The sequence below is a fragment of the Carex rostrata genome, chromosome 17 (assembly GCF_964058835.1).
Source record: "Carex rostrata chromosome 17, lpCarRost1.2, whole genome shotgun sequence".
NCBI lineage: Eukaryota > Viridiplantae > Streptophyta > Magnoliopsida > Poales > Cyperaceae > Carex > Carex rostrata.
The window spans coordinates 9,129,469-9,201,557 of NC_135934.1; the positions used below are offsets into that span (position 1 = coordinate 9,129,469).

A 72,089-nucleotide genomic window follows, 5' to 3' on the forward strand; every position below is an offset into this window, starting at 1 on the left:
CTCGATTAGAACACGACGGTGAGTAGGTCTGGCTGTTGTCGGAGAAGCAAATCCGATCGTCGTGCGAGATGGCGATTAAAGAACTAGATTAACATCTCGATTGAAGCACGACGGTAAGTAGATCCGATTGCCGTCAGAGCACGGCGGCAATCGAAGAAGCAGATTCGGTTGTGGAGCGAGATGCAGATTCTAATGCTATATTAGACTTATGAGAATAAAAATGTAAATTTAGAGATTACGGTCATTTGATCCATTGTAAAAATATTTTTTTTATCAATGAAATTGTTAGTTGATACTAAAGCTATTAACCATAAATTTGGGGAGTTAAATAAATTTGGTCTAGTTTGAATGTTTATGTTTTATTATCATATCATTTTGATTTTTGGATGCATCATCTGCTGTATTCTTCACCTCGATCATTAAGATGTCCTTTATTTTTATTTTATTTTGAAAAAATAAGGATCAAAGTCTTTATTTTTATATATTGATAAGGGATTAACATGTCCTGTATTGCAATTATTATTACCAGGATAACACAATTATTACTGCAAATCCTAAAATAAACATACAATCAAGTTTCTGAATCAATTACTACACATGACCGACCCAGACCCTTGTCCAAAGCACCCTCATTAAAGAACTAGAAAAACGAGTAATCAAACATAATGCTCAATTATCATCAGAAATGGCAATTAAAACACAAACAAAATCAAACGCAACAACAATAGTAATCAAGAAATTAACAAAACACCACCAAGAAAATCCGGTCCTCTCAAATAAGATTGTACAAAATTGCTCAAACTCGTAACTCGCTCATAACTTACTTTAATTTGCTAATTTACAATTCGAGTCAGTTTTAACTTGAGTTGGCGAACTCATTTAATAAATGAGCTGAATTTGAACATACCCAACTCGCTCATTTATAACTCAAGTTATATAACATTTTTCACAATAAATTCCAAAAACTCAGACATAAACCCAAATCCCTCATGGACTCAAACCAAAATCCTGCCCATATGTCAAATCCTAAACATTTATTCTCTCCCTCATTCTCACGCTAACAATTGAAAAAATATTGGAGAGTAAGTTGTTGTTTGCTTTGAGTGGACCTATCACCTATGTATTAGATTGTTTATTTTGTAAGTTGTCTTTGTTAATTATGTTTGAGTGTTTATATTTAGATAAACTATTACTAAATCATTTCAATTGTTTGTGTTTACATAAATTCTTACTAGTATATAACAATGACTACAAAAATGATTGGTTAAACGAGAGTTGATAACGAGCTGAACTCGAATTGGCTGAACAACTCGCTATTTTCATCCCAACTCAAATTAACTCGCTTATTTATTAAATGAGCTGAGCACAAGTTGGGAGTAACTCGCTCAAACTTGGCTCATTTACGGCTCTACTCTCAAGAGATGCACGCAGGGAGTACCAATCACACGTGTCCACAATATTTCAGAAAAGATAAGGCTAAGGTGCTATGGGTTGCATAGAGACCTACGGTACTACGGCTCAATATTCGAGTTTTCAAAATCCAAACGGTCGATCCGAACCGTTCATCTTGTTTTCCATATTAATATGTGTTTAGAGACCAAATTTTACATTTTTTGAAAATTGTTTACTATTTTTTTAGATAGGTAGAAAATCAATTGATCTAAAAAATTCGCACCATTCAGATATTTGATTTTCTACCTATCTAAAAAAATAGTAAAAAAATGAAAAAAATGAAAAATTTGATCTCCAAACACATTAATATGAAGAACAAGATAAACGGTTCGAATCGACCGTTTGAATTTTAAAAACTCGAATATTGAGCCGTAGCATCGTATAGTAAAAGACTAAAGACCGTGTGTTTATGACTATGAGAATCAGATCTCACAACCAACTCCCAAGAAATGAATCCAACGGCCTATTGTAAATAATAATGTATAGTACAACCAAGTGACCTGAAGTTTTAATCGATCCTTGATGTCAAATGGTATTTAAATTATATAAAATTTGATTATTAGACTGTTTATATGTCCAATAACATACAAATTTACTTAATATTTTCTGGTTCACAACAGTACTGGAATATAGAACACCCATTGTTTAGAGGAAGCATTACTAAATCTTTGGCATCAGTGGAAAAAAAAATTGAATGAACCCTAACTGCCTGGCCTCTGTTCATTTACTTACAAAATTGGATCTGTTTGTTGAGTCTCTCCAGCCAGTCATATTGTCTTTATTAGTTTATTGACTGATCATAAAAAACAGAAATTAGAAGAAAGCTTGCGCATGCATACACACAACCATGCGAGCCAAGAAGAACAACACACACCTGTCCTGATACAGTCATACAGCTACCAGATTTTGCATACTAATGTAAGAGTCGGCCAGTTGCTTAGCTTATTTGGAAATAGAAAACAAATTATAGAGCAACATACTAAGACATTTATAAGGAAGAAAGGGTAATTTTGCAAAGTAGAGAAGTAAACATGTAGTCAGGTAAAGTTTGAATTATCTTAACACTGGCAACAAGATAGCCACTTTAAGAATAAAATTCATTCAATTTATTACAGATAACTCAACTCACTGCTCATATAAGGGAAGAGGTGAGACAAACTGTAAGAAAGAACAGAAGATAAGACATGAATTGATTAATCTGAAATAGAACTACTTTTGAACAAAGGCCTTGAGGTTGCGTAGCCAGAGCAGGTACTCGCGGCTGTCCTTGTTGATCATGTACTCGTGCAAGAAGTTGGTGTTGAGCGGTGTGATCCCTCTTAGCTCCAGGTACTTGTGGAAAGCCTTCTGCAGATTCTCGTCCAGGTCGCTACATTACATTACATTGACATCAATTCAATTACATCTCTCTTTTATTTTTATTTTTATTTTATTCAATTAATTCACCCATCACTTGAAATGGAACAAAATACAAAGAAAACAAAAAGAATGGCTTACTTGAAATCAGGCCCTTCGTAGTTAAGTAGGTTGTCTTCTTCTTCCCCTCCTCGGCTCTCTATCACAGACATGCTGTCAATCATGACCTCATCCGGATACGCCGTGCACGCAAACTCCAAGGCGGGCGCCCCGTCGTCCTTGGACACCCTAACTGTGATGGGGATGTGCGACTGAGCCTGCGAGTTGGCCCCCTCCCCCTCCCCATCCTCATCCTCATCCTCTCCCTCTGGTTCCTCGCCAGTGACGAGGCTGGGCATGGAGACCGTCACCTCAATCTTCTCCTTGCCCTGGTAGATCCGCTTGAGGCGTATGATGTTCATTCCCTTTTCGTCCTCAATTTCGAAGGGGAACCCCTCAGGCACCTCATCCACGTGCTCGTGGTCGTCGCACTCCTCCGCGCACTTGATCTCTGACTCTATTACGCGCAGGAGGGAGGCGTCGTTAGGGGCCTTCGCCATAGCGGAGGAAGAAGAGGAGGAAAAGGAGGAGGAGAAGGCCCACCTATGGCGGAGGATTATGGACTGGGCAGAGACGAGAGAGAGTGGGCGCGAGGCGCATGCGGAGGCGGAGAAGGATCGTAGGAGGAGAGGGGCGGTGGAGGAGGCGGCGCGGCGAAGGAATCTGGAGAAGGCCATGATCGGGGCCTGATGAGGAGAGCTGAGAGCTGAGCGCAGGTAGGGTTTTCGTGTGGGGGTTTATGAGAGAATGGGAAGGTTGGGGGCTGAGTATTTAGATTCATGATCAGTGCACAAAATACCTATGACCTAACCAAGCACATCAACCGTCCGATCCACAAGGAAATAAGCAGCGCCTCTGATCATTTTTTAAAATATACGAAATATGCCAACTGCCAAGAAAGTAGTAGTATTTGGGCCGTCAATTAGGAATTATGTTGGGCCAGCTAGTTTAGTGTTACTAATGAATTCCAGCATTTAACTAACTGGGCCATTACATGACCCCTGGAATTATAGTTATCATTTGTGGTTGGTTTAGTACCTGTACAAGGACCCTACTTAGATAAATGGCCTTAATTCGGGTGCTGATATTAGCAAAATAAAAAAGTAGTTTCGTTGTTACCTTTTGTTTATCATTTTTAATAAAAAAAAAGTTGAAATTTATGCACAAATAAATCCATGCAACATGCATGGCCCGATTCAGGTAGGGGCTGCTTATTCATTATTCCAAGGTGATCCATCCATCTGATGCAATCCGATCAATCAAATCATACATACATAGAGGTGCTATCGGGTCGGGTCGGATCCGGGTACTATTATATTTGGACCCGGACCCTAAAAGTGTTCGGGTCCAAATTTCGATCCATATACTTATTTGTTTCAAATCGGGTCGGGTCCGGATCCGGATACCTATCTACCCGTAGATATTTCAGGTCCAGTCTTTCGATTCCGGGTAGATAGATACCCGTAACTTGTTTGTGGATTATCGGGTCCGGTTCGGATACGGGGCGGTTTCGGATCCAGAGCGGGTATAGGTCACAACTCCAAAGTATTCGAGAAATTATTTACATTTAAATATAATTATAATTTCTTAAACATCTCATATAATAAATCATTACAATATAAATTAAAAACTACTGCAAAATAAAAATTGTACTATTAATCATGTTTATAAATAATAAAATATATCATGCTACATAGCAAAATAAAAATAATAACTCTAAATTATTAGTTGGTTGTTGGTTGTTTGGAGTACTCATGGTGTAACAAAAAATATTGAATTCAGTTTTTTGTTAATAGCTTTTGAATTCAGGAGGATGGAGGAGATATAATTTTTAGAAAGTAAAATATTAGAGATGATGATTTCATTTTCTATAATTCAAAAAAATTATATGAATTGAATGTAATAGAAGAAAAAAGGTATAAAATAAGCTGGTTATGGAATAATAAATTTGACAATCATGTGTCATGTGTCACATGTGTATAATATAGAACAAAAATTAAAGGGAGTAATTAAAGGGCTAGTTAAGGATGTAATTAAAGGGTAGTGTAAAACAGTAGCATAAATTTGGTTAAGTTTTATCAAATTATAGCTCAGCTGAAATATATTATCTAACACAAAAACTTGATGTAGAGTTATTAATATATATTTTATCAGGTATTTATACGGGTATCGGGTCGGGTCCGGTTATGGGTCGGATAATTAAATGATACCCATATCCTACCCATTACAATATCGGTTCCGGTTCGGATCCGGGTTGGATATTAAATTATTAATTTTGTACCCATACCCATAATTTAATCGGTTATATTTTTTAAACCATACCCTATCTAAATTAATCGGTTCCGGATCGGATCCGGTTCGGTTCTGGATCGGATCCAGGTAATCGGGTAAAAGTAGCACCTCTATACATACATTATACACACATAAATAACACAGCAAATTTCTATCTACAAATTAAAGCCCCACAATACAGACAACGTTGCGTTGATCACACAAGGCAAAACAGAAAACAGAAAACACGAGAAACCCCTGAACTTAATTCACACAGGACATTTACCTCTATCTACCAACCCCTTACTAAACAGAGCACGCGCTCGCTCGCTCACACATGACATACTAACAAAACCAAAGAACCAAATGAACATGATTACACTTGCTAAGAGAATACAAATAAAAGGAATGTTTGAAAGGACCCAACATCATCACATCGCACCGCATCACACCACATCACATGACTATTTCGGGCTTGAGAATGCTAGACTTGATCTCCTTGTGTGGCAGCACCACCCCGCCATTGCTATAGATCTCGTCGCACACGTGCACGTCTTCCCCCAAAATCGTCATGTTCTCGACCCGAGCCCACTGCCCCACCGTTGAGTGCCATCCAATGATGCTACTCGAGATGCATGCATGCTTCTTGATACGCACCCCGCGCATGACCGTGCACTGGGAGAGCCTCACTCCTGCCTCGACTACACATCCTGGCCCAATTGAAACATTGGGCCCGATCAGACAACCTTCACCAATAACCGCGCTCTCATCAATCAAGACATTTCCCAAGATGTGGGCCCCGGAGGCCAGCTTCAACGCAGACTTTTTCCTCAGAGATTCAAGATAGAGCCTGAGGCCGGTGATGTAGTCCCTTGGTTGCCCTATGTCCATCCAAAATCCTGGCAATACCATTGCGAAAAGTTTCCCCTCGTTGGCAATTTTGGGGAACACCTCTTTCTCAATGGAGGTCGGTTTGAGCTGGATGCGGTCAAGGACGGAGGGGTTCAGTAGGTAAATTCCGGCATTGATCTTGTTTCCTACAAAAATCTTGGGCTTCTCCACGAACCTCTCGACCTTTCCTGTACCCTGTTCTGTCACTACAACGCCATACTTGGATGGTTCATCCACCTATATATATATGATTAATGAAATGATCAAGACATAATCAGCCACTGATTCGAGTTAACTATTCAACTTGTGGTTAATTAATCGAATATACCAAACTTCATCTGCTTTATTATCTTGAAAAATTGTGGCAATTATTATTATTATTATTATTATTATTATTATTATTTTATTATTATTATTATCAATTGTTTTGCCTGTATATTTATGTTTATAGCAATAGGGGGCTTACCTTAGTAACCAAAATGGTGGCCTCTCCACCATGGGACTTGTGGAAGTTGATGAGTTCACCGAAGGGGTATTCACTGATGACATCACTGTTAAGGACAAAGAATGGTTCACCAGACCCGTCGTCGAGCATGTCTCTTGCCAAGGCCAATGGACCCGCCGTGCCCATTGGCTCCGTTTCTTGCGAGCATGTAATTTTGATGTCCAGCTTGTTTTCAAAATCCTTGAGAAAGTTGAGCATCACCTGGACAACAAATAAAAAAAAAAACCAAAAATGAAAACTAAAAATAAAAATAAGTTACCAGGCCACCGACATATCCGCAGCAATGCAATTAAAATGCTAAGGAAAATAAAAGAAGAATTGGTACTGCATTTCTTGAACTTGAATACCTCTGGCTGATAATTGATGGCAAGGACCACTTCTGTGACCCCAACTTCTTTCAAAGCTTCGATCTAATAATTAAGAAAGAAAAAAAAAATTAGGCCCCATTCAGTTCTGGTAATTAGATAACTATCCCTTTCAAGAAATGAATTTTAATACTTGAGACTTAGTTGGGAACATGGAAGCAACTATAGGCGCACAACGATACGTGCACATGCACCTACCCCACAATATTGAGTGGGTACAAACGAATCAAAATTCATATGACTGTCTAGTATAATCATCTACTACCATTTTGCATGTGCCAATTCTGAAGAACAGAGCATATGGAAATCATGTCAACCAAGAGCTTTTACACCCCAAATATTGTTATGTAATGGGCTTGGATATTTGTCACTACCTTGATCAAAGTTATGGAAAAATCAATTATTAAATATAATAGCAATATTGATAATTTTTAATTATTGCTGTAATATTTTAGTTGCAACTCTTTATAAGCAAACCTTTTCTTAAAAAAAAAAAGTACAACACATATAGCTACATAACTATTTAATTTGCACTTTGTGAGAAAAATGTGACAGTATCAATCTATTAGTAAATGGTCCAAATATGGTATTATACATCGATGTTGTAAATGAGATTGATGCCTTCTGCAGAAAACAATCAAATAATTTAATACACACACCTGATGGAGGATCATGGGTTTATTGCCAAAGTCAACAAGAGGTTTGGGAACACTCAGGGTAAGCGGCCGGAGACGCGTACCAAATCCTCCAACAAGAATTAGAGCCTTCATGGTCGAATTTCTCTCTTTCTATATATTTCCCCCTCTTCTCCTCCTCTTCACTTATGCTGTTTAAAATAACAAAACTGAGAACAAAATAATGATAATAACAACAGAGAAATTTAAAAGCAGCTGTGCTCAATCCAGATGTTTACTTGGTTCAGATATATTTCATGTTTAAGTAGGTAGCAATGTAGGATCCAATAAGGGGCATCAAAAGAGCAGATAAGGATGTTTGGATTTTGATCTGTTTTATTTTTGTCATAAAAGAAAAGGAAAGCATAGAAAAATGAAATATAAGAGAAGGCAAATAAAGAGGGATGACAACAGGCAGAGTTGCATCTGTGAACAAGACAACAACTGGGTGCGAACCTATTGTCGTTTTGTTTTTAAATGGTTTCTGCTGTCTCTCTTTTAAAATAAAATAAAATAATAATACAGCTTCTTCTCTCCAGCTATAAACAGGCTGGATTCATCTATCTACTGGGTAATCCAAATCTAATCCTTAATATCGGATTCAATATATTTTACTAAGGAAGTGGATTAAATAAAATATCCGTTTCACTGTTAATCCATGGCGTTGAAGAAATTATATATAGAATAACTTGTAAGTGTGGTACGAAAATACCAAATGCGCGTAAAAGTTGAAAAGAAAAACAATCATGATCCATTAGCAATAAGAAAACAAAATGGGTAGAAAGAAAAAAGACAAAACATTAAAATGGTCAGCAATTGAAGAGGAGAAAAAGATATGTAGGAATTTGAATATAAGCACCAACTAACCAACTAATCAACCAACCAGAAGTTCAATAAAACTAATTAATATAAGAGGAGAAGGGAGCTATATAGCTAGCAATTGAAGGAATGGGTTGAGGTACGTCGCAAGTACAACAAGACACAAACAAAACAAACAAGAATTGCGTCACCATTGCATTGAATTGGTGGTTAACGAAGCGAAGCATGCAATAGATGAGAAGACCGGAAGACCGGAAGTGCGATTGGTTGGAAATAGAGAAGAACTAAAGGAAAATTTAGTAATGAATGTAGCTTGAATGATAATAAAAATAGAGTAGATTTGAGAAACAGATCTCTGACGACTGACCTCCTTCGCTTCCTCTTCGTTAGCGGGAGGAAGGTCGGGAAGTTGCTGATCCCTGATTCCTTCCTTGATCGAGATGCTTTCTCTCTTTTCTCCTCTCTCTCTCTCTTTCTCTTTCTCTGTGATGTGTGAATTTGTCTTCCTCTTCCTTCCTGTGTCCCGTCGTGTTCCCGAATGAATGAATTAAATAAATATGATGGTATTTGTGTGAATAACGGGGAATCTGATCTGAATTTTAATCTGACTTGTGACTTGTGACCTCCTTTCACGCCCCCAGTTTTTATAATAAACACAGAAACAGACAGAAAGAGAAAGGGAAGAGAAGAGAACAGCGCCCCTCGGAATCTCGGATCGGATCGCAATTCGCAACTTCTATTCTATTTCCTGGTTTTAAACCTTTCTTTTCTCTTTATTTTATTTAATTTAATGACGATGACATGGAAGTATGGAACTCATTGCCATTGGCTAATACTTACTGCTCCGTCTTACCTTCCTCTCCTAGTCTCCTTTTTCTTTTCGTCTATTTTCACTGCTGGTGTGTGTTGTGTCATTTTTTTGGTCAAAAAAAAAAAAATTCTATTAAAATAATAATGAGATGTTTGCACGCGTATCTTTTATAATTTGCACTGCGCCTAATGTAATTAGAATGGAGAAAAGTTGGACGAGGTAAACCGTAAACCAACCAACGCAGCCGGTACACGCTTTGACTCTGTCATTTACATTATTGTCATGGTTGTCAGCGTCAGCGTCAGTCTGTATTAATTTGTTAATTTACCAACCTTCTATCTGCTGTCAAGCATCTAATTAATATATTAATTAATTAATTAATGTCATACTCTCTTCCATTGTACTTGTATATCTCCATGTTAAAACGCCTTTTCTATTTCAAACTTCTTCTTAATTTTAATAAACAAGCTAGGTTGGGGAAATTTTACAAATTATCCTATTTTCTAAAATTTTCAAACAAAATATACCTCCTTTAAAATAATTAACAAAATGCTCTTGTGGGACCCTCACTTTCCCCTCTCTCCCCCTCTTTATCCATGCCTCTTATTTACTCTCATCATGTTTGACACCTTCTTATCTGACTTTAATGAGTGTATAAAAGATTTTAAAAAATATGTAATTCAAACAATATCTTTTTTTAGACATACAACAAAATTTTCAATTATATAACATATATATTTAATGATTTTTTTAAAGTATTTATACTAATTTGCATCACGATGAAATTATTTACACGATTATTTAATACATTATTAGAAAGATAAACTCTTAGATTGGTATTTTACTTATTTGACATTGTTTCATTTAATTAAATGTTACGTTACGAAACTTTTACAATTAATTTCTAATGATTTAAAGGCAAGAATCGAAAATCGTGCTAACAAAATGGAAGTTTAAACCTTAATTAAGGTTTCTCTAAATAAGTAAATTAAGTATGAATCGAAATCGCGTCGAAATTTCAAAGTTCTGGACCATTATAGGTCCAGTGCGTCCGCACTGGTGGTGAGTGCGGGTGACTGACCCGCACTGGATTTTGTTTTCCTTGAGTTGTTTTCTGAATTTCTTCTCAGTGCGTCCGCACTGGTGGTGAGTGCGGGTGACTGACCCGCACTGGATTTTGTTTTCCTTGAGTTGTTTTCTGAATTTCTTCTCAGTGCGTCCGCACTGAGAAATTCTGTATTGACTGAATGTTCCAGAATGTGACTAAGTCCTGAGTGCGTCCGCACTGGAGTATTCTTCTGTGTTGACTGAATTTCTTTCCAAAATCCGTCTAAGTACTGAGTGCGGGTGACTGACCCGCACTGAAATTGAGTGCGTCCGCATTACGCTCAGACATTTCCTTTGTTCAGTGCCGTTTTCATGAAAAATTGACTAAGTACTGAGTGCGTCCGCACTGGACTGAGTGCGTCCGCACTGGACTGAGTGCGTCCGCACTGGAGTATTATTTTATGTGCTTTTCAAGCTGTCGAAATTCTGCCAAGTTTTGAGTGCGGGTGATCGACCTGCACTGAATTGAGTGCGTCCGCACTCGTGTATATTTCTGTGTATTGTCAACTGCTGAAAATATGTTCCAAGTGCTGAGTGCGGGTGGCCGACCCGCACTGAATTGAGTGCGTCCGCACTCAGGGTATTTTTAACCCTAAAACCCAAATCAAACCTTCTCTCTCTCCCCATAGCCCACTTTCCCCATTTCTTTGTGATTTTCGCCCAAAGAGAAGAAAAGAGCGTGAGAACTTTCCGTTCCTTTCAAACCCCCGATTGTTGCGAGAAATCAAAATCAGAACTGAGTAAGCTGCCGAGGATCTCTCCTAGCTCACCTATTTGGTATTTCTTTCTCTTTCTGTTTCTCTCGAAAAAACTCATATTTCTCGATTTCTCAGATTTTCGTTTTAAACTCGAGATTTGTGTTCGAATTGCTCGAGGATTAGTTCCTCTACACTCCTTGCTTGTTATTTGTCAATCTTTTTCCTGATTTCCTTTCGATTTGAGGATTTTGAATTCTAGGGTTTCGAGCCAAAACCCAAATTGAGTATAATCGTGAATTGATCTGTTTAATCCAACCGATTAGACTTATAATCGGTAATGTTACCCTTTGATCTTGAATTTCTAGAACAATTAACGGCTGATTGGAGGTTTTGACCAAATTAGGGTTAACCAAACGGTAAATTGAATTGAACCGAGAACCAAAGTAGTGAAACTGTGACTGAATGGTTACCTAATTATAATTGTGTAGGGTTTGAAGGACCTTGAGGTAAATGGTGTGATTTGGAAGGTTGTAAGTAAGAAATCAGGAATTGAACGGATTGGTACCAAATGATAGGAAATTGATTAAGGTGTAAGCCTGATGTAACTCGAGTAAATGTTTCCAATAGTGAACCAATGTTAAACTAAGTATACATATAATATAGGTGTAGGCTCGGTCGAGCAAGAATTAGCGAAGCAATTCGAGACGCCTGATCCGTAACTAAGCGGTACGCTCGTCGTAACCAGGTGCGGGATTCTTGGACTTGTTTGATACTTTATTTTCAGGAATTAAACTGTTTATTCGTTTGTCATGTTGAATGATTAATTGTTGCATATTTTGGAATTCATGCTGCATATTGATTCTTGCATAAATGAGAATGATTGAATTGTTCGGTTAAGGTTAATTGGCATGTTGCTATGGTTTAGGTTTGATTAGTTCTATTAATTATTCTTGATGTGAATGAATATGCCAGACCGACCTGTTTAGGTGGCTGGATAAGGTAACGGTGACCTATCTGTTGACCTGTGTTTATGAATTTGCCAGGCCGACTTGTTTAGGTGGCTGGATAAGGTGACGCTGCTGATTTATGCGTTGACCTGTTATGAATTTGCCAGACCGACCTGTTTAGGTGGCTGGATAAGGTGACGGTGACCTATCCGTTGACCTGTTTAATGAATTGTGCAAGGCTGATAGTTGTTTGTGATTCTATTTGAATGAAATTGCAAGGTTGAGCGGTATGGCTGACTTTGATTCCGTGTGTTTGCAATTGTGTCAAGTTGACCTGTATAGGTGACTTGTAACCAGACCTTAGGATATGGTTAAGCCAAACAACTGCAGATGGGTGTCAGATAAAGGGTCCAGCTTGGTTGGCCATCTGTAGGCGTCAGTAACCCTACAGATGTGGGTTTGATAAATGGTCCAGCTCGAAAGAACATCTGTAGTTGCTACAAGCCCTAATGAATCAAGTTAAGCCAAATATATGTGTTCATTTTGAAACTCATCTTGGAAATTCCGTGAACTGTGTTTCAGGTTGATTGATTGCTGTCGAGCATTGGCATTTTGTTATTTACGATTATATATATCTGTTTGCATTGTTATTGTTTGGGTTTCATTTTTGAATATAGAGTTTGATTGCAAGTCCAATAATCTAAACTGTGACAAAATTCGCACTGAGAATTTATTCTCACCTCCACCCTCCCGGTTATTTTTACAGGTACGGGTGCGACTGATTCTGGAGAGGCACGCGAGTAGTAGGCCATAGTAGCTTACCATCTCATGACCTTAGTACATTTTGTTGTATAGTCTTAGGGCAGGCCTCGCGGTTGGTATCCGGATGAGATACTTTTTGTTGTATTATATTCTGACCAGACTGTGTACTCTGATTTGTGTATATATAAACTTGGTTTATATTATTTAGTTTTGAATTGTTAAGTATAAATTGAATAGCCTTGTAAGCATACACGGCGTTCTATGCTTACGGCGGGAGACTGTCTCATCCCGTGACAGCGGGGTGTGACATTAAACTTTCTTATATTCATTACAAAAAAAATAGTGAAAACTTTACTTTAAAAATATAGATATTTTTTAGATGTATGTAAGAAGTACAAAAATATGAGATACAATATAAGACATTACTTAAATGAAAATGGCAATTATCTTCGGTACTGATGATGTTCAATTAGTAGATCAAAACGAGAATATATATTAGTGTTTAATTCTTGCACTCATGACAAAATCATTTTTGTAAACTTGAATCACAATACATCAAATTAATGCATATATGCTCATCAGTAATCAAATAATGTAAATTCCTCAAAATATGATTATTATAATGAGACTTTTTAAAAAAATAACAAATATGTGATTCTATTCCTCAAACAATTAAAATATAAATTTAAGAGTTTATCTTTCTAATAACGTACTGTGTAATTGTGTAAGTAATTTTATCATGATACAGATGAATATAAATACTATAAGAAAAAAAAATGTATCAATGTATATATTATCTAACTAAAAAAATTGTTGCATATCTAAAAAAAAATATTGTTTGAATTATATTTTTTTTTTTAAATCTTTAATGCACTCATTAAAGTCTAATAAAAGATAAGTATGTGTCAAACTTAGTGAGAGTAAATAGGAAGTAGGGATAGAGAGGGGGAGAGAAGGGGAAATGAGGGCTCCACAAGGCATTTTATTAATTATTTTAGAAAAAGATATTTTATTTGATAATTTTGAAAGGTAGGGCAATTTGTAAAATTTCTTGGTTGCCATTTTAGCATATCTCTACTTCTTCTTCTGGTAATTAATTAACCACTTAATAGTCATTTTAGCAGATCAAGAACTATTTGCACAAGTGGAAGTGGTGCTTAACATGTAATACGGTCTAATAAATAAATAAATAAATTCATAAAATGCTCCACTCAATATCATAATCGATAACTATTTTCTTTAAAATTTAAGCTATATGATTTATTAAGAAGAATTAAATTGAATATTTCTTCAAAATTAAATTGAATAGAACGGTCCGTTCCGTCCTATCATTTTTATTTCCCAATCTCCCAGCCCAGGACAAAATTTAAAAAGGCTCTAATAAACAATAAATATATATATATATATATATATATATATATATATATATATATATATATATATATATATATATAGAGAGATGGGCTATGGTGCATTGCAATGCATGGAGGGCTTTGTGCATTGGACCATAAATCTAACATTCAAAATTCAAATGACCAATCCAAACCGTTCATCTTGTTCTCCATATTAATATGTGCTTGGAGACCAAAGTTTACATTTTTCTGAATTTTTTTACTATTTATTAAGTATTTTACAAAATTGTTGATCCAACGGTGGCTGCTGATTTTACTGTTTTGTTAAGCCACCGTTGGATCAACAATTTTGTAAAATACTTAATAAATAGTAAAATAATTCATAAAAATGTAAAATTTGGTCTCCAAGTACATATTAATATGGAGAACAAGATGAACGGTTTGGATCGGTCATTTGGATTTTGAATTTTAGATTTATGGTCCAATGCACAAACCCCTCCATGCATTGCAATGCACCATAGCCCATCTCTATATATATATATCATTAGTAAGGTTATTATACATTGCAATGTATAGGTATATTTGTGCAATTGCAATAGGTATATTTGTGCATTGGACTATAAATCACCGGATTTAAAGTCCAAATAACCGATCCAAACCGCTCATCTTGTTCTCCATATTAATATGTGCTTGGAAGCCAAATTTTATATTTTTTTGAAATTTTTTTACTATTTATTAAGTTACTTTGAAAATCGCTGATTCAACGGTACATTTTAAATTTACTGTTACCATTAGATCAACAATTTTTAAAGTGGCTTAATAAATAGTAAAAAAATTTCAAAAAATATAAAATTTGGTCTCCAAGCACATATTAATATGGAGAACAAGATAAATGGTTTGAATCGGTCATTTGAACTTTGAATCCAATAATTTATAGTCTAATATACAAAAATGCATGTACATTGCAATGTATGATAGTCTTACTCTATATATACTACCCCCACCAAAAAAAATAAAAACGAGCAACAATTGCTAAATGGTATCATTATCTATCCCCCACCAAAAAAATAAAAACGAGCAACAATTGCTAAATGGTGATGTAGAGAGGTGAGCTCTAGTACAGCGAGGGATCTTTCCCGTGGGCCTCTTTTGTATCTCTTGTCCATAGAACATAATAGTTCCTTGCCAGCTGTACCTGCGTCTCCTGTCTCAAAAAATTAAGTTAAAATTAAACGAGGGGAATTATCGAGTCTAATAACAATACAGCTTTCATTCAGACTTTGCATTTGGATTTTGGACTTGCAAAAGGTAAAAGACAATTGTGGACTTAATTAATTTAATTAGTTCTCGATGCTTGGGAAGAACTCTAATCTAATTGATTCCCTTCTCTATCCAAAAATCAAATTAATTTTGGTCAACTCACATTTCGTTTATTTAGTCCCTAGATCTAACCTAACTACCAAGAAAAGAAAAAGTCCAAACTCCAAACCATATATTTTGTAATAAAATGCAATAGAAAGATGTGCCATCGAGGTAGACTTTTCTTTTTTCTTTTAGTTTGGAGCTTTACCAATACTTTGCCAGAATTTCTATAGTGGAACAAAGAGGACAAGTCAATGAACAATTAATTATTTAAATAATTGGTCACACAGACGTGAGGAAAATTATATTACACACCAACTAATTACAAGTTTAGAATACATCGGCTGCTTATGTATCTCCAAAATCTAGCTTTCAGGTACCAAATTAATTATACGTGTAATATAAGTGATGACTAAATTATTGTTACGAGCATTATTTTATTTTAAAAAAAAATATCCGGTTGTGTCCATTCCAACTTTTAAAATAACTAATTTGTCCATAAAAATCATATTATCTAATATTCCTATAGTCTTAATTTTCTTTCTTTTATATTCTTTTATTTAATTCTTTTAAAAATTATATTGACCGATCTATCCTTCACATATCCAGCTATTCGATCTATGTAGATGCGCCATTTTTTTCCTTCTATTCTTAAACCGCTTTTTCAAATTTGTTAGCTCGTTGGCTATGGGTTGGGCTCTGTTTTTTTTTTTTTTTTTTTCTTCTTTTGGTTCTTTTCTTTTATAAGATTTTGTTCATCATACTTGTCATCTTCAGAGTAGGTTTTCAATTACATTGCTTTTATTCTTACAATTTTTGCATTTTCCTTCTTTTCTAATTTGACTCTGTTCTCTGTATTTTGAGCGTCTCATCAATTCTCCAATAGTTTCAATCACAGAAGCATTGACTACTAATTGCGTCAAATTAGGGACGAGCATTCATCAATTGCATCTCTATTTTTTCACGCCGCTCGAGGTGCTAAGACACAAACTTTCGTTTCTTTTTTATGAAACCTTGACAGTGGCTGTCAAGTATAATTTTTATTAACTAAAACGTAAAATAAATTTATTGTTCTACATTCAAACTACATCAACATCTAAAACACATTCACATCTAAACAGTGGCGGAATTAGGAATGATCGATAGGGGAGTCTATACTAGTTTCTCAGGATAGGAGGGGTCCCTAACTGTTGCTTTGGCGCGGCGTGGAGGAAGACAATTTATATATTTTATGGGCCTAACTAATTATTAAAGGGGGCTCTGTATATTTTCTACATCATCTCCATGGACATCCACTTCGAACACACTAAATTATTAAAGGTAGCTCTGTATATTTTTTGGGCCAAGGGGGGCCCAGGCTGGGGCTGGCCCCTGCCTTGGTTCCACCCCTGCATCTAAACATCAACATCTAACAACACAAACAACTAAAACAACAAAAGAAACAGACCATATCCTTTAGTGGTAAACACCGATAATCTTCAATATTGGCTGGCTAACGACCAAAGGAAAGAAAACATTTTTTTTTCTTCTTTTTTTCTATTTGGGTTGCGGGCGGAAAAGTAAGGTGCCGCGGTGGTGGGAGTGCAAAGAGAGATGAGAGCCGACGACTAGAGCTATTGTCGCCAACTGTCCTCTTAGTTCTCCCAATAATGGTAAAGGAAGAGAAGGTGCCGATAGACAAGAGAGATGACGATTAGGGCTATTATCGTCAACTTTCTCTTCTCCTGACGGATAGGTGCTGGAGTAGGGGGCAGGAACGAGTAGCACTTGCTGGCGGCTATAATATTTTGAAGAGAAAGCGGGGTGGATGAGAGTGAAAGATGGCAGAGGAAATGGAGAATGCAGAGAAGAAGAGGAGGAAGAAGAGGGGTTGTCGGTGCGGACTTGCTAGCGGAGAGATGGGAGGAAGGAGATAGACGGGACTGAGGAGGCTTGCAATGACACAAACTTTCGTTTCAGAGAAACAATAGGAGGTGAAATCTTCGATGGGCTCGTGTTGATGGCTTATGTCTTAGCTCACACGAGAAAAGAGTTTAGATAGTTACAATTTTATTGAGCTCATGAAAAGAGAGACGTGAAAAAAAGAAGATGAAGCCACTGTTAAAAATCTAATAAACATCTTCATTTTAATAAAAAAAGTACATTGGTTAATGTATTTTCTAAAATAATTAAATAAAAGATAAAACAAATAAAAGAGAATAGAAAAAAGAGAATTAAATTTATACGAGAATATTGAATATTATGATATGTTTATGGTCAAATTGATTTATTTTAAAATTTTAATTGGTACACAGGAAATTTTCCCTTTTGTTTTTTTTATCTAAGTGATGAAAATCCATCGTTTCATTTGAAATTACATAACATTATACTGGACCACGTTATTGACCACCTACAAAGTATTACAGACTAAAACAAACGACCGATTTCTTTTTACTTATCATTTCAAAAAAATTAAAATAAAATATTAGCCTTATTTTGAAAAAAAAAGTTCAAAAATTAAAAAATAAACAAACTTAGTTCGTGCATTTAATGATACTCATATTAAGTCTAATGCTTTCATGTGATGTTAAGGACCTCCCAGATCAAATTCGGGAGGAGGAAGAGGAGTCAATCCAGGCTCTTGGAGCTGACAGCCCCTCAAGTCAAATGTCTGGAGACGAGTTGACGGATGAAAATTCACTGGATTACTTGTCTTCTAGAATATGACTGATTTTTGAGCTTTTGCTTTCTTAGTATTCATTTTGTTGAAAGCTTAGCTTTTGATGTGCTATTGTTTTTACTTGTATGTTTTTATGTCTATGGATGTTGAACTGTTGTACGATTTACCATATTTGATTTTGGTACCTATTTTGGGTACCAAATCACGTATGCTTGATTTTTATAAAATCGGTAATGATACCACTATTCAAAAATAATACTCATATTAAATTTGCATACTGCTTAAATAATACACAAACTACTTGCAAAACATTACATACTAAATTTAAGAAAGAAACTCTTTCTTTTTTAAGTAATAGTTACAGGTTAAATCATTCAACTATTTAATATTTACAAAAAAATATTTTTTATGAATTTAAATCTGCATTCTTCCACACAAAGATTATTGTTTTTGTCACTAAATTAAATATTAATTCTTCTAAAAATAAACTCTTAGAAAATAAAAACAAAAATGTATAGTTTCATGTAACAGCAACCTAAAACATTAAACATCCAAAAGCTTGACCGACATGTGCTCTTGAATTTAATTAATTAGTCATTATATTTGTGTTACTGCAGAGCTACTTGTATAATAAAAAAAAATGAAGATGATGCTGATAAGAGATAAAGTACAGCTCCAATGACTTGGTCATTTTAGGTTATTCTCTTATCACAACTCTTAAATCTTTAATTATCTGCAATTGCCATGCCCCATTTTAATAAACTTCGCTAAAAAGTAAAAAGTGTTTAGTTTTTTCGTAATAGAATTCCATCACTATTTCACAAACGAGATATGAAAGGCTAGCATCATTAGCATTCCATCAGGTCTAAAATTTTAGCATTTCACCCCGTTGTTAAACACTAATAATACTAACGTTTGAACTATGAATAGGAATATATTTAATTTAATGTTGTACATTTTTTTTTTAAAAACTAATATTATTACGCTATATTTCAATACTTTAGTCAAGTCCAGAGACCAAACAAATTTTAGGTAATATCAGTACTACTATAATACCACGTTGAAAATTTTGGATCCCAAGCATCTATTCACCCAGACAAGATCTGAGCCCTTCATTAAATAGATCTCACCCACTCATCAAAAACATATTTCAATCTCAACCTTTAATTAAAAATATCGATTTTAGACATCTGTTTCATGTTGTCAAACATGTAGAAGTCTAAATTTAGTTATCCATATACTCGCCTCATAAAAAGACACATGAAAATTGTATCATTTAATCTACTTTTTCCCTCTCCTTTTTTCTTTACCGATGCAGAAAACGTGTTTTCTTTTTTCTTTTTCTCCTATCCCGATGCCTATTACTTTTTCTCTCTCATTTTTCCTTTACTCCATGCCTATTGGATCATTACATACAAGAACAACAGGGTGAGGCAAGAAATGAAGACGGATGGAGAACATACAGGCAACAATAATAGTTTAAGATAGATTTTATTTTAATAGCTGTTAGGTAAAGTAAGTAGTCTTAATTTGTAGTTTTTTAGAATTTTACATTCCTGTTTTTTACTTTTCAGTTAATGTAATGACTCTTTAATTAATGAAAGTTGCCTACGGGTTTGAATAAAAAAAAATCATTTTGAGTCCGAACTGGAGAGTTATGGACACATATGATACTAAAATATTGTTGTAATATATTTAATAAACTGGGATAGGTTGGAAAAAAGTTTCATATAGCTGATCTCTTTGGTGGGTTTCGTTGCAAAACACGGACACTTGACTAGTCTCTCAAGAACAAGAGAGAACAAACAATAAGAGTACGTTTGGATGGAAGTTAGAATAGTGAAATTTAAGAATAGCAAATGAGAATATAAAATAAATAGTGATTTTTAGATTAGTATAGAAATGGTGTTATTCGGATTAGTAAAATTGTTGTTTGAATTGTAAATTTGGAATAGTGAATAGCTGTAACCAATAAATAATAGTGTTAACAAGGTGCTAATTAAGAGGAAATAAAGGCAAGTGAGGTCTCAAATGAATTGTCACAACGTGGAAATAACAGAAGTGGTGTTGATTTTATAATTTCATAACTGTGTTAGCGGAAATTAAAGAAGGAAGCATTTTTTTTTCTTTCTCTTTTCACACTTTCGAATAGTAGTTATTCCAACATTTACAAGGAATAGAGAATAGCAACTATTCTAACTATTCTGAATAGCAAAAATGTTGTTTGGATGCATATTACTATTTCGAATAGCCCTCTATTCTAGCTATTCTCATTTCATCTAGAATAGCCATCTACAGGGCCGGCCCTGGTGCTGGGCAGCCAGGGCGACCGCCCCGGGCCCCAAGATTCAAGGGGCCTCAAAATAAAAAAAATAAAAAAGTGCATATATTAAAAAAAAAATATGTACATATTAAATAACTAAAATATTAGAGCTCAAAATTTGAATATATAAATAGTCCAAACTTTTCTATAAATAATGATCTATTAGCATATCAATAAAAAAAATTGTATATATCAATATTGTAAATAACGGCATGCACTTGTCGAATGGACGAGATACTGTAAATCGATTAATCGGTATGTGGCCGATTAATCAGAATTATGCGGATAATTTTGTATTTTTATTAAAATTATGTGTATATATTCATAATTTATTAAATAAACTTAATTTAATTTAGTTCTATTATTATAACGTGACACTACACTTAACAACACACGCGCCCATTACATGTGTAAGTAACATTTATTTAATGAAAAAATAAATTCAAGAATTAAGAGCTTTCAAATACTAATAATATATTATTTGAAAGACATGAAACATTCCAACATAAAATCACTAAATTTAGGGTCTATTCAGCTGCCACTGTGCTCGTGGGAAAAAAAATTCACTCAGAGTGAATTTTTTTTTTCCACACACACAGTGTTTCAGTCATTCAAATTGAACCCGAACCCAAGCCAATTCCCGTTCCCGTCTGGCAGCCGAACATGCCCTTAGTTTGTAATAACAACTTAATTTAATATATGAACATGCTGTACTAATTGAAAAAATTACATCAGTAAGTAAGAAAATAATATGGTATATAAATAATAGAGGAATTAATCAATTAATTCAAAATAAGTAAGAAGAAAAAATATATATAAAAAATTGGATGTATAGTCAAGTACAAATAAATCAGCAATATATGATTTATAAAACTTATTATCACACAATTATAGAAAAATGTAAAAATAAATAATCACTGGAATAAACGAAAATAAATAAGAATAAATGGACGATCAAATGAGAATAAACAAAATAATTGGGAATAATCGAGAATAATTGGCCGATTAATCAGAAAAATTCACTAATAGACTTCCGATAAATGTATTCATAACAGTTTGACTACTGTTAACGATTAAACATGCATATAATCACTCATTAAAACCATTTTTACAACACTGGTATATATAAAGGGCAAAAAATTTCTTCTGCTCTGGGTCCCTAAATCTTCAGGACCGGCCCTAGCCATCTATTCTAGCTATTCTCAATTTTATAATTGTCTGATGCTTGTTTGAGTTGTTTCTAAATTACAGACCTTGTCACGGACCTAGGCTTGTCTATGCCTAGACCGGTAGACCCTCCCCTAAATAATAAATTTATATTTATTAGTTTAATAATTTAATTTTATAATTTTTCTACTTCGATAAATGTATAAAATATTGATTGAAATTTTTAGAAACCAAATATGCGAGCATAATTATTAGCGAGTTAGGCTAATATGACACTAGTGTTATATCAAACTAAATAACACCACATCTTAAACTCTTAGATCTGCTTTAAGATTAGTACAAAATGAAGTGCTTGAACAGTAAAAGCGAACAGTACGAATCTTAAAGCAGATCTAAGAGTTTAAGATGTAGTGTTATTTAGTTTGATATAACACTAGTGTCATATTAGCCTAACTCATTATTAGCTGGGTCATAATCGTGACGAGGGTTGATAAATTAAATACTGAATGCATATAGTACAATTTCTATCATGTCGCAACGTCACCACATCGTACTGATCGCCTTAAAAAATAACATGGAAAGTCTTTTATTTTATTATTTTCCTTTTTCTTTCCTTTGAGGCCCGTTGGCATGACATTGACATCCCGAAGATTATTCGTCATATTTTGTCTTTGTGTTTTTATATGGTAATTTCCCATCCAATTTAATATGTTAATTTTATATTGGACTACTGAAATTAATTGTAATTTTATATTACTAAATTCGATCGTAATGTACAGAGCATATAAACAGTCTTTTTTTTTTTTTTTTTTGGCAAATAGCCCGTAGGCAACTTCATTAATACCAGAGTGAGTGTTACATGTTAGCCTGAGATCGGCTTGTTGTGAGATACTCATAACATCAGATTACATCTCCTGTCATAAATATTACATTTTCAACCAAACCTCTGACAGCTACTTTACTAACATCAGTACAGAGTGACTGAGTTTGGTCCTGGGGTTATGCTCAGTTGTAGGGGAGAGGGGGGCGTCCGACGCCCATCGGACTACTTTTGTGTTCGATGGGTTCTCTTCACCGTCGGATCTACTTTAGAATTCGCACTCATAATTTCACGTCTGCTTTAAAATCCGTACACACGAATCCTGAAACAGATTTGACGATGAGAGAATCCATCGAACACAAAAGTGATCCGATGGCCATCGGACAGCTCCCTCTTCCCAGTTGTAGATGGGGAGCATCCAAGTTCCCAGTAATCAGTGGAAAAAAGAGCATATAAACAGTCGATATTGGTTTTAGGCATATGACTTTTTTCATGGATCATAAGCCCGCTGGGCCCAACCCAAACAATGATAGCTTCTATATACAGTTTGCGGCCATCCAATTCCAATGTCATGAGCCCATGACCCAGCGCAGATTTTAATTCATTGTACCGTAAATTAATAGAGGAGGGTTCAAATGCCTTCATTTTTGGTGTCCTCGTCAAATCTCTATTTTTAAAAACTTTAATAGTCAAAAATTTAAAATTTGAAATTTAAAAGTCAAAATAAAACCGTTGGATATGATCTATATCATTTTATCTATGGACATGTAAAATATTACGACATTTCAACTTTATTTTGGTTATCATCAAGAGATTGTAAAAAATGTACTAATGTGGATAATTTCTAGACGTTGATTTTTCAACTTATTAATTCATATGAAAATAAAATTGAAATGTGATAATATTTTATGAGTATATTGAGAAAATAATATAGATCACATCTAACGGTTTTATTTTGAAATTTATAATTTAAATTTTGAGTTATATAAGTTTTAAAAATAAAGACACGATGGAGACACAAAAAATGAAGGCATTTGAACCATTGTCAAATAAATATCGTGGAGTACAACGACAATATTTACAACTCTACACCATTCAAAAGTGGAATATTTAATTTCTCAATGCCATTTCTTTCCTTGTGTTAAATTATTGAAATGAGCTTTATGGATGGGGTTGTTTTTCCAATATATAGGAGGTCAGATTAAGATACAGATACACTCACACACACAATGGACAGCTAATTCAAAATAAAATCTTATATATATATTTTGCGCAGGAGCAAGTTGTAAAATTAGTTACTTAATTAATATACCAGGCCAGAGCCCAGAGGCCTAGATCATAGGTGGATGGCCGAGAGCCCCGAACCATTATGTCAAATATTTTTAACAAAAAAAAAAAATACATTATTGGTTTTGCTTTTTCTTAGATAGAAGAAACGAGCTAATTTAATCCCTTGCATTAAGTAGTTCGAACATTAATTTTAATTTACACTGATTGTTGTTGGATATACATCACAATCATTCAAAAAGATATCAAGATCGAACGTGTATGGAGAAAAGAAGCAAAAACTGTTGGTCCCTGTGAACTAATTAAGGCACCATTTTGAAATGAACGGAGGAATCCAATTCAAAATTTCAATTTTTATGCATGCAAATATATAGGAGAGAGAGTTTTCAAAAACCCGAAATAAATGAAAGAAAGCAAAAAATTATGAACCAGTTGTCACAGTTGAACTGTTACTAATTAATCCCCAACATTCAGTCACTGGGCAGTGTTGAGAGACCAATCAGGCCTTAAGCTAAGTTATCTGATGGGGAGTGAGTGAGTGACAATGGTAGTAAGTAGTAACATAAGCTGTAATTTAAATTTCAAGCTAATGAAACCGAGCATGCAATGTCTTTTCTTAAAAAAAAAAATAAAATAAAATAAAATAGTTCATCCTAATTTTAAAATGATGTGGGATGACATTTAAATAGGGCTGAAAACGAATCCGGATTATTCATTCCGAATTCACTCTATATCCAAATTATCCGTTTCGTATCTTACTAAGATCCAATCCAAATATTTTTTCAATACAACTAAAGCATCCGAATTCGGATACAGATAACTTTTCAAGTTCGGATATCCGCAACTATTCGAATACAAAAACTGCTCCGAATTCTACCCAAAATGCCTCCGCGCTCTTACTTCTATCACCCATTCAAATTTCATGGTTAGAGTACCTCCGCTTTCATTTAGGGGTGTTTATTGGGGCCGATTTATTCAGTTTTGAACCGAACTGAATTAATTCGAATCAAATGGTTCGGTTTTTTCAGTTTAATGGTTCGGTTCGGTTTGCTTTTTAAAACTGAATTATAATTTTGGTTCGGTTCAGTTTGAAAATTTTTAAAACCAAAATAACCGAACCGACCGAACTTTTATATATTATGGATTTGATCCGGACCATCTCGGTTTATTTCTTAATCAATTGCTTTAAATACTTCGGTTTATTTCTTATCTTAGTTTAAAACTTGTGTTCAAATTAGAGAGAGAATGAAATATAATTTTGGTAATTGATATTGTATTTTGCATTGCCTCTCGGGATGAATTACATTCCCCATATATAGGCAGAATTATTACATTGGAAAGATTGAGCTGTCAAATAAAATTGTAAATGGTAAAAACGTTGTTAAGGAAACAAAGGAAATACTGGGAATGAAATCTGATGATTTCGTGACAGTGGGTAGAATTAATATAACAAATATTGTTCTCAAGTGCAAGCTCAAATGGATGTCTCCATTCTTTATCTTATTATAGTTTATTTCTTAATACTCCAATTTATTTCTTAATACACTTCGGTTTATTATAAATCAATTGTTTTAAATAAAAAAATTAATATGTTTCAGTTTGAACCGATCAAACCTAAATAAAACTTTGGTTTGATTCGGTTGCAATGCTAATTCGGTTTGGTTCTATTCTTAAAACCAAATTATAACTTTGGTTTGCCTAGTTTGGTTCGATTTCAACTGAACCGAACCGATGAACACCCTACTTCCATTATAGAATATCAAATTAAAGTAAGGTCTATCTTGTGGGACTAAACAATAAGATCATCCGGACAAAGCCCAATAGAGTCCCAAGTCCCTTTTCACTTGTCTTATTCTTTTTTCTTAAGAATTTCAGTAGAGACCCTATACTTGAAGCTCCTAAATCTATTGAAGATGAAATTTTTACTTCAAATCCTTAAAAGTTAGAATTGTGCTCCGGCCATACCAGTCCTTAGTTGTTTTGAATTTAGTTATAAACCCAGCATGGCCATTCGTAATAGAATTACAAAATATTTAGAGCATGGAGGACATACATGACTAAATAAAATTTTTGTTTCATACTTTTCTCAATTATTTTTTAAATTCATATGACTCAATTATCTGATAAGTATTCGTTTTGTATCCATTCCGTATCCGTATCTGCATCCGTTTAAGGCGGATTTAGTTTTAAATTTTGATATCTGTTTATTATCAGTATCCGTATCCACTCATTGAAAGACGAATATGGATATGATATTAGCATTATCCGCTCCGTTTTCACCCCTACATTTAAATGATGTTTCAGTAATATAAAGTGACAGATATATTAACGCTAATATCGAAGTTTCTCTTTTTTTTTCCTCCAAATTTGGAAATTAAAATGTTTTTATCTTGGTTGCTGATTATAATTTGGTTTTCCAAATTTTAGAAGTTATATTAGTTATGTTAATTATATATACAACATAATTCGAATTCTAAATAACAAAATTATTAATTAGATTTATCATTTATGAGATTGAAAGATAGAAGTCTAGCCTTTTACACGGAAGATTTCTCTTTACCACTTAGACAAGAACTGAGACTTTAATAATTTAGATTAATTATATAAATTTGAATATTATTAAAATTTGAAAAATGTTTATGTTGTTTGGATTCTAAAAATACTAACCTGTACTATTTAATTTTTTTAGAAAATATTCGAGAAGTTAGATTTTGATTATAGAAGTTTTTAAGTTTTTTTAATTTTTCGTCTTGAAAATTTAGCAATCCGAAAATTGGAACATTTCAATTACAAGATCCTTTGAACAGTTGAAATTAATATGAAAATGAAGCTTTTAAACTACAATTTTTTTTAAAATTTGCGAACAATCAGCAGTATTGTTGGATACCATGAAAATTGAGAAGGAAAGGAAAAATGATGAGATAGAAGATTAACAAATAAAAAAAAACGTATGGGCCCACAATTATTTTCTTGAAAATTTCGAAAGCAATGGCAATAATTCGGTCTCAATCTTGAGATGGAAGAACACATGTTGAATTTTCAATTTTTTCATTTCCACCAGTTGCAAATTTCGAATGTAAATTAAAAGTAATTTGAAAAAATGTATTGGTTTTCTTTGAACATGCACGTCTGTACGTTTAGATACATATTAGATATAGGAAGCAGTTAACAGTCCTCCAACTCCAATTCCTCAAAAATTCTCAGATATTTTTAACTAATTTTGTAAACATCAATACTAAATCCTGTAAACTAATTCAACAAATCCTGTAAACATAAAAACGCGTGAAAGTTGTTAAAACGCGTGAAAGTTATTAAAAACGCGTGACAGCTGTTGGAGACCTATAAACACGTCAGTTGTGGCAGTTATCATGTAAATACACACATATTATCTTGTAAACATACACATAGTATCCTATAAATATACACATATAATTCTGTAAACAAACATATTGTACTTGAAATTATAGCAGTTGAAATTATGGCAGTTGTGACAGTTAAAAACGCGTCAGAACTAAGCTAAAAAGGGAAGGGTTTTATACACGGAAATTTTTGGGGACTGTAGCCCGGGGAACATTACCTTTTCTCTTAGATATATTTCTTCGATATAAGACTGGGTGGAGTCTCGCCCGAGAACTGAGACAACAAATGATTTCAAATCTAATATTGTTCATGCATAATTTGAAATTTTGCCTTTTGTTTTCTTCTCCCTTTTCTCATCCCTAGAAATAGTGTTTGGTAAAAACCAGTGAGGGCTCAACCCGGACCGGACCGTGCCTGTGCCACGGGTATGCACGAGTACACGGGTACGGGTATTAAACGGGCCGGATCCGATTTTTCGAAAAAAAACCCGTGCATACCCGGACCCCCGTACTCGTTAACTCGTACCCGTGACGCCCGTGCCCGTGAACCCGTGCGCCCGTACCCGTTTTTTTCAAATTCCAAATTTTTTTCAAATTTCCTCCAAACCAATATATTTTCACATAAAAAATAATATTTTAAACTAATTATATTAGACATGCATAAATTTATTTTATATAAAGTGACTAAAATATATAATTTAAATTACAAATTCATTTGTAATTTAATAGATATATGATAATTTCATATATTTTAATGAAATTAATTTCAAAACGTCATATTGACAAAAATATTAATTTTTATTTGATCCATCTCATAAATTAATTTGATATATATATTTTTTATTTTTAAACACTAAAAACAATAAAAAAAATTAATTGCATGAGTACGTTGCTTTATTTTTTATTATTTATAATTTACATATGTTTCAATGAAATTGAATTTATAATTTATTTATATTTCAATAAAAAAAAATTTATTTATATTTGATTATAACAAAAATTATTGAGTTCAAATATACAACCATGTCAAATGAATTTTAATTAGTATGAATTTAGATTTACAATTTATTTGTTTTCAAAGAAAAAAAAAAAAAAAAAAAAAAAAAAAAACCGGACCGCCTAGCCCCCCTATCCGGACCGTCCTTTCCCTGAACCCGTAACGGGCACGGGTATTAAACGGGCAGGGCAGGGCAGAATTTTTGAAAAAAAAAAAACGTGATACCCAGCCCGTTATACCCATGTGTCTGTGATGTCCGTGACCATGTCTGCCCGTGCCCGTGCCCGGATTTTGCCTGGACCACCCGGCTCGGACCGTTTACCAAGCACTACCTGAAAACCTTCGGAAACAAGTTCAAAATGATTGTACTTGCATAACAATTTGCGCTTCGAGTTTTAACCATTGAATCAGGTGGAACACAAATTAATGTGGTACTGCTAAGTGCTAAGCTATATTCTCATTAAGCTTTGATTTGATCGATTTGCATTGCATGAAACCCTGACCAGTTAATAACTCTTGATTAATTAATCAATGTGGCCTAAGATTGATGACGGCAACACTTATGTTATCCCCAGTATGTCTGGCCAACGCCATCTTTGTTAGAAGCATCGCTGCATCCGCACACGCTTTTGCCTTGTTGAGGCCACCACCTACTGTCTCCTTTCCATCCTCGTCGACCTCCGCCTTGCTGCGACTTGCGGCAGCTCGCAAGCATCTGCTAACGACCTGGCACGCCAACTCATTGGGCACCACATCCCATAGCCCATCAGTCGCCAGTATCAGGCACTCGTCTTCCTCCTTTATCTCCGTAACAGTTACCTCCGGCTCGCTGATTACAAATGGTTTCAGGTAGCTATCCCCTGTTTTTGATTAATTAATTAATTACATTGTTGAAAACAAAGAATGAATGAATGTATGAATGAATCATATCCATTAATGTAAAAACTTACCAATGGCACGAGACATGGCAAGCACGCCTAACACCCGAGGTCCATCCCAGTATATGACCCGGCCACCTGCCAGTTGGATCCGTTGAAGCTCATCAGGTCGATCTGGCTGCAATGTTTTTAAAAGAAGTAAAAAACATCAGCATTCAACATTATTATTTTGCTTTTTATATAGGATGGATTGATTATTAAGATTTTAGAACCGACCTTGTGGTCAGAGGACAGAGGGACGGCAGATCCATTACGGCAAAGAACAGCACGGGAATCACCGCAATTGGCGACAACAACATGGCGTGGGCCGACAATAGCCACAGTGGCAGTGGAGCCGACATTGTTGCAACGGGGCTTCCGCAACTCGCAACTGCAGGGCTTGGTTTTGCTGTCAGAGCCTGACGCAACGGCCTCCTTGTCCATCTGTGCAAAGCACTTCTCCATTGCTTCCGTCCACCATCCCTTTTCCTTTTCCTTTTCTTCTGGCTCTACCTCTTTTAATTTCATCCTCTGCTCCAACTCCCCTGCCACTATCTCATGCATCCTCTCCTTGCAATGCTCAGCCACCTATTCAAGCAAATCAAATTAAATTTAATTAAATTAAATGCACTTCAATTCCTGATCTAATTTTTTTGTTTTAAATTTTGATCGACGAAGAGGAGCCAATTATGAGTGCTTACATGAGAGCAGCCATGGCCATCAAATACGCCAAAGAAGTGGTAGTTCTCGCGCTGTTGCTGATTGGGATGGCGATGGCAATGGTGGAGGTCACCATGTCGTGAAGCTACAAAACCCAGGTGAATCGACACTGTGTCCTCCATCTCTCTCCTCCTCCCACAGATCGACATCACTCCATATTCGGGGCAATCGCTCACCGCATCTGAACTTTCTGTACAAGTACTGTAACGCCTGTCTGAACTCAAACTCACTCTGCAAACCGCATCACAACTCTTCGATGAAGTGACCTCTGAGGTGGACACGTCAAGCCTCCGCCGCTTGCTGCGAGAATCAGGGGCTTGTGCTGCCATGGAGTCAGACTCGGCAACCGATCTCAGTCTCGTGCGCCGTAGAACCATCCTGCGGCGCCTGGCCACACGAGAACAGGAGTCCCTGGTCCCAGCTGCACCCATTTGACACCATACCTCCGACATTTGTTGGTTGATTGATTAATTGATTGTCAACTTCTTTGTTTGGTTTCTCTCCCTCTTCAGCTTTCTCTTATGTTGATTTTTCTCTGTTTTGCGCTTCAGATATCTTCGGTAGCTTTCATTGAGAGAGGTCAGGTTTCGATGGGATGGAAAGCTAATAGAAATAGAAATAGAAATAGAAAGGCAATTGCAACATTCCTGCATCAATCAAAGAAATAATCCGGCCCCTCCTCGTCTCTACGAGTGACGCGTGGGCTACCTTCGGTTTCGACGACCGTGACACGCGTCCCATTCAAAGAAGGAAACGCAAGGCATCATACCGGTGGCTGGATTTGAAGAATATTTCCAAAGTGTGACACGAGTAAAATGACTGGGGTTTGTGGACCCCAAATGAAAGGGAAAAAAAGTCTTTTGGGTTAGATCGGGGCCGTCCATCCGAGACAGGTGGAGGCGTCTTCAGGAAAGGAGGGCACGTGTCATCTCACAGGTTGGGACATTAATGATATTTTCAAGCAGTAGAATACGGTTAGATATGGAATTTAATATAGAATAGGAGGACCAGCTGGGACCAGTGGGGCCGTGGGGGGCCTGGTAGGCCGGGCAACCGCGGAATGAAGAACACGTAATGTACGGGAGTCGAACTGAGGAATATTTTTTTTGATAGAAATTAATAAAAAGATAAAGAGAGAAATAGAAAACGTACAATAACTTTATTATTGATAGAAATATCGGTACAAATTTTACCGATTTTAAAAATTAAAAGTGTTTAGATCGGTAAGGTTTTTACTGATCCTAACATATATTTTTTTTTCTATTTTTTTGGGTGATCCGTCCTTTTCCATGCTCATTTTTTTTCTCTTTTCTTCGTTTCGAAAGCTACAAACAACATAAATATTTTATAATAATAATTTTTTGTTTGGAGTGATTTGTCCCTTTTCCGTCCCTTTTCCCGTGTTTAATAATATTTTATAAATATGGTTGATTATTTCAATCGGTGACATATTCTCAGCATTTAATCGGTGACATACGCTGCGGACAAATGAAAAGAGTTAAAAAAGATTTAGGACCGGTAGAACTCTTACCATTTTAAACACTTTTGATTTTTAGGATCGGTAAAATTTATACCGATTTTTCTATTAATAATAGAATTGCTGTATCCTTTCTATTTTTCTCTCTACCTTTTTGTTAATTTCTATAAAAAAAAAATTCCCCCTAGAGATGAAGGATTTAGATTTTTTTTTATTATTATTATTTTAATGAAAAGAATTGAGAATTGAGACTCATTGCAAGATTCAAATCTGCTGGAGTACCTTTATTCTTCTATACTAACCGTTGAAAATTGATCATACGGCTTTAATTACATCTAATTCATTTTAATAGATTATTTTTTATTATAAAAGAAAAAAGTATTTGAAGTTATGTGATTAATTTTGAACAGTTTGAATAAAAAAACAGTAAGATACTCCTTTTCTAAAGTATAGGAGCAGATTTGAATCCCATCGGTGCAGCCAGAGGGGCCCCAGCCTACAGCCCACCTACTTTTCCTCGTATGATTAAATTAAAATGATGAAGTTAATTAACAAATATGATGGATGATCTCGTGTCATGTAATTTAGGAGTGGAGACCTTTTTTTTTTTTTTTTTGAAATAACCGATAGTGGCTATGAGTTTTCTTACAATAGTTCAAAGAACAACCACACTCACTACTAGCTGTATGAAAAAAATCATAGAAACCAGTAACCCAAAAACCAGCAAAAAACAACAAAAAAAGCAACCAACCAGTAACAGCTGGACTATATTCCCTTGAACAGTACCAGCCTACTCAACAGTATTTCAACCATAATTTTGCTTCTCTTATGGCATGTTGTGCTATCCTAGACTTTTGCTAACGGGTAACCCGTGACCCGTTCCGGGTTACCCGTTACGGGTAACGGGTAGGACGGGTAAAGGGGTAGGTCGGGTACGGGTAAAACCCGTAACGGGTAGACGGGTAAATTTCCAAAAATGTATATCCGGTCCGTTTATTACCCGTACCCGTTGCGGGTTGACGGGTACGGGTACCGCGGGTACGGGTCCGGGTATCCGGGTACGGGTCCGGTCCGCCCATTTTTTTTTTTTTTTTTTTTCTGTTTTTTCCTTGTTTTTTTTTCTGTTTTTCTTTCCGTTTTTTTTTCTTTTTTTTTTTTTCTGTTTTTCTTTCTGTTTTTTTTCAGTTTTTTTTTTTTCAGTTTTTTTTTTCAGTTTTGTATTTCCGTTTTTTTATTTTTTCTGTCTTTGTTTCTGTTTTTTTTTCCTGTTTTGTTTAATATTTTTTTTCTGTTTTTTTTACAGTGTCGTATAAATATTATTACGTGTTTATAATTCGATTTTTATAATATGAATAGTTCGATATCAAATAGAGTATATATATACATGAAATTATCAAGTCGCGTCTTTATAATTTATAAATGAATAAAATTTGTACCTTATATATAAAAATTATTCGTACGAAAATTTGTATATTTATACGGCTAAGTACAAATCTATTTATTTATTTCTTTAAGCAAGTCATTTTATTTTATTTTCAAATTCTCATTATAATTAAAACAATAAATTATAAATAATAATATCTTAAATTAATTTATTACATTAAAAATAATTATGAATAATTTGAAAACAATAGATTAAAAAATAAAAGTTACCCTCCTCCTTTATTCCGGGCTTGGGACCGGCTATGTAAAATAACATAGGCGGAGTTCTAACTTTTTTTTTGTTAGTAATTGTTCTTTAAAATGAATAATTTAAAAACTAATTAAAATGTTTAGAAATTATAATTTTTAAAATAACCATAAATATTAAAAGAGGTTAGAAAATTATACCGACACTACCTATCTAGTAGTTTGGATTCATATACCATTGTTCGTTTTCTTCCGCACCGTCTGAATCTGAATTAGGTTGAGGCTGCGGCTCGGTAACGCTTTCTTCAGTATCAGCTGCAGAAGATGATTCTTGAGCTTGATGTTGGTTGCGCTCGGCAGCATTAATCCAATCTTTCAAGCACACAAGTCTTTCAAAAACATGTGGACCCAATTTACTGCGTTTGTCGGAGAGGATCCTGTTCGCCGAACTAAAACAACTTTCTGAAGGGACGGTTGACACGGGTACGGCAAAGACGTCGCGGGCCATCATCGCCAGTGTTGGATAAGACCTTTGATTCCTCTTCCACCACGTCATGATGTCAACGTTTTCATTTTCGTTGCGCATATTCAAATAGCTCACTAACTCGTTTGTGGATGCGTGCGGTTCGCTATCTGATTGAAAATCTGCTAACAATCCACTACTGCTAGTGCTCCTGAAAGTGGAACTATTAAAAAAAAAAAAATTAGTGGACAAATAATGTAGATATTATAAATAATAAAGATTAAAAGCATAATGTATATTTATTCATACCTAGGACCAGCCCGGGACGAAGAGGGGTTCTGGTTGCCACTAATTCTTGAGTTGTATATGTTAAACATCTCAGCGAACTTCGCATCCACGTATGCCTCGACCCCGGTTGCGACTAAATGTAGATTATCTTTGTACGCTTCAACCATTTTGATCGTGTAATATTTCTTGTATGCCGGGTTGAGGCAGCTTGCAATAATGGCCAAGAGGGGTACATCTTCCCAATATTTTAGAAATTTTAGTTTCATGGCCTCTACAATCGGTGTGAGAGATTTATCGTGGGTTTCTGCTTGTTCCAAAATACGATAAACCTTGGAAATTTGATAGATTTGCCCCAACAACTCAAATGCCGTCGGTGAATACGAGCAGGATAGTTTGACGGTTGCTTCAAAAAAGGTTCCTAGAAATGTTGAAAGCCTTTCTAGTTGGTCCCATTCCCCGACGGTGAGTTCCAATTGCATTGCCTGAGGGGTGGATCCCCTCAAAAACTCCCCTATGACAGCTTTATAAGGAAGGCATCGGTTCAACATCCTATAGGTTGAGTTCCAACGGGTATCTATATCCCAAGGTACTTTCAACTTGCTTACTCGATAGGTTACGCACAACTTCGCAAACTCTTGTCTTCTTTCATGGTTTGAAACAATGTGGTTGAGGGCATCCTTAAATTTAACTATCAATAATTTTATGGCTTCTGTTTTAAGTCCCGCCTTCACGACGAGGTTAAGTATATGACAAGCACACTTTTGGTGAAACATTTCACCATTCATAATCGGGTTTAGTGACCGTTTAAAAATTTCAATGGAAGCAATGTTGTTGCTAGCATTATCGAAAGATATTGAAAAAACCTTGTTAGCCATATCCCTCTTAAGGTTATACTCTTGTAAAACCTCAATAATAGATTTAAAAATTACATTTGCGGTGTGCGGGGAATCTAACACTCGAAAACTTAATATCCTCTTTTGTAATACCCACTGATCATCGATCCAATGCCCAGTAATACAAGAGTACCCAAGGCCATGTTTACCAGCAGTCTATATATCGGAGGTAATTGAGACCTTGTTGGATTGATATGCAAATGTACCTTTGAGGTCATCTTTTATGGTTGTAAACTGTTTTTTTATTTCACCAACCAACTTTCTATGATGCATCCTCTTGTACATTGGTTGAGCACACCCCCGAATGACCAACCGGGCAAAGGCTGTGCAACCACCCATACTGATTGGTTGGGCTTTGTGGGTTATGTACCGGGCCAATTCACTAAGCATTCTTTTTTCATCAAATTTTGGGTTGGTTAAAGTACCATCCGGGGTGATTTGAGTTTGAATTTGCGGGGTATTATTCGGGTTATAGTTTTCACCCTTTCTAATATGCACATCAACATGTCTTTTAAAGCTACTCATACCACTAGCTTGTTTATAAACAAAATAAGGTTTCTTGCAATGGTCTACCTTACAATAAAGAGTTTTCAAGTAACCGTCGTCATCTTTGGTCACATCATACCATTCAAACCAATATTGATTGTATTCGGGAGGTCTTCTAGCCTTCTTTGCTGCTGGTTGTTGTGGGGGGCGGGGGACAATTGGCGGAGGAGGAGCGAGACCTTCTTCTTGAATTTCAGTGACACTTGTCGAAGGAGTACCTGAAATAGGGGGGTTGAGTTGACTCGACGATGCAACGGAAGAAGTGCCTCCATATGCATACGGTGGTGGTAGTTGATGTGATTCTTGTGGAATGAATGTGTTTGGATCATTTGAAGTATAATACGGTGCACCCGTTTGGGGGTTTTGTTGATAATTTGTTTGTAGCATTTGGTCTCTTCTTTGATAATTTTGGGGAGGTTGTGGATAATTAGGTGGCGGCATTTGAGAGGAACTATCAAAATAATTTTGTGAATAATCTTGTGGATAATTTGTAGTTGGTATTTCGGGGCCAAAAATATCGGCCGACATTCTCGCGATATCTTCTTGCACCGAATCACGATGAGATGACATTTTTAATAAATCTAACATATTCAAAAATAAATACAATTACTTAACATATTCAACAAATATATCTAACCTAATTATATAATGAATTTCAAATACAACTTTATTTAAAAAAAACAGAAAAAAATAAAATTAAAAAAATCTGGAAAAAAACAGAAAAAATAGGAAAAACAGAAAAAAAAAAGTATGGATTAAAAAAACAAAGATAAAATCTAACCTATTGAAAAATAAATCTAACATATTAAAAAATAAATACAATTACTTACCATATTCAACAAATAAATCTAACCTAGTTATATAATGAATTTCAAATACAACTTTATTTAAAAAAAACAGAAAAAAATAAAATTAAAAAAATCTGGAAAAAAACAGAAAAAATAGGAAAAACAGAAAAAAAAAAAGTATGGATTAAAAAAACAAAGATAAAATCTAACCTATTGAAAAATAAATCTAACATATTAAAAAATAAATACAATTACTTACCATATTCAACAAATAAATCTAACCTAGTTATATAATGAATTTCAAATACAACTTTATTTAAAAAAAACAGAAAAAAAATAAAATTAAAAAAATCTGGAAAAAAACAGAAAAAATAGGAAAAACAGAAAAAAAAAAAGAATTTGAAAAAACAAAGATAAAATCTAACCTATTGAAAAATAAATCTAACATATTAAAAAATAAATACAATTACTTACCATATTCAACAAATAAATCTAACCTAGTTATATAATGAATTTCAAATACAACTTTATTTAAAAAAAACAGAAAAAAAATAAAATTAAAAAAATCTGGAAAAAACAGAAAAAATAGGAAAAACAGAAAAAAAAAAGAATTTGAAAAAACAATGATAAAATCTAACCTATTGAAAAATAAATCTAACATATTCAAAAATAAATACAATTACTTAACATATTCAACAAATATATCTAACCTAATTATATAATGAATTTCAAATACAACTTTATTTAAAAAAAACAGAAAAAAATAAAATTAAAAAAATCTGGAAAAAAACAGAAAAAATAGGAAAAACAGAAAAAAAAAAAAATTTGAAAAAACAAAGATAAAATCTAACCTATTCAAAAATAAATCTAACATATTCAAAATAAATCTAATTATTTCACAAGTTCACATAATAAATCTATCATATTCGAAATAAATATAACTTATTCAAAATAAATTTATCATTTTCAAAAATAAATCTAACATATTCAAAATATTTCACATATTCACAAAAATGAATCTAACATATTTTTTTAACCTATTAAAAATAAATCCGAATTTCAAAAATAAAATCTAACATATTCAAAATAAATCTAATTATTTCACAAGTTCACATAATCACATCTAACAAATCTAACATAAATTAAATAAATGTAACATTCAATAAATCTAACAAATCTAACATAAATTAAATAAATCTAACAAATCTATCATAAACTAAATCTAACATTCAATTTAAATTATACATTTATCTACAACAATAAATCTAATATCAAATTTTAAATTACTCTACAAAAATAAATGAATCTAACAAAAATGAATCTAACATATTTTTTTAACCTATTAAAAATAAATCCGAATTTCAAAAATAAAATCTAACATATTCAAAATAAATCTAATTATTTCACAAGTTCACATAATCACATCTAACAAATCTAACATAAATTAAATAATTGTAACATTCAATAAATCTAACAAATCTAACATAAATTAAATAAATCTAACAAATCTATCATAAACTAAATCTAACATTCAATTTAAATTATACATTTATCTACAACAATAAATCTAATATCAAATTTTAAATTACTCTACAAAAATAAATTAATCTAACATAAAATAAATCTAACCTTTAAATTTCGCGGAAAAATCTTGCGGGAGGTGCCGAACTTTGTAATTTTGATACCTTCGTAATTCCGTAACGGGTTTAGCGAACCTCTAATTCCGTTTGCGTATTGGTAAAATGAATTAAATTACAACTATATATTTTTTTAAAAATAAATTTAAAAATTGAGAATAATGAAAAATGAGAATTTGAGATTGAGTTTGAGGGATTGAGAATTTGAGAATTTGAGTTAGAATGTGGAGAGGAAGAGGATTAGAGGGGTGTATTTAAAGAAAAAATTGGAGAGGGAATAAAATTTGAAAAAAAAAAAAAAAAAAAAAAAAAAAAAAAAAAAAAAAACCGACGTGACCCGGGTGGGTCCGGCCGGGTTTGATTTGACCCGGACCGGGCCCCTCTTGAACCGGCGGTACAATTCAAAATTTGAATTTCAAAAGTGGGTACGGGTAAAGTTGGCGGGTACGGGTAACGGGTAACGGGTACGGGTAACGGGTACGGGCAACCGGGTAAAGGGTACGGGTAACGGGTACGGGTACGGGTACGGGTAGGCGGGTATAGGGGTACGGGTAGGCGGGTACGGGTTGGCGGGTAGACGGGTACGGGTACAACGGGTTATTTTTTAAATCACGTTCTCCGGTCCGTTTATTACCCGTACCCGTCTACCCGTCTACCCGTTTGTACCCGGGCAACGGGTACGGGTACCACGGGTAACGGGTACGGGCCGGGCAAAACGGGTGCTACCCGTTCCGGGTTTAGCAAAAGTCTATGCTATCCTAATCGGGTCGGGTTCAATATCTTCAAATATTTTCTTGTTTCTTGCTCTCCACAAGAACCAGCAGACAACAAAGGAGTAAGGTCCCCATTCGTTCCTTGACATTCTTCTCTTACAAGCTTTCCAAGACTTGATAACCGTTGCCTGCACAGTATCTCCGGTACTTGCAATGTTACATCCAAGCATTGCATTCAAGCTTACCCAGCATCTTCTTGACTTATAGCATTGGAAAAATAGATGTGTTGCGGTTTCTAAAGGGGGACCTTTCTTTCTTTTGTCCGTGGAATACACACCCGGTTAGGGCTGGAAAAAAAATTCGTATTTCGTGATTTGATTCGGATTTGATTCGAATTTAATTCGATTTGAAATGAGTTCGAATTAAAACGAACCAAACCAGGTTCAGTTCAAAATTAATTCAAACCAAACTCAAACTTAGTCTGGTTCGATCGAAATGGGTTCGCAAACTTTTATAGTTTGAATATCATAATAACATCGGCTGTTCATTTAACTGATTAAATGAAAACCCAAGATAGAGAATCATAATTTAACTTAGCCGACACTCCCTCGCTTTCAAATCTCAATAACTTACTTCTCTCTCTGTCTCTCCCTAACTCACTCTCCCTCTCGCTTTAAAACCTAGCCGACGCTCAGGGGCGGATCTACTGTAGCACAGGGGGGGTCAGCCGCCCCTCCCTGGATTTCGAGTTTTAGTGGTGATTTATTGGTACCGGTCGACTCTGCCCCTCCCTGGAAATTTTTTTGCCCCTCTTTGAGCGTTTGAGTTATAATTCGGGTTAAATTTAGTGTTAAAATCAAAATATTTTTTTTGAATTATGATTGGTAATATTAATTATAATAGAATCAGAAATTATAAGTCAAGGTGTTGAAAAAATAAGTCAAAACATTATTTTTTTATTAAGTACTCAATTAGTTAATGGGTTTAAATCCGATAAACTATTTAAATCCGATTCGATATTTTTTTGCCCCTCCTTGACGAAAATCCTGGGTCCGCCCCTGCCGACGCTCTCGGCGATTGGATGTCTCTCTGGCCGTTACTCCTCTCTCCGGCCTAGACAGCTGTCTCTCTTCTCTCTTCTGCCGTCTCTCCTCCGCCTTCTCTACCTTTCAGATTCTCACTTCATTAGATGGTCCGATCGAGGGTTTGATCGAGTGAGCACTCGAGGTATGATTACTTGTTTTACTGCATATTTCGGTTCTTGTACTTAATTCTCTTTTTATGATTATTTATTGTGATGTATTTTTTCATGAACAATTTTTCAACTTAAAAACACTCGTTTTATATCGGTAAAAAGAAGTCATGGGAATTTTGTCCCGCGAGAAAAAATTAATGTATAAATTACCAGTATAACTAGGGTTGCTAAAAAATAATTTAGTTCGTGATTCGATTCGGGTTCGATCCGAAAAATGTGTAGTTCGCAATTAATTCGATTCAAAATGAATTTGATTCGAAACAAATCAAACCAAATTCGGTTCGAATCTTATTCAAACCAAACTCAAACTTAGGATAAGTTGGATTCGTTGTCACCCCTATGACTCGGTTGATAACCTTTCTAACTGATAAGACGGAATCAAAATTATGAATAAGTGGATGAACGGCCAGATTTTCCTACCTACGTGTATGCAAGAGATTCTTTTTTTTAGATTCTTGGTACGTAGTGACGTAGTGTTGTATGCAGGAGATTCGTTTTTCTCAATTTACTTGCTATGTGATTTATAATATGATACATGCCACAGACGAATGTTTTTCCTTTACGTAATATAATAAGGGAGAAAGGAAAACTAAGTGTTTTCTTACTTTATTATTACTTCTTTTTTTTATCGAAAATTAAGCTTTGGCTGTTTTTTGGACTTCATTCTAAAAATAAAAATTATTTTAAATTAATAAATTTTAAGATTGGATAGTTTATATACAAGAAAAATGAGATTAATTTTGGAAGCAATTCTTTCAAGAAAAAAAAGGTGGTTTTAAAAACAAATAAATATATTTTCTAAAACATTAATGATGACCAACACAATCAGCCAGGCAATAATTTAGTTGAGACAAGTATAAAAAAGTTATGACAAGAGGAGTATTAAAATGCATTATTGGTTTTGTGTTCTAATCATACTTTATATCTTCATTTTTATTCTCAAAATTCAAACAGTTGATCAAAATCGCTGAACGTGATCTTCATATTAAAATGTGTTTAGAGACCAAAGTTCATATTTTTTGGAACTTTTTTTTTACTATTTATTTAGATATGTACAAAATCACTGCTGGATCATCTAATGATTTCGTACCTATCTAAAATGTGGTAAGTTTTTAACAAAAAAAATATAAAATTTGGTCTCTAAATACATTTTAATATATATTGGGTGGTTCTGATCGACTGCTTGAATTTTAAAATCTAAAATAGAGATATGAAATACAATTGAAACACAATACTAGTAGTGCATTTTAACTCTACTCATTACGAATTACATTATATCTTAGACATATCAAGTAAATATCTTCTTAATCGAGAAATGGGAGGTAACACAATTGGCTAGAAAAAAGTTCTAGAGTTGTTGTATCCAACGGTCGAGAGTTTGATTCCTCCTCACGACTTCGCAACTTCTGCGAAGATTTAAAAAAAAAAATCTTCTTAATCCAGAAGAAAACAAATACGAATATAATAAGAACAGAAAAACTGAATTGCACAGAGTAAATGATAAATGTGACATGAGTTTGTTTATTGAACTATTAATAGTACAGTTACATGCTGTATTATTGTTTTGAAAATCTATCAGATAAATTTTATATGACGAATTCAAATTGTTGAAATTAATCTACCTTACAAGTGATGTGTTTATTGTAAATTTTCAAATTAGTTAAGTATAAAATCTAGGGATTAAAAAAAATAGCACTAAAATTAACCTATAAATTTTAACTTTTTAATCGCTTGATTTTTTTTTTTTAAAATTTGGCATATTTAAAAGGGAGTGTTAATTATAACATAGGGAAAAAAAAATAGATTATGGGCCGAGTAACATGTCATCAGAGATTCTTCCAAAACTATCTGGGCCTATCTCATTCTTAGGTGGGTTAACATCTCTGTACCGGAGTTGGATCGTTGTAGTTGGGGTTGGGCCTTGTACGTACGGCCCAGAGACCACACCTAGTCGACAATAGCGTAGAATAATGGTTTAGCGAAGAATAATGATAGTCTGTCGTCATCAGCAAAAGAGGCTTCATAACACTTATTGTTCTCTCTTTTCTGCACTTTTGAAAACAACATATATATGTGGCGCCCATTAAAAACAACGCGTACAAATTGACCGGTGAATATACATATCATGATCCCCCGGTGGTGATTGCTCATAGGACAACATCGATCTCACATCTTGTTTAATAAATATCAACATTACAATCAAGCATTCGATTTTCAAGCTCAGACATCGTACTCTCAACGACCCTCGACCTATAATTATGACACCTTGTTTTTAGGTGACTAGAGTTTTAGAAAATATATACCGATTTTTTTTATTTATATCCAAAAAATAAATAAAATTTTAAAAAATAACCAAACCTGCGTTGAATTTCGAAAAGTACCCAAACCGGAAAAAAATTTTCCGGATTCAACCTCTAACACCGGATAAATTTTTTCCGGAAATTGAATTCAAAATCCGGATAAAATTTTTTCGGTCTCCAAATCCGGAAAAAAAAAATTCCGAACTAAGCTCCCAAAACCGGAAAAAAAAAATTTCGGACTCACATAAGGGGTCCGGGGTCTTTCTTCCCCACCCACTCCCTCGCATCTCTTTCTCCTCTCTTCAACAAAGGTAATTTTTTTTTAAAATTTATATTTATAATATTTAATTATTTAATTTTAAATGGTTTAGAATAGTGTTCAAATAATTTAGAATTTTAGAAAATTGTGTGGAATAATTTAGAAAATATGAAAATAGTGTAGAATAATTTAAAAATATCAAAATGGTCTGCAATAATTTAGAAAATACCAAAGTGGTATGGAATAATTTAGAAAATACCAAAATGGTCTGGAATAATTTAGAAAATACCAAAATGGTCTGGAACAATTGAGAAAATACCAAAATAGTATGGAATTATTTAGAAAATACCAAAATGATCTGAAATTATTTAGAAAATACCAAAATGGTCTGAAATTATTTAGAAAATACCAAAATAATCTGGAATTATTTAGAAAATACCAAAATGGTCTAGAAAATTGCCCTATTAATTTAGAAAAAAATTTCGATTAATTTAGAAAATTAAAAAATGATTATGAATTTTTTTAGGAAACTCTTTTATTTTTGGATTCCTTCCGGAGTTCTGACTGTTTGATCGATCGGCTCTTCGATCCAAGTTTTTTAATATTTTTAATATTAATTTTAATTTATAATATGATTAATTAGTTCATTTTAAATGGTTTAGAATATTGTCCAAATAATTTAGAATTTGTAGAAAATTGCCCTATTAATTTAGAAATCCAAAATGGTATAGAATAATTTAGGAAATACCAAAATTGTCTAGAATAATTTAGAAAATACCATAATGGTCTAGAATAATTTAAAAAAAAATTCAAAAATTGTCTAGAAAATTGCCCTATTAATTTAGAAAATTGTTCGATTAATTTAGAAAATTCTAAAATGATTTAGAATTTTTTGAGGAACATCTTTTTTTTCAGATCCCTTCCGAATAATTCAGAATTTTTTAGAACATTCCAAAATTGTTTAGAATAATTTATAAAATTCCAAAATAGTTGAGAATATTACCCTATTAATTTAAAAAAATTCAAAATGGTCTAGTATAATTTAGAAAATACCAAAATGGTCTAGAATAATTTAGAAAATACCAAAATGGTCTAGAATTATTTAGAAAATACCAAAATGATGTAGAATAATTTAGAAAATAACAAAATGGTCTAGAATAATTTAGAAAATTTCAAAATAATTTAGAATATTGTTCGAATTTTTTAGGATGGCAGACGAAACACTTAAGCATACATTTAGCCGCTTGTTGTGGATAACTCACGCAATCATAGGGTATCTGAGGTGTCTAAGTGTTAGTTTGTAATAATCTAGAAGTCAATAATACGATAAATTATCATAAAGCTTTGTTCATGAATTGAATGTTTATTTATATATCATTTTGTTGCCTTGAGTATTATTGAATTTATGGATCATTTCGAGTTCATGACTGAAATTGTGAAACTCCATAATATAGATGATATATACTCTTAAAAGGTCACTGACCAAGGTAATTAGCATGAACACTAATTACCGCGATAAGGTTAGTATGTGGATTAAAAGATGGTTAAGTTTTACAAACCACCTAACACAAGATGTCATTTTAATCACATAGATACATGTTCTAGGAACATGGTACTTGACAGACCCCGAATGAAACATTAAATAGAATTGTGTTCGTGTCATTTATGTTTTCATTAAGTGTCACGTTCTACAGTATGAGGTATTTATCGTTCCCACTGAAAAATATGTATGTGTGATTGTTATCCACCGCTGTCCATAAAAAGCAGTCATAACGGTAGCTTTTCCATATGTATAGCTTAGCTGAGGAAGTGATAGTTTACCAAGAATATTATTTGTCCCTCGTATCTCTATACGACCTATAGCATCACTGGGCCCCTTGGTAGAGTTAGATTATCTGCATGCGGTATAATTACAAGAGTAATTATATTTGATAATCTACTCAAGTTCAAGAAAAGATACAGTTAGCAAGGATGACACACATCTACCTTGAAACTGATCTGATAGCTATGAGACAGAAGAACAGACACAAGTAAATTGTTTACTGGATCGTGATATTGTACTGTACAACATCATCTGTGTAATTGGATGGTCATGATGTGTTGCCAGATGCCGCTCATGATTATAGAAGTTAAAACAGTTTTAACTCTATTTACCAACATAACACAGATCCTATTGGGTCACACTATATAGGAGTTAATCGGAGAATCTTATTGTGATTGATTATAAATTGGTTATGATCAATAGTAAGATGGTTATAATTAATTATACGTGTTATAATTAAATTATAAATGTTATGTAAAAATAACAAGCAAAAACATTGGTTAATTTATAAACGTGTGTGACACGTTGTATAAAAGTTAACCGGTTAATTTATAAGTGTGCAGGACACGTTGTATAAATTACCGAAACAACAACCGCAAGAAAAATATATATAATTGTTCAGAATAATTATACGAATATTATTTGTATTCGGGCCGAGGGCATTCGGGTCTTTTCAGATTCGTCCTTATCCGCATGACATGTCATCGATCATATCCAGATGACACGTCATCGATCTTATCCACATCACATGTCATCCTTATCCATTCAATGACATATCTTGTAAATAGACCGAACTTGGAGGACATTTTGATCTTTTGGCAACCGACCCTAAACCCTATAAATAGGGGTGGAGGGATAGAGAGAAAAATCACTAATTCACTCATATCATTTCGTGTCGAAACAAATCGGTATTTTCTCTCTTTCTCGGTTTCTCTCCCAAATAGTGTTTCGGTTGAGAAAAGAAAGTTATACGTAGCTGACGTATAATCTTGTGAGTTGTTGTGAAGTATATTTACGGGATTGATGAATAGTGTTTTACCAAATTTCGCGGTATGTCAGTTTTGCATATTGATGAAACTGAGCAACCAAAAATTCGTGTTTACGGGTTTTCGTCCTTTTCTCGTGAATAGTGTTTTTGCATAATTCCGCGGTTTCTGGTATTTCTGGCAGAAGAAATAAACTGCTCTCCGGTTAGTCCTGGTGGATAACCGATAGAGGTATCACACGTGTGATACTCCGAGTCGATTCCTTCCTTGGTGAGGCTCTATTCGCTCAGTCTGCATTCCAACTGTGATTTGGAAACAAGGTATAAATATGCTATATTAATCTATTTAATTGGTAAGTAGATTAAAGTTTTAGAAATCAATCATGGAGTAGATCTGTAAAAATGATTAAATTGGGTTTTGATGCCAAAGGAATACTGAAGGTGGACCGCCTTGGAAAGTTTCCTGACATACCCCGTTTAAACTTGAGCTTAAGTTGGCTGTAGAAATTTTTGTTCTATGGTCATTCTGCAGCTTAAGCCTAAACGGGTTTTGGTTACAGCACCGTAAACCCCAACACTAAGGAGGTAAGCATTTACTTATTTCATTTTTCATAACTCGGCCAGTAATCAAATTATATTGTAATTGATTTTTTTGTCTACTTTAGAGTAAAAATATTTTGACCGTGAGACACTATCGACACAAATGCGATTATAACGAGAACTACGCACCGTTTTTAATTCGAATGGGCTTATATCAGATCGCGACATTGCCTAATATCGCCCTCGATGCGGCCCTCATTCATGGACTCGTCGAGCGGTGGCGTCCGGGGACGCACACCTTTCATCTTCCATTCGGAGAGATGACAGGTATTAACTAATTCATTTTTTTTTAATTTCTTACTGACAAGTCAAATAAATTACAGTTACGCTGGAGGATGTGAGTTGCTTGTGGGGTTTGCCTATTTTGGAGGATTCGGTAACGGGAATTACAGACTTGGCGAGTATCCAAAGCCGACTGTATGATTTGCTAGAGGTAAAAGATTATGAAATCAAGGGTTAAATGAAAAAGAGGGGAAATGATGCCAATGAGAGAAGATCAGATATGTTTGTGACGAAAAAAGCACTCTTCCAGCGCTTCAAAACATTGCCCGAAGATGCGACCGACCAACAATTGAAGTGGTTAGTATTTTTTTATTTAAAACCCTATTCGTATTTTACATTTTCAATAATGTACTCACATTCTAATATTGGTGATTAGGTATGTCCGTGGATTTATCCTTGTCATGTTAGGGAATACCATGTTTGCCGACAGTATCGGGGACGGGATACCGCTGTGGTATCTCAGCATGGTGGATAATTTGGACGAGCCGAAGAATTACAATTGAGGCGGAGCTGTTCTGGCATATTTATACCAAAATTTATGCCTCGCATCCAATCCTAGCTGCCACTCTATGCATGGTCCCACCATGCTTCTGCAACACTGGTCGTGGACCCGATTTCAAATTCACTGGCCGTTACCGGGATCTCAACCGGTATGGGACGCAAAAACATAAGATACATGCCCAGCCTTTGCTGACCTATGGAAAGCCCACATAATTGGGAAAACTCGGTGCATTCAAGTACCGCCGGTCTAAGTATCCCCCGCAACCAGATTCAGCAACTGACGGATAACATGGTGAATTGGCAGCCGTACGCAAATGTTTACCACCAACTTTCAAGAAGAACAGAAGCGTATCCACTGCGGAGTTTTTTCGTGCGGAGCTGTATGAAGCTTTTAATCTGGTCCGTTCATTTCGGATCGGACGAAACAAATCAGATCTTGCCCGAATTGAAAAAAAAATTTCAAAATTTACAGAGCTTTTAATCGGGTCCGTCCGATCCGAAACGAACGGACCAGATTAAAAGCTCTGTACGGAAAAACTCCGCAGAGGAAACGCTTCCCAAGAAGAACTCGGGCGGACCAGGTACATTGTAATAAAGTCGTATATTTTCTTTTATTTATGTCATCATAATTATAAAGAGGAGGGATCGGATGACACTGTTTTTTGGTGACATCGGATGACACCGTCCATTTTCAAAGTCCAAACAGTCGATCCAAACCGTTCAACTTGATGGATATGTTAAAATGTGCTTGCAGATCAAAATTTACATTTTTCTGAATTTGTTTTGGGTTTATTCAGATGGGTACAAAAATTCAACGGTCCAAATATAGCGATTTTGTTAAATACTTAATAAATAGTAAAAAAATTCAAAAAAATATAAAATTTGATCTGCAAGTAGATTTTAATATATCCATCATATTGAATGGTTTGGATCGACTATTTGGACTTTGAAACTTCAAAAATGGACATTGTCATCCGATATCACCAAAAAATGGTGTCATCCGATCACTCCTCAATTATAAATTCTACCTAACATTGCAACTATAATTTTATTAGCCATACTACTTATACCGCGGTCCTCTTATTTTTTATTGGATTGTTGAGCATCACAATCCTGATCGCTGCATGCGACAGTTTGGAAGATGGCAATAGATAGAGCCACCGCTTCCCCTGGATAAGCACGAGCACCAAGAGCTGCACAAGTAATATTCGCATTATTTCTGTGGTTTATTTATTTTAATATACTTATTTACCTATTTAACCTAATAATATTGTAAATAGGTTGAAATGAGGCTCAAAGAGGAATGCGAACTGGGGGCAAGTGCACACACGACATGTGAACCATACGACATAATATGCATAGCATGTGTACGAAGTAGCTCATCCATGGGATGTAAATGACCTTGTAAGATATTGAAGATGGTACCAGAAGGATTGCATGGCATCTGTCTACTTATTTGGCAAGCATGTGGAGGGGATGGATCGTAATGTTCCGATTCCAAGAGACGAGCATTCGAAGTCTGGATACATTCCCAGCGGATCGACATCTGTTCGAAATGTAAACATTTCTAACTCTGAAATTTATAAATCATTTATTATATATCATTTCTTATATTCTGATTATGTGTACATGCATTGCGTGGGATGGGAGAGTTGGCACACGGCACACGAACATTTTTCACTATGAGTATATTCAAGTCTCGGCTGATTATGCCTTGTTGAAATTTTTTCACCCTTAAATAGGACCTCGAAAAGTCCATGTCCGGTACGATAAGGAATCATAGTCATATCCCTTCCTTTTTCAATACGCTTTTGCAATAACTCAGTTACCCTGTCGGACCACACCTGACCATGCTGACATCCCATTTGAGATTTGTTTCATCGTTCAAAAAACCATTTATTCAACTTATAAAACGTGTCATCCACGACCGCTGCAACCTGTAATCGCCGACTAATTTTGAATACGGCGTTCAGTGACTCTGACCCATTTGTTGTCATTATCCCTCATCGGCGACTTGATACAACTTCTCTGGACATGGAAGCTCGTCTTCATCATTAGGGTTCCTCTTACCTACTTTGTTAAGGTAGTCGATAGCCTTTGGACAACTAATTTCAAAGTCTTGTAACATCTCCTGCAACCTCCTAGGTTTGCATTTGTTCACTCCAGCTATGAACCTATCGCTAACCTCTCTCTTTCGGCCCACGTGCTTGAAAAGGTTTTCGGCAACATGTTGAGAGCAATACTGATGCACATATTGATCGGTAGACTCATCCCATCCGAAATTCGGATCCTGAAACACGGCTTTAATCCCCAAATATCTATCTAATATGATACAAAAGAATCGATTATCTCCAATTACTTCCAACCTCAACCATCTCATAAAAAAATTCCAGTTGTCAGTGCTTTCTTTCTCCACAATTGCAAAAGCCACTGAAAGTAATTGGTTTTCGGTATCGTACATACATGCCATTAGCAGCCTACCTTGGTACCGTCCCGACATGAAACATGCATCGATACTAATCACTGGTCTGAGGAATGGTATCGCTGCAATACACGCTCCAAATGCTCATGCCGCTCTGTAGAAGTACCTATCAGTTTCTCTGGCAATCGGGATCGAGATCACATAATACTTAGTTCCTTGATTTTTTTTCTTTTTATGGCTTCCAATAGTGGGATAAGCAAGTTGTACGAGTTCTCCCAACTCCCAAACAGATTTGCAATAGCAAGCTCACAACCTCTCCATAATTTGTTGTACTTGGGGTTACCTTATCATATTTCATCATGACGATATCTCGAATATGATTTATAGAAGAGCACACATCTCTTCTAATGGTCTTATCAATCACAAGGACAATCATCTCTGCTGTAAACTGACAATGATCAGTACGTGTTGCCGATACTATGCACGTATGGGGAATTGCTTGTTTGGTAATAATCTAAGATTCTGAAAGACCGTTCTGCTTTGCGCATATCTTAAATTTACAAAAAACATCTCTGTACACCACCTCGTAACGTCTGGGTTCGCTTCTAACAACCTTGCACTCACAATTCTTATCGAGATGAAACTCACTAATTACTATCCTTAGAGCCATTTTCGACTCATAAACTACACCCTTAGCCAATGGATTATCGAATGTTTTTTTTAGCTGCCGAAAAAATTGACATCCGCAGGTCGAAAACTGAATATGTCATTGAAACTATCAATCGAATGTCTCATATTTTCCCGACCAGTTATCGGGTACTGTGCTTCACGGGATTTCGTTTGACGGGACTGTGATTGTGACTGGCTGGACGATCCAATATCATTGTCGAAACTCGATGACTCACCTGAGAGCATCTCATCTCCACTCTTCAAACTGTCATAATCAATTGCATCCACAGGTACATGCGAATAATCACGTACCTGTCTACGGACCCGACTTGTACTGGGTCGGGGTCTAACTGGTTGATCCACAGAGTTGCTACTGATACTGGGTCGGGATCTCATTGGTACATCCACAGAGTGCCGACCGGTACTAGGTCGGGATCCACAGGATTCCGACTGGTACTGGGTCGGGATCGAGGTTCAGGAATCTGACCGGTATAGTTTGGTTCCAATTCTACATATAACTCCAGGATCGGTAACCTTTGTGGAAAAGACGACACAATTCCTAAAATTATTTCGAACGATTGTTGGTTCATTACCGGTACTAATTGATAGTCACATTGGCCATCGATGGACATAATAAACTTGGCTTGGATTTCCAGATTTACTTGACTAGCATTGTACCCAACAAATTTATAAATCTCATTCCGAAGATAATCAAAGCTGTGCTTCACGGTTAGCGGTAATGAGTATTTAGCTCGGGTATAAAAGAGCCCGTCATCATTGTATTGGATTTTTCCTCCAATAAAAATTTTCACACAAATAGTTGTCATTTTTAGTTTCGATTGGTCTGGCAATTTAAAAAATAACAACACATAAGTAATTAAAAATTGTCTGGACCTCTAAAAATTATTCTATATCATTTTACAATTTTCTAAATTATTCTAGACCATTTTGGATGTTCCTAAATTATTCTACATCGTTTTAAAATTTTATAATTAATAGGGCAATATTATTTGAAATTTTATAAATTATTCTAAACCATTTTGGAATGTTATAAAAAATTCTAAAATATTTGGACAATATTCTAAACTCGGACTACAATGAACTAATTAATTATATTATAAATTAAAATTAAAATAAAAAAATAAAAAAACCTGAATCGAAGAGCCTATCGATCAGACAGTCAGAGTTCCGTAAGGGATCCGAAAAGGAAAGAGGTTCCTAAAACAATTCTAAATTATTTTAGACCATTTTGAAAATTTATAAATCATTCTACACCATTTTGGAAAAAAATTTAATTAATAGGACAATATTCTAAACTATTTTAAAATTTTCTAAATTAATCAGACAATATCTAAACTATTTCCTAAATTATTACAAATAATTACAAATTTAAATAATTTAAAATTAAATAAAATAATAAAACTTACTGTTTGAGACTGAGTAAAAGCGAGTGAGAGATTGAGTGAAAGTTACACTGAGATATGCAGTTTTTATAAACGAAATCAGTGCGATTCCGGAAAAAAAAATTCTGCTAATCAAAATATCAGATAAATTTTTTCTAGTTTCGGATCCGGAAATTTTTTTTCCAATATTAGATTTGACTTTCCGGAAATTTTTTGTCCGGTTTTGGATGTTGAAACCGGAAAATTTCTTTCCAGTTTGGGTAGTTTTCGAAATTCAACACAGATTTGGTTATTTTTTGAAATTTTATTTATTTTTTTGATATAAATAAAAAAATCGGAAATATATACGTACCGCTGCAGTACTAAGCAACGCCGGTAACTTGTCCAACAACCAGATCGATGCAATTGTAACCTTGACAAAGGCAGTCTAATATTTCACAAAATCATTTAAATATGTGACATGTATGAGCAACAGTAGGAGCTTCGTTAATACAAAAAATAAAATAAAAATAGTATAAGAATAAATATCAAATTAATATATATTTTCTTTTGTCAAAGATAGAATTCAACGTTACAAACACCACTAATATGATTGCAAATTGCCTATACTCCAAAGTTTCTAATTGTTAATACTTGAATGCATGTACCTTTCAAAGTTAACCATTTTAAATTGCAAATTATTATTACAAAATCCAGCCGTCTTCGGTTGGATGGTTGTGATTGGATAGCTAGATATTATAAATGATGAGCAAAGCTAGGGTGTGATGTGCTCACCAAGAAAGTTTGGCGAGCATAACTCCAAAAATATATCGGATCGACGTCAAACGTCGAATCCAAACCGTTGAAATCAATATACTTCATGAGTGATGCATATATATGCAAAATTTTGAAAGTTTCGAGTTTATTTGCTACACGGTCAAGCGGTCAAAGAAATAATAAAAATTGAATATATAAAACAACTTATAAATTAACTTATAAAATATTTATTTCTTTGACCGCCTGACCGTGTAGCAAATAAACTTGAAACTTTCAAAATTTTACATGTACATGCATCACTCATGAAATACATGGATTTCAATGGTTTGGATTTGGCGTTTGAAGTCGATCCGATAAACTTTTGGAGTTGTGCTCACCAAACTCTCTTGATGAGCACATCACACCCTAGCTTTACTCATAAATGATATACTTGGATCAGTAACATTGTAATAGGAACAGAAAAAAAAAAAACAGATCATAGCTAGAAAATAACATATTTTTATAAAATAAAATAGATCAATGAAAAAATAATTATTCAATCATATCCATGAATAATATTAAAATAGATTGGAACAATAACATATTATAAGAGAAAAAATATGTTTAAAATCTAGTATTTCATAGAAAATAAGTTGGAGAACCTTTAATTTATAGGTACGTTGATTTTGTGTGATATTTTCTTTTACAATAAAATATTACAATTTATTATTTTACTATTTTTTCAATATATTATAGTCTTGTTGCATGAACATTTTGTACAGTTTTTGTTATTAACATGGAGTCATGGATCTATAATCCTTCTTGTTATTACATGTGGATATATATTTTTGGACGCTGATAACAATCCCCACAGCCTCCACCCCGCATTTATCCCCGCAGATACTGCCAAAAAAATATGGGGGGACCGCTCAATCATTAATGAGCGTTTAAAAATTACGGGTATTTAACTTGAAGCATCAAAGTATTTACCTTGAATTTGTCAGGTATTAAACCCTCTGCAATGATCTCTATTTATTAAAGAATAAATCAATCCATCAATTGTCCCTGCACAAAATTTTCTTTTTTTTTGAATCGTCCCCGCACAACTGGGGGCAATTAAACATGGGGGGACCGCTCAATCATTAATGAGCGTTTAAAAAACTGTTAGTGTTTAACTTGAAGCATCAAAGTATTTAACTTGAATTAGTCAAGTATTAAACCCTATGCAATGATCTCTATTTATGAAAGAATAAATCAATCCATTAATTGTTACATTCCGAAATTTTAAAACATGATTAAATTGTTAAATCGATCATTTGGCTTAAAAAAAAAAGTTTAATTAACTTAATGATCGTTCAAAAATTTTCTGACCGACTAAAACGAAACTAAAAATTTCGTAATATAAATAATGTATGAAATTATGTATAATAAAAATTAGAGATTTAGAAATAAAATAAAATATAGCACTAGGAATAAAATTATAATTATTCGGTAAATTAGAAACTTAGAAAATCTGTTACAATTCTTTTTAAGTTTTAGGAAAGAAGAAATTTCTTTAATTAGATTCGTGTAAATAAATAAATAAATTGAATTCCAAATAAGAGCATAATTATACGAAATTATTCGTACAATTGGATTTTATAATTTATAAAACTAGTTCATTTAGGAAATTTAGAGAGTTAATGGAATATATAAAAATTATATAAATTGAGAACGAATTATTCGAATCTTAAATTGAGAGATAAATACACAAATTATATGTACAAATATAGTTACAAAAAAAATTATGAACTTTCGATTTGAATTTATGAAAGAAACAGAATTAAAACCAACGAAAAGAAACAATGTTTAAATTCTGAATTGTTTAGACCATTTGATTCATCTAGCACGGATCTTAAAAGCTGTAATTTAAATGCTGGAATTATATCAACCCCTAATCTTGATCCAGCACGAATCTTGAAGCAGCCCATTTAAATCCCACCCCCCCTCCCTTCTCTCTTTCTCTCCTCTCCTTCCCAAACCGTGACAGAAACAGAACCCCCCCCCCAAGCCCGTCCCCTTCCCCTGTCTACGCCAAACCAGGGAGGGCTCCGCCCCTCCCCTCTCCCGTCGCCGGCGAACCCACCGAAACCGCTCCCCTTGCTCTCCTCTCTTCTCTGGCCGTGAGAGCTGCAGCCCCCGCCCCCTCTCCTCCCTTCTCCGCCAAAAACAGGGCTCCGCCCCTCCCTTTCCGCCGCTGCCACGGCCAGCCGCCGGCCGCCACCCCACCCTCTCCTCTCTCTCTCTGACCCGGGGCACTAATCTCTTGGATTCTTCGCAATTGCCGCTGATTTTTGCGAGCTTTCGAGAAACCCTAGAAATTAGGGTTATGGTGCTGAGCCGTGCTGGTGTTGATTGGTGCTGCCTCAATTCGATTGGTGCTGTCCCGGTACTTGGAAGTGCCCATTGCATGAGGTGCTCGCTGATTTTAGACGACCGCAAGGCGAGGCGAAACCCTCGAAACCGATCACTTTCTTCCGACATTTTCTCTTTCGGTTAATTTCTAAAATTCATGATTTGTGTGTCTTGATGAATCGATTAATGTCATAGAACTTGAATTGCCTAATTATCGAGTTTGGTTGTTGATTTTCCCGACTCGATCGAATTGCTTGAATTATTTTCTTTGAGACCCCTCTGTTGTAGGTTGTGTAATGCTATGTTGACTTGTAGTGCTTTAGTACTCTGTTTTGATACTGGTAAATGCAAAATTGAAGATAGAGGGGTTGTGGCAAATTTTAATAAATTTAGGGGGGTATTGATTAAAGTAAGTAAATGTGACTAGGATCGAATTGCAAATGTTTAAAGAAAAATAGTATAATTGCAAAAGTAAGAAATTGTTAAGGTATGGAATTAGGCCTAACTCAATGAATCTGAATAGGTGAATTATTATTATTGAGCCCTTTGTGTTGGGCTCGGCTGTGAATTTGAATAAATGGATACGGGACTTGGGTCAAATGAAATGATAATTAGAACATGCCAAAACTCTTGACTATAGAAACGAGATATAATAATTTATTTAAAGTGAATATTAACCTCTTATTTCTGAGCTGATAATTTGTAAAAATAGAGATTTAGTTTAAAAATCTGATTTGAGTTTTAGTTGTAATACTAATTTTAATTAAACGAAGGTTGTAAATAAAATGTGCCTGTTCTGATATGACCTGGTGCTGATTTTGTGTGTGTACCAGCCCTTGACTTGACATGGACCAAAAATGTAAATAAATTAAATTGAGGGTTGTTTTGTGCAAAATACAAGTCTTGGGAATTTTTATAAAAATAAGGGGTAAGAATTGTAAAATATAAGGCCTTATGTGGAGTAGTATAAATTAATAGCCTAAATGTGAAAATGTGAGGTTTTGAATTAATGACCGGCCTATGCATTAGAAATGTTATAAATGGACTTGGAGTAAATTGTGAATTTTAATTAGAGGCGTAAACCTTCGCTAAATTATGGGTCTTTAATTAAATTGAATTGGAATAAAATAATTGATACGTCCAATGGACCAAAGTGTAATAAGGTGAAAGTTTATATAAGGGCCGACCATATATATATATAATTTTGGAATTGGACTTGAATTAAAATTATTATAAATGAGCCGAAAGGTATAAAAGAATTGACGAATTGAAAGACAGCTTTTGGAATTTAAGTTTTGATAATGTAACCGAACTAAACCAAGTAAACGTATAATATAGGTGTAGGCTCAGTCGAGCAAGATTTCGCGAGGCAATTCGAGACGCCTGATCTTTAAATTAAGCGGTACGCTCGTCATAATAAGGTGCGGGATTCTTGGACTTGTTTGATACTTTATTTTCAGGAATTAAACTGTGTATTCGTTTGTCATGTTGAATATCATTGATTGCATCTGAATTGTGTAAAGCATTTGCATAGCCCAATCAAATTAAACTCGAATTGATATGACTTGAGTGATTTGCATGCTGGTATGGTTGTAGGTTGTGTCGATCTATTATGATCTGATTTGATTGAAAGTCACCACGATTGATTTGATTTGATTTGATATGTATGTGAATGGATTTACGAAGTTAAGCACTTGGATCCAATGAATTTGCCAAGTCGGGCTGTATGCTGACTTGGATTCCCAGGATCCTAATGGCCTTAGGTGAACGGCCCTCGATATTCCCAGTACCGGTTGGGACGAGGGAGGGTGATTATGTTATGAGATGTGATTGGAAATATTATGTTATGAGATGTGATTGGAAATCGTGGGTGACATGTGTAACGTCTATGGCTCTGTGGCATTCTCCTACGTGTTAATGCATTTGAACGGTCAATTGAATATTACGACTATTGGAATGATTCCAAAGTGAATTTTCTTTATATGATTCGAACCAGACCTTAATGAACTGTTAAGCCAAGCGATTGCAGATGGGTGTCAGATAAAGGGTCCAGCGGTTGGCCATCTGTAGGTGTCAGTAACCCTACAGATGTGGGTTTGATAAAGGTTCAGCTCGAAAGAACATCTGTAATTGCTACAAGCCCTAATGAACTGAGTTATGAATCGAGTTAAGCCAAAATATATGTTGTGTTTGAAATTCATCTTGAAAATTCCGTAAACTGTGTTGCAGGTTGAATTAACTGTTGTCGTGCATTGGCATTCTGTTATTTATGATTATATGTATCTGTTTGCATTGTTTATTGTTTGGGTTTCATTTTTGAATATAGAGTTTGATTGCAAGTCCAATAGTCTGAAGTGTGGCAAATTCGCACTGAGAATTTATTCTCACCCCCACCCTCCCGATTATTTTCAGGTTTATTTTGCGGAGGCAGCAAATGAGGATACTGGTAATGCATATAAAAGATCCACTGCCTTGCATGTATATGTGACACTTGATAGATACACGCGGCAGGCTGTTAGACCCCGGTAGATTTGGGGTGTGACATTAATTGTCCCTGCACAAAATTTCTTTTTTTTTTGAATTGTCCCCGCACAACTGGAGACCATTAAATAAACAATCTCCTCACCCAATGATAAATACTCTGAGACATAATGATAAATACTTTATGTTACATGGGTAAATACTTTACGCATAATGATAAATATTTTATGTTACATGGATAAATACTTCTTATTACATAGATAAATACTTCTTAGACATAATTGCAACTTACAGTAAAACATCAATGATAAATACTTTCAGACATAATGATAAATACTCTATGTTACGTGGATAAATACTCTATGTTACAAGGGTAAATACTTATCAGAAATAATGATAAATATTTTTTTGAACATCAATTAACATATAAGCATTTATTAACGGGGATTGTTATTAGATAACAGTATAATGAATGTGAAGATTGTTTTTAAAGGAATAATTAATGCGGTAATTGTTATTAGACGAAGGCATAATTAATGCAGGGATTGGTATTAAATGACAGTCTAATTTAATGCGGGGATAAAAGGAAACTTTTAGCGAAATTAGTGGGGGGGATATGTGGCAGTTAAGGAAGAGAGAGAGTGCGGAGCAAATGGAGAGATGGGAGGGGGGGGTTTCATATAATTATTCTATATTTTTATTGCTATTAATGTGAATTTGTAATCTTTATTGCTATCATGTGTGAATCTGTATGACATACAATAAAAAAAATTTTGCAATGATTACTGTGGATATGTATCTTTAAATGACATTTTGAAAAATGGAAATAAATTGAGTATTTTACAATCAAATAAAAGGGTTTAGAATTTTTTTTTGAAAAAATAGAGAAATTATGACATCTACATGTGGCGAGTACGTATCTAAATAAATTTAGACTTCTATATGTAAAAAAAACATAAGAAAAAATGCACAAAAAAACAAAATCTGCTTGATTCGATGTGGTTAATATTCAATCCAAAAAATCATCTTTCAATCACAGTCATTGGCAGATCAGGATATCTACGTGCTTAATATAAGCAAGCGCGGATCTGCATGTATGCCAAGGGGTGCTAAGCCACCCCAATAATTTTAATGTTTAAATTATGTATTATTTTTTTTAAAATATATAGTTTAACTCTCTAATAATTATATGTTTGTAGTTTAGTGGTAAGAGTTCTATTAAATTTTTGTAAGGTCATAAGTTCAATTATTAATCACATTTTTTTAAACCTTTTTTTACATATTATACATTTTATAGATTAGTCTTCTTTATTTAAATTTTCTACTTCTGTCCTTGAACATAAGAATGAAGATTTGTTGATATGAAGACGTGATTTTTTTTTTCCTTTATTCATTGAAGCAGTTACTAAATATATTTTGATGCCATGCAATATTGAGAGAATTAAGGACTTTTGTCGATTTGCTGGGCTACTTTTTTTCATATTAGAGAACACAAAAAGGATTTCTCTCAGCTAGGTTGTAAAACTGATATAAAAATGCTTTCATCCGACTTATTAGATAAAAATAATTTGTAACAGATGCGAATATGAAAATACTTTCACCCGATCAATACCGTACCCGTAGACACACCTGATTCACGTCCTCCCTTAATTTATTGAACAGGAAGAAATATGGAACTACATCAAATGCTATAGCATTTAATTATACGTTTTTTATTTATTTTGTAGTGCAATACAATGATGAGTACTTAGAGTAGAATGGTTATTAGAGGAAGAATACAGCTGTAGAAGAAAACGGACAGACTGACACTATCGTCCCCGATGAGTAAGAACTAAGAACTACACGGGTGTCAATGCAGCATGAATTGGGTAGAGGTATTTTCATATTTTTATTTGCTTATAATTAACTTTATTCTTACATGTCAAAATTAACAGAGATTATGAACAGTTAATGAATAATCATTAAATAAATTGATGAAGTATATCTAACTTAAAAACATAACAAATAAAATTATATTATTTTAAGTACATCATATACATAATATCACAAATATAAATTGGTCGAATTATTTGTAAAATATATAAAATTTAAATTATTGAAACTAAACATGTTAAATTAATCATTTTGCCCTTATTTAATAATTAAAAACTATATAAATAAATCATTCTCATCATCATAATAAAAATTGTATAGTTATAAAGAAAAAAAATATTGTATATTATTTTAAATTTATATATAATTTTCATTTTATAAAGAAGCTATTTATCAATACTCTTAATAATCTTAGAGCACATCCCTGAAACTCTTGGAGTTTCTAATCTGATGTGGCAGTTTCTAAACCAGTTTCAAGGATGCAGATGGATTTCTTATTTAGCAATTTTGCTCCAAAGTTTCTTAATAAAAAACCGTTTATAAACTCTGACGTGGTCAAATAATTCGCAGAAATTCTTCTCCTATAATTTATTTGCTGATGTGACAATTTAGAAACTCTAATTTTAGTTTCAAGGATGTGGGGATTTAGAAACTTTCAGAGACAAAATTTCTAAAAATTAGTTAACAGTTATTTAGAAACTCCAAAAGTTTCACGGATGTAGATGCTGTTATACAGTTATTTAGAAACTCCAAAAATTTCACGGATGTAGATGCTGTTATACAATATCTTTTGAAGTCCGTCGTGCATGCGGTGGGCTCAACAGGGAACCACCCGTGGTGTTGGTGGCTTTGTGCCCGTCTCAGTCACAATTGAATAAAGACGCCAAATCCAATAAATGAAACGAGTGCAATGAAAATGTAATAAATCAAATCAAATCAAACCAGGGGCTACGGCAATGGAATGCATCTTCATATCATATCCCTTCCTATTTTATTATTAACCGCAATTTGGCACAACGGTTCTGAAATGAAGGTACCAAACGCTGTCCTCTCCTCTTATCTCTGTTTTCTTTTATTTCGTTTTAATTTGTTTCTTCGAGTTCCCCTCTTTTCTATCTTCATGAGAAGGTTCAGCAGAGAGAGAACTCTCTCTCTCCATCCTTTTAATTCCTTCCCTTTTGTAATTATCAATTACCAAAGCTCACTCGGCCACTGCTCGCCAAGCATTTCTCCACCTTGCTTATTACGTACAGGATAGAATTATTGATAATTCCTTCCCTTTTGTAATTATCAATGACCCTTCAATTTTTTGTATGATTATTGATTCTGATTCTCTATTATCATACGTACAGGATACATAATCACTGAATCAGAGTCCGAATTACAATTGGAGCATTCAGGGTTGGATTCGATTTCGATTCGCCAAACAAAGAATAGGATAGAATTATAAATAAAAAAATTCAAAATTATGATGACGAAGGTATGGCAATGGCAAGGGCACCTCTCTCGGCCAACAGATGCTGCCGCTTCCTCCTCGACCTCCTTGGAGATGCGTCGACGCTGCACCTCAACCACTGTTTTCTTTCTGATTTTGGCCTCTTGCACCCTGGTTGCTTACTACGCCTTCTTCCCCGACCAGCTGGAGCTGCCCTGGACATCCCCCTGCACACTCTGCCCCTCTGCTCTCTACAACCCCAACCCCAATCAACTTATTCACATCCCCCCCGCGCTAGGCCCCGCATCACCCTCTTCCGTCCCCACTGACCTCTCCCACATAATCTTTGCCATAGGCGGCTCAGCCCAGACATGGGACCAGCGACGCGCCTACACCGAGCTCTGGTGGCGCCACAACCACACAAGAGGCCACGTTTGGCTGGACCAGGCACCGATAGGCACCTGGCCTGACACTTGCCCGCCTTACCGGATATCTCGTGACATGTCTCGGTACGGGAACCGGGCATCGGCATCTCGAATTGCTGCTGCCGTGGTCGAGGCCTACCAGCTGGTGTCAGTGTCATCGGCGCCGGAAAGGGAGAAAGTGCGGTGGTTTGTGATGGGGGATGACGACACGGTGTTTTTTGTGGAGAATCTAATAGGGGTGCTGCAGAAGTATGACCACGAGCAGATGTACTACGTGGGGATGCCATCGGAGAGCGTTGAGCAAGATGTCATGCACAGCTACGGGATGGCATTCGGCGGAGGAGGCTTCGCCATCAGCTACCCGGCCGTAGCCGAGTTGGCCAGGGTCATGGACACCTGCCTTGACAGGTATGCCAACTTCTACGGCAGCGACCAGCGAGTCCAGTCATGTCTTGTCGAGCTCGGCATTCCTCTCACTCGCGAACCTGGCTTCCACCAGGTATGATTCATGCTACATGCACCATTATTGTCTCACCTATCTAGCTATATATTGCATGCATGGTTGTTATCATTACTCATTACTGATGCATGCATGCATAGTTAGAAAAGAAGATTGCGCCTGGTGATTTTCAACAAACAACAACATATAATTAATTAATACAATTAGTTTGATTTGTTTAATTAAGTTTAGCTTAGAGATGTGCAACATATTCTAAGCAGCAACATGGATACAAGAACTAATATCCATCGATGATACATATCAATTAAGCGAATGTATTTACTGCTGAAAAGAAAAGGTAGAGAAGAATGATCTGATACTGGTACTGATACTGACACATCATTAATTGACCACAAGGAGACCATCAATTGCTTTTGAGTTGACGAATATAGAAAGAAAATATTAAAGATTAGAACCCAAATTTGCGGGCTCTGCAGGTTCAGGTGCTTTCTAAATTCAAAATTTGCGAGCTCGTGACACATCAGCCGCCGGGACTCGTGAGTCGTGACCCAAATGCCACGTGTAGCTATTGTTGATGTTCACATCCAACAAACAAGTAGAAAGTAAAAAAATCGACTCACATAAATTATTTATTCTTATTTTGTACACCTTTCACCTATCTTCTTTTCTTGCTGCCACGTTTACTTTCCTTTTAGCTTCTAGTGCGTCACTTGGCATCTCTCAATACTACTCTTTCTTTTTTCTTGGTCTTACCTCAAGCAGTTTGATTTTTTCCCTTTTTATATCTCTAATGAGTTATATTGAGATCGATAAAATTATAATTCAGGCAAAGACCAATCTTTTACCCCTGTTTGTAGAACAAAACATACTCTTGGTCTCTTACGGTGGCTAGCTGCAGGTATCCACCATTGCAACATATTCATCCATATTTTTATTATTAATATTATTTAAACTTAAAATGCTAGGACTTAGCTATTCATTTGGTGCGGGCTTTCACTTTGGGCCCAATTCAGGCCCATAAATATTTTGAGATAATTAAGACCTATATTCACAGTACACGACTAGGCCGATTGTAATTTGTAAAAGCCTATTTAAGGCCGGTGGGTCGTATCAAAATAAATGCATTCTTTACATTTAAATATGCTATATACATGTGTGTGTCCAACTTGCTGCCATTTGAAAGTTGATTACTTTCATCAAAGCATTTGAAAATTTTGACAATATGAAAATTTTATAAACAATAAAATATTTCAAATTATTTAGTAGAAGGTTGGACGTAGGTTGTGATAAATTAAGTACTAACAACTTGTGTGATCGCTGAGATAACTCCAAGAAATTGTAGTTGTTTTTTTTTTCACAAATATAAAAATAGAAACAGAAGAAATAAAGAACATATTGTAATTAATTAGCAGATAGGTTGGTTTGATGAACAATTTAGAATGAAAAGGCATAATAGCCCCTTTATTATTAACAAAGCTAAATTACAGTTGTTCAAGAAACAGTAAAAGAAAACAAACACTTCCTATAGGAAAACCCCTAGGCCTCAAAGATCTCAGAACATCAACCTTTATGCCTAAAAATCAACCGCTTATTCTGCACTAATGCATCTACTTATTAGCATATACAAAGGTAGGTTTGATGATCAACAATTGCAATTGAAATTGCAGGTGGATGTCAGAGGAGATATATACGGGATGCTGGCGGCCCACCCAATTGCACCGCTGGTATCACTCCACCACCTGGATTATGTGAAGGTCATCATCCCCAACAGGCCCAGCCAACTGGAGGCATTGCAGTCCCTCTTCTCCGCATACCAAGTCGACCCGGCCCGGATCCTACAGCAGGCCTTCTGCTATGATGCGGGTACGGGGGTGGTGCTATCAGTGTCAGTATCGTGGGGGTACACAGTTCAGGTTTACCCTAGTGTGCACCCCCCACATGAGCTGGAGAGACCCCTGCAGACCTTCAAGACGTGGCGCACCTCCAGTGACGGGCCCTTCATCTTCAACACCCGTCCCCTCAACGACCCCAACCAGAACCCCTGCGCCCGCCCTTTCATCTACTTTTTCGATCGGGTGCTGCGCAACCAGACAGATGCCTCCCTCACCCAGTACACTAGTAAGGCTCAGGCTCAAGAAAATGCCAAGGCCATGTGCAACAACAAGGGCTTCTATGCGGCCTCTCGCATCGACAGGGTCAGGGTTCTTGCACCAAAGATGGATCCTTTCTTGTGGAAACAGGTGACTAGTTACTTGCTTAATTATACACACAATTTACAAACAGATATCAATGACCAAATTGCCTATGAATTGTGATGTCAATTTAATAATTTGATTGATAATGATTTATAGGCTCCGCGGAGGCATTGCTGTACAGCTCGAAGGACAAAATGGGGGAGGATGTTGGAGGTGCAAATCAAGTACTGCAGTCCCGGGGAGTCTACCATGACCCCTCTATCTACTTGATTCATTCACAACGTAGTCCATATATAATGCATGATACATCTTTTAGTTACTTCAGCCAACTAATGTATATTATATATACATTATATATAGAGGATCAATCATAGATGGAGATGATTAATACAAATTTCAGAGTATTAAATTATAGGTGCTGCTTGAGCCTGATATATTTTAAGATAAATACTACTGCATTTGCAATTCCATTTAGTCACTGCAATCTAGAAGAGCATACGAATACAAAAATAAAATGTGGAGACTGGAGAGTCGCAATTTATCACGACTGATTCAATTATTGTTTTGGTGTCTGCCAGCGTTATTTTCTATTAATTAGTCATGGACGATTGAAACAAATTCTTAATCTGGAAAGGCATCAATTAATTTTAATTCAAATGTACATTATATATGCACGCTCTAGCTTTAAACCTGGTAATGGCCAGGTCGTGAGTTTTTGGCATCATACATGGATATCAGAAGCCTCAATAGAGTCTTCTTATTTATATAAATGCATGAGTTGATACTAATTTGGGTCAATAAATCAATATCGATCTAGGCGTACGTCCTGATATGATTGAGAATCACGTCTCAATTTAAGATTAGATTGATGAATGATGATGGAAATTTGTTTGATTCAGTTTAGTAGTTTTATCTGTCTTTGAGGTGTAAATGACTAAATGGGGTTGGAGTTTCTTTTAGGGTAAAGATCCATTGACAACAGATTAACTTAACAATTTAATAACCGTCAAAAATAATTTGTAATTTTAAAATCCAACGACCAAAATGTAATTTATATTTGAGTGAGTCTATGGTACTATGCATATCACGGGTTGGTCCGTGCTACGGTTCAATATTCGAGTTTTCAAAATCCTAACGGTCAATCCAAACCGTTCATCTTGTTCTCCATATTAATATGTGTTTGGAGACCAAATTTTACATTTTTTGAAATTTTTTTACTATTTTTTTAGATATTTAGAAAATCACTTGATCTGAAAATTCTGGACCATCCAAAAACAGTGATTTTCAATAAATCTAAAAAAATAGTAAAAAAATTTCAAAACATGTAAAATTTGGTCTCCAAACACATATTAATATGGAGAACAAGATGAACGGTTCGGATGGACCATTAGGATTTTGAAAACTCAAATATTGAGCCGTAGCACAGGCCAAATCGTGATATGCATAGTACCATAGATTCACTCTTTATATTTTATATATATGATATACATAAAAAATAATGGAACTTATTGCAAGCTTTCACCATTCATTTAAAGACATAAAATTTACAACGATCCCATTTTAACCGTATTTTATAGAGCAATAAACTATTTTAAAATTGCATGAAAAATGATACACAACCAAGGAAAACAACTTGTTTATAATTTTTTTTTAATTAAGAAGTCATTATTGTGGTAGTTAAGATAAAGTGTTGTTAAATAATTTTTAACCCTTCATTTAATAAAGAAGAGCTAGACAGTGCTGCATGTCTTTCTATTAAACAAAAAAAAAGCCCTCAGAAAAAAAAAAAAAATCGTTGCTTTGAGCCGATCTTTTATATAATATGTATCCTTAAATTTGAAGAAAATTAATGAAAGTGACAATCAATTAATGGCGTCCTAATTAAACTCCAAATCCATAATGGCATAATGCTAGTAGTTAAGTCATAAGAGTCTAAACATAAATTAGTTATTTTGAAGGTCCACTTTAGAGAAGCTTTAATATATATATGTAGGCGCTGCATACTGCACCCCACGTAGACGTAGGTAGCTATTAGTCAAACTCTGGCTACCATATATATACCATTTAGATTTAGCAGTCAATGAATTGAATATTCTTTTCTTACAACAATAAAACATAATTTCTAGGTCCAAAGTCACAAAGCAAATTAGATCATGACTAATAATTTCTGCAACTCTCTCACCCTTAGCTAATTAATCTAATCTCATTGTTATCGCCCCAAAATTTCCAAACCTCATAATTATTAGAAACTAATACATACACCAACCAAAAACAAGAATCTAACTTAGGAAGCATGCAGAGCCGAGCGGAGGGGGGGATAATTCAAAAATGTCAACTATTATCTTTCCAAAGATCAGACGAAGCCGGCCAGCGACGTCGGTTTTGGGTCAGCAGTTCACTCTGCAGCCTTGTTTCATTCTCTCTCTTTTCCTTTGCATACTCCCTCTTCTTGCACCGGGAGGCATTTTGCAACTTGACCGGCCGGAGTCCAAGTTTTGCTTCTGCTCATCTCACAGCTGATACAGACAGGGACATGTCATCCTTAGCAACAACAGATATCTCGCACATTGAATTTGGTATAAGCAGCTCAGATCAAACATGGGACCGAAATCGACCGTACAATGAGCTGTGGTGGCGACCAGGGGAAATGCACGGTTATGTCTGGTTGGACGAGGAGCCACCAGCAGATAGCACTTGGCCTCACACATGTCCCCCGTACCGTGTCTCACCCTTCAGTTACTCAAGTACAGAGGGTAGTATTATTCCAGCAACTGCTCGAATTGCTCGAACAGTGGTGGAGTCTTACAGAGCGGTGATGGCCGAACCGGTCTCTAGAGAGGTCAGATGGTTTGTGATAGGGGATGATGGCACGGTGTTCTTCCCGGATAACCTGGTGGCCATGCTGAATAAGTACAATCACAAGGAAATGTACTATATTGGATCGATTTCAGAGAGTGTGGAGCAGACCATGCAGCACTCATACAGTGTAGCGTATGGTGGGGCTGGTTTTGTGGTTAGTCGTAATATTGCAGCTGAGCTGGCAGAAATAATGGATGGCTGTCTCGAACGTTATGCGAGCTTATATGGAAGTGATGAGCGTGTTCAATCCTGTATAAGCGAGCTAGGAGTCACCCTCACCATCGAACCGGGATTCCACCAGGTACATTGCTTATTATATCTCAGAGTATATATGGCTTGTATATATGGCTACTATCCATTGATTCAAATTTTATATTATGTATTAATTAATTTTGGCTAATTAACACTTGCTAATCAACATTCAATTTGTATGTATTGTAGGTGGATTTGCAGGACGATATATACGGACTGCTCACAGCGCACCCTGTTGCGCCATTGCTATCTCTGAACCACCTGGGCCATGTAAAACCCATCTTGCCACGTTGGGCGACGCAAGTAGAAGCTGCCAAGTCTTTGGTTGATGTTTCCCAGCATGACCCAAGCAGGACTCTGCAGCAGACAATCTGTTACGAGAAGGGGCCACACACAAACTGGTCTGTGTCGGTTTCCTGGGGCTACTCAGTGCAAGTCTACCCGCAGGAAGTTGCCCCCAAGGAGCTAGCGAAGCCCCTCATGACATTCCGAACTTGGAGGACCCGTAATCTAGGGCCTTTCACCTTCGACAATAGACCGGTGGATCCAAACAGATCCTGCGAGCTGCCTTTAGTATTCTTCTTGAACCATGCCAGAGTGGAAACTGGTAGAAAAGGAAAAATTGTTCGAACTATCACAGAGTATTCAAGAAACATCACTGGTATTGTTAGCAGTACTTGCAAGTTGCAATGTTTCACTGAGGCATTAAAGGTTCAGACTGTCACTGTGTATGCAGCAAAGATGGACCCAGCCGATTGGAAGCGAGTAATTTTTTTTCTCTTGCTTTCTTTTTGTATGTCAATATATTTCTTTATCAATTTTAAATCGTATTGCAATTTGCATACTGTTTTTGTCGTGCCCCTCTAAGCAATCCAAAGTAATTAAATATACCAAAAGACCTCAGATCTGTCAATTTTTTATGGTTGATAAGAAGAGTCTTTCCTTTGGATCATTTTTAGGCACCAAGACGACAGTGTTGTCAAACAAAGAGGATGAGAAAAGGGAAGATACTACAGGTACAGATAAACAAGTGTGAACCAGGACAGCGCACGACATGGTAATAGTTTGCAATTAGTGAATTAGAAGTGCCTTAATTAGTTCCGCTTATGATTAATTTTCAGTTATTCTGTCAGGTTATTGGTTATAAGCTCCATTTTTATGAACCGTTGTTCCATAATTCCAAACATGTGTGTATATATATTCAAATTCAATGTATGAATAGTTTATGAAAGAGGACACTAGCTACAGGAAACATGTTAAAAATGAAAATGATTCCATTTGGTAGTCGCTGCTCCATTTAGTTAATTATTTGCAATCCAATTTAATTTATTAGACAGACTGGTCTGGCAATCAGATCAGTATCTCTAAAGAAGGGTGTGCATATAAACGCAGTAAAATACATTCTGGCACCAGGTGTAATTATCTGCGTTGCTACCATGTACTCACATATTGGCCCCAACTAAGTAATTGCCATCTATACATCAGACCGACAAAAGCCAGCTCCAAGTGATACTTTTAGTACTATCAATCAAACATTATAAATGGCCCCTCTTACAAAGATACATTCCCCCTATATATGCATCCAAAATCATGTCCTATAATGAACTATTAAAAACAGTTCAAATTTGAAATCAGTTGGAAAAAGTGATTTGTTCTGTTCACTAGCTTTAGTTGCCTCTTTTTTGGATAGGCAAGTACAAAACGACCAGGTCATATATATATATATATGCTGTTATGAACTGAATGAACCAGCCAAGGTTTATACCAGTATGAACTACAAAACAACCCTCATCTGAGACAATCATTTTTCTTGCAACATGTGCAATATAATCATATATTCTTTCACTCAACTTTATCACTTCCTAAAAAGTCCCATTTTTCAACTGAGTCGAAAACACAAAGCTAAAAGATTTGTATAAGATAATTGTGTAAGCGGATCCAAATGCAAAAACTGCGAGCCCTCCTTGCACATGTTTTGCAACTATACTGCCGGGTAAGTTTCCAAATTTATTTATGCTTCAAGTCAGAGGCAGAGTCAAACTTATTGACTGTAAAAGTCAATGGTGAATCAAAATCAATCATATAAAATTTTATTTTCATAATAAACATCAATATTATAATACTCGTAGCATTTTACTCTAAAATATATAAAAAATGGTGTATATTTACAAACTTTTTGAATCAATTGGTCCCATTAATTCTTACAACCTCCATCCTTGCTTCGAGCATCATATTATTTTAGGAGTATAAAAATAATATCAGGCAACAACGTTGCTCCAAGCATTTATTAAATAATAATAATAATAATAATAATAATAATTTTTGTTGTTGTATTTTTATTGCTTTTAACTTATTAATATTCTTATTATTATCATCATTATTATTTTATTAATATTAGAATTATTATTATAAATATGATCTACATTATTTTCTCTATGTACATATAAAAAATTATGATATTTCAACTTAGTTTTAATTGTTATCAAGAATTTGCAAAAATACACTTATGTAGATAATTTTTGAATGTTGACTTTTCAATTTATTTGATTCGCATAAAAACAAAAAATATAATTTTTTTTATGTAATTGTAGAGAAAATAATATAGATCAAATCTAACGTTTTTATTTTGATATTGAATCTTAAAAATTTAGTTATTAGAAAAAGGCCACAGAGGTACGATCGAATGAGCACGAAGAAGGCACTTGAAGCCATTCCAAAAATTTCTAAGGTGAAGGCTAAGAGACAGGCGGATCACTTCAGAAACAGGTTTGTTGATATACCTATAGTATGGATTGAATATTAAAGGAATAGAGATAGAATACAAATATATTCTGGATATTAAAACCTTTTTGTTCTTGATAATAATGGCAAATCTGTAAAATGTGTGACAGGTTGAAGGTTGGTAAGGCCAGAAAGAAGATAGAAGCCAGTAAGGAACTAGAGCAGAGCATTTCCATCCGCTTTCAAAGAGGATGCTACTCTCACACTTCCAAAGCGAAAGGTCACCGTCTCCTATACCCAAACAGAAACAAAACCCGATGGAAGACTAATTGCCATGATAGGGTTTCATTCATCCACTACTAGTTGATTTTTGTTATCCAATGTAGTTATTAATTTGCTTGGTGGTAGATTTTGGTGGAGATATTATAGAGTATATATGTTTAAGTAGCATGTGAAAAATTTGATGAGTCTTTTGTTTTTAGAATGATTAAAGATTCACATGGTTATATTAGCTACTAACAACATAAGCTTCTTCATGCGTACAATGCTCATATGCTGATATGCACTATATTTTATTGGTCATTGCAATTTTCCTCACAAGTAGGTTGTAATTTACTCAGATATTGCAAATAGGGGGAACTATTGCATGTCTTGATTTTCACCCTAAGTTGTTCGTTCCATTAAAATCTTACCAGAAAGAGTCCACTGGTAGGAAATATCCCTGATCTAGTGATCTGTCTTGTTAAGTAACATAAAAATAAAACAAAATAATGTATACAAATAATGAAATAATATTCACTGACCCCATAGCAGATGTGTGTGTACAGGCGTATGCTTTGTAAAGTATGAAAAGATTAATTAAACCGTAGAAATTTTGCCATTTGTAAAAGAAAAGGGTATACATCTATTGGGCCGGGATTTGGGCCCGGTCCGACTTGGGTCTCTTCAAGTGGGCCGTTTTCATACAACCCCATTTATACATGCAATATTCTTTTAAATATATTAAATAAAAAAATTTAAATAAAATTTATACATGCAATATTCTTTTTTTTTATGTCAATTAATGAATAAGAAATCTTTATTGTGCACATGGTATATCTCAATTTACACGTGTCATGTGGCTGAACAAATAAATGATGACATGATAGCTTTTAAGATGTGTCTGCCTTCTTGCTCCCACAATACACAACCTGACACGACCTCCGCTTTTCTATTCCTTTTACTTCACTTTTATTGTCTATTCTTCCTTTTTAATGGATCATTTTATCTTTTCTTTTTTATTCCTCTTCTTTTATTTCCTTTGTCTCACACCATAAATAAAAAGGGTGGCCGGGTCATCCCATCACTTATTGTCTAAAAATTAAGAAAATGAGTTTAAAAAAAAAAAAAATGCAAAAATCAGCAATACGCATGCGATAGATCTGCCAATTGCTTTTAAATTTCGGCATGCATATAACATTTTTTAGCGTACGTGTTGAAATGAAATTAGGAAAATGGGAGCCACAAAAACCGCGAAAGGAACTGTGTGGACCAAGAAGTTCAATTCCATTGAATACAGAAGTTGGTAAACGATATATATATATTTTATACCTATCCAATCAATAGAGTCGCACTCGATTACAAATTTACAACACCATTACTTGAAAATGAACTATAATTATAATTTTAAAAGAAAAAAAAAGCTGGGGAGGTTCATTGATCAGGATGTCAACTTGGCTGTCTAAATCAATGAAATAAATAGTTTATTTTTTTATAATAAATAGTGCGGGCATCAATCAAAGCATCTAAAGTCCACTACACGCCATCAAATCCCCATACTATTTTTGGTCAATTTTGGATGGTTCCCACTTCCAACCTCCTTACATCCTTGTTCCTTGCCCTATTTGGCTATTTTTTATTTTTTTATTTTTGCATTGTTGAATTAATCAAAATTACAGATTTTTTTTAATTTTTAGTCTGGTATGATAAAATATCTCAACTATTTTGAACATGGTGTTCTCCGACAAATGATGTGGTTTTGGTCATTTTATGGCATCTTGGTTTCCTCCAGTTTGTGGTAACATTGGAGAGGAGAGAAAAACCTAGTTTCATATGTATGGTGCGTGTTCTTTGGTTGGTTATAGAGTTGGTATCACTTCCTTTCCCTTTTTTTCTTCTCCTTTGAATTTTGTCCATAAAAAAGCAACAAGGTTGGTGATCCATCCGTGTGTAAAGAAGCAAATTAAGTGGTGCATCCTCTCTAGTCTCTACCATGTCTTAATTATATTTGGGTCTCTTTAATTTGGCCACATGTCTAATTGGTATACTCACACGATACACAACACTCAAATTGTATATATATTTGGTTATCTCTGGGCCTAATGCAATTAATTTGTTCTCCATATAATTATATCGTCGGAAGAGGTTTTAGTCATAGAACCGAAAGCATATAAAGTTGCTGTTGCTACTCCTTGCTCTTCTTTTTTGTTTCTTCATGGTTAAGCCGTGATGAATTGTATTTCATTCAATGTTGTTTGTAAAATTCGGAAAATATTATTTGAAAAAATGAGTAATATTAGTTTGTATGTTATATAATATAGTAATTATCACGATTCCTCTTAACAAAAAAATAAATAAATTATGAAATATATAGCAATGTCATATTCCTTTACTTTGATTTGTAGCAGAAAAGTGTGTACCATAAACAAATTGAAAATATATAAGAAAACCGAGTAGAATGACAGTCTTCTTAAGTTCACCAGTCTTTTAGTGACCTTAATTTCAAAATCTATCGAATTGACTTTAAATGACAAATTTGAAATCGATGTACTTCACGAATGAGTCTTATATTTACATGTCAATTTTTTTTAATTTTTGAACTAAATAAATATAAAAAAGTGGTAAAAAATTGGTTTATATTTTTATTATTTTTTATTGCTTGACTTTATACTAATTAAATTAAAAAAATTAATATGTGTGCACATTTTTCATAAATTAAATTAATTTTAACAGTTTGAATCAATCATTTAATTAAAATTAATCCGATATTTTTTTCTTAAATTAAGCTTACCAAGAGACCGGATAAACTTAAAAAAACTTTAATTCTAACTTAAGGAACCCGGACATTGTTTAGCTTTTTGTACGCAAAAAATCAAAATAGTTATTTATCACGGTCAAAAGGTTTAAATAGCGTTTATCGCGTCATAGCGGACTGCCTAAAAAAACAGCGCTATGCTCAAACAGCGCCATAGCTTTTATGGTCCGAAAACGCTATAATGGCGCTATAGCGCGCTATTTAGAACCTTGATCACAGTACTTGTATATCTTTTTCTAGTTATCATTCATCTTGTGATAATTGTCTTTCATGTTCTTCTAGCTGTAATTCACCTTCTTTTAGTTGTATTTCATTTTCTACTACTTATTTTTTTTATCGTTTTCAAATTGTTTTTCATCTTCTACTAGTATTTTTATATAATTTATGATATTTTTAAAAATTGTAAACCATAAAAAATATCTTTCTTATTTTTTGATATTATGAGACGCTGCTTGAAACTGAATATTTATTACAACTCATAAACAATAAAAAAGGGGAATTTCATATATATTCCTCAAAAATCTCAAAATTACGT

At 34.7% G+C, this 72,089-nt stretch overlaps 5 protein-coding genes across 6 annotated transcripts; 2 read left to right on the forward strand and 3 right to left on the reverse strand.

Annotated features, from left to right (window-relative positions):
- Positions 1-2,486: 2,486 nt before the first annotated feature.
- On the reverse strand, positions 2,487-3,666 carry LOC144568533 (uncharacterized protein At2g39795, mitochondrial-like). The gene is made up of 2 exons (XM_078318896.1): positions 2,950-3,666; positions 2,487-2,821 (listed from the first exon to the last, which is right to left on the reverse strand). Exons 1-2 carry the CDS (start codon positions 3,582-3,584, stop codon positions 2,662-2,664), a joined length of 795 nt encoding a protein of 264 aa, XP_078175022.1. The 5' UTR covers positions 3,585-3,666; the 3' UTR covers positions 2,487-2,661.
- Positions 3,667-5,335: 1,669 nt separating this feature from the next.
- Positions 5,336-9,151, reverse strand: LOC144568220 (putative mannose-1-phosphate guanylyltransferase 1). 2 transcript variants are annotated; one of them, XM_078318481.1, is made up of 5 exons: positions 8,800-9,151; positions 7,599-7,765; positions 6,922-6,984; positions 6,536-6,775; positions 5,336-6,306 (listed from the first exon to the last, which is right to left on the reverse strand). In XM_078318481.1, the coding sequence occupies exons 2-5, from the start codon at positions 7,707-7,709 to the stop codon at positions 5,635-5,637; spliced, it is 1,086 nt and encodes a 361-aa protein (XP_078174607.1). In that variant the 5' UTR covers positions 7,710-7,765; positions 8,800-9,151; the 3' UTR covers positions 5,336-5,634. The 2 variants fall into 2 exon arrangements, with proteins under 2 accessions (XP_078174607.1, XP_078174609.1); XM_078318483.1 differs by having other exon boundaries at positions 7,599-7,754; positions 8,800-9,041.
- Positions 9,152-28,443: 19,292 nt separating this feature from the next.
- LOC144568323 (protein phosphatase 2C 37-like) lies at positions 28,444-30,377 on the reverse strand. The gene is made up of 4 exons (XM_078318629.1): positions 29,702-30,377; positions 29,238-29,588; positions 29,034-29,139; positions 28,444-28,943 (listed from the first exon to the last, which is right to left on the reverse strand). Exons 1-4 carry the CDS (start codon positions 30,170-30,172, stop codon positions 28,612-28,614), a joined length of 1,260 nt encoding a protein of 419 aa, XP_078174755.1. The 5' UTR covers positions 30,173-30,377; the 3' UTR covers positions 28,444-28,611.
- Positions 30,378-59,041: 28,664 nt separating this feature from the next.
- On the forward strand, positions 59,042-63,115 carry LOC144568428 (uncharacterized). The gene is made up of 4 exons (XM_078318783.1): positions 59,042-59,167; positions 59,487-60,493; positions 62,122-62,694; positions 62,806-63,115. Exons 2-4 carry the CDS (start codon positions 59,603-59,605, stop codon positions 62,917-62,919), a joined length of 1,578 nt encoding a protein of 525 aa, XP_078174909.1. The 5' UTR covers positions 59,042-59,167; positions 59,487-59,602; the 3' UTR covers positions 62,920-63,115.
- Positions 63,116-64,851: 1,736 nt separating this feature from the next.
- LOC144568575 (uncharacterized) lies at positions 64,852-66,881 on the forward strand. Its single transcript, XM_078318945.1, has 3 exons — positions 64,852-65,809; positions 65,950-66,525; positions 66,720-66,881. The coding sequence occupies exons 1-3, from the start codon at positions 64,943-64,945 to the stop codon at positions 66,819-66,821; spliced, it is 1,545 nt and encodes a 514-aa protein (XP_078175071.1). The 5' UTR covers positions 64,852-64,942; the 3' UTR covers positions 66,822-66,881.
- The last annotated feature ends 5,208 nt before the right edge of the window (positions 66,882-72,089 follow it).

Coding starts and splice junctions, on each gene's coding strand:
- LOC144568323 (XM_078318629.1), bottom strand. CDS start 30,172: ATGTCGGAGGTATGGTGTCAAATGGGTGCAGCTGGGACCAGGGACTCC. Junction 29,589..29,701: donor ATGGCCATGGCTGCTCTCAT/GTAAGCACTCAT, acceptor TTGCTTGAATAG/GTGGCTGAGCATTGCAAGGA. Junction 28,944..29,033: donor TGCCATGTCTCGTGCCATTG/GTAAGTTTTTAC, acceptor AATCAAAAACAG/GGGATAGCTACCTGAAACCA.
- LOC144568220 (XM_078318481.1), bottom strand. CDS start 7,709: ATGAAGGCTCTAATTCTTGTTGGAGGATTTGGTACGCGTCTCCGGCCG. Junction 6,985..7,598: donor AACCCATGATCCTCCATCAG/GTGTGTGTATTA, acceptor CTTAATTATTAG/ATCGAAGCTTTGAAAGAAGT. Junction 6,307..6,535: donor CCACCATTTTGGTTACTAAG/GTAAGCCCCCTA, acceptor ATATATATATAG/GTGGATGAACCATCCAAGTA.
- LOC144568533 (XM_078318896.1), bottom strand. CDS start 3,584: ATGGCCTTCTCCAGATTCCTTCGCCGCGCCGCCTCCTCCACCGCCCCT. Junction 2,822..2,949: donor TACGAAGGGCCTGATTTCAA/GTAAGCCATTCT, acceptor AATGTAATGTAG/CGACCTGGACGAGAATCTGC.
- LOC144568575 (XM_078318945.1), top strand. CDS start 64,943: ATGCAGAGCCGAGCGGAGGGGGGGATAATTCAAAAATGTCAACTATTA. Junction 65,810..65,949: donor TCGAACCGGGATTCCACCAG/GTACATTGCTTA, acceptor TATGTATTGTAG/GTGGATTTGCAGGACGATAT. Junction 66,526..66,719: donor ACCCAGCCGATTGGAAGCGA/GTAATTTTTTTT, acceptor GATCATTTTTAG/GCACCAAGACGACAGTGTTG.
- LOC144568428 (XM_078318783.1), top strand. CDS start 59,603: ATGATGACGAAGGTATGGCAATGGCAAGGGCACCTCTCTCGGCCAACA. Junction 60,494..62,121: donor GCGAACCTGGCTTCCACCAG/GTATGATTCATG, acceptor TTGAAATTGCAG/GTGGATGTCAGAGGAGATAT. Junction 62,695..62,805: donor ATCCTTTCTTGTGGAAACAG/GTGACTAGTTAC, acceptor AATGATTTATAG/GCTCCGCGGAGGCATTGCTG.